Source organism: Plectropomus leopardus, chromosome 8 (genome assembly GCF_026936395.1).
Source record: "Plectropomus leopardus strain MGB_pleo_1.0 chromosome 8, ASM2693639v1, whole genome shotgun sequence".
NCBI lineage: Eukaryota > Metazoa > Chordata > Actinopteri > Perciformes > Serranidae > Plectropomus > Plectropomus leopardus.
In genome coordinates this window covers 23,440,173-23,510,324 of record NC_142183.1, presented here as the reverse complement: position 1 = coordinate 23,510,324, position 70,152 = coordinate 23,440,173, and the positions used below count along the sequence as shown (strand labels likewise).

The 70,152-nt window shown below is 39.4% G+C and overlaps 6 protein-coding genes and 1 long non-coding RNA gene across 8 annotated transcripts; 5 read left to right on the top strand and 2 right to left on the bottom strand.

Annotated features, from left to right (window-relative positions):
• Positions 1 to 31,490: 31,490 nt before the first annotated feature.
• Positions 31,491 to 38,674, top strand: LOC121948125 (uncharacterized). Of its 2 annotated transcripts, none has more exons than XM_042493401.2 (7): positions 31,491 to 31,783; positions 35,207 to 35,357; positions 35,797 to 35,940; positions 36,755 to 36,883; positions 37,003 to 37,245; positions 37,501 to 37,629; positions 38,028 to 38,674. In XM_042493401.2, exons 1-7 carry the CDS (start codon positions 31,641 to 31,643, stop codon positions 38,253 to 38,255), a joined length of 1,167 nt encoding a protein of 388 aa, XP_042349335.2. In that variant the 5' UTR covers positions 31,491 to 31,640; the 3' UTR covers positions 38,256 to 38,674. The 2 variants fall into 2 exon arrangements, with proteins under 2 accessions (XP_042349335.2, XP_042349336.2); XM_042493402.2 differs by having other exon boundaries at positions 31,499 to 31,783; positions 37,504 to 37,629.
• A 2,714-nt stretch (positions 38,675 to 41,388) lies between these two features.
• On the top strand, positions 41,389 to 43,974 carry LOC121947708 (uncharacterized). The gene is made up of 7 exons (XM_042492793.2): positions 41,389 to 41,459; positions 42,009 to 42,224; positions 42,463 to 42,697; positions 42,781 to 42,872; positions 43,218 to 43,357; positions 43,447 to 43,551; positions 43,648 to 43,974. The coding sequence occupies exons 2-7, from the start codon at positions 42,095 to 42,097 to the stop codon at positions 43,732 to 43,734; spliced, it is 789 nt and encodes a 262-aa protein (XP_042348727.1). The 5' UTR covers positions 41,389 to 41,459; positions 42,009 to 42,094; the 3' UTR covers positions 43,735 to 43,974.
• A 1,115-nt stretch (positions 43,975 to 45,089) lies between these two features.
• On the bottom strand, positions 45,090 to 46,859 carry LOC121948291 (glutamine amidotransferase-like class 1 domain-containing protein 3, mitochondrial). The gene is made up of 5 exons (XM_042493649.2): positions 46,701 to 46,859; positions 46,135 to 46,247; positions 45,820 to 45,991; positions 45,527 to 45,728; positions 45,090 to 45,444 (listed from the first exon to the last, which is right to left on the bottom strand). The coding sequence occupies exons 2-5, from the start codon at positions 46,240 to 46,242 to the stop codon at positions 45,252 to 45,254; spliced, it is 675 nt and encodes a 224-aa protein (XP_042349583.2). The 5' UTR covers positions 46,243 to 46,247; positions 46,701 to 46,859; the 3' UTR covers positions 45,090 to 45,251.
• Positions 46,860 to 47,243: 384 nt separating this feature from the next.
• Positions 47,244 to 52,252, top strand: LOC121948326 (uncharacterized). Its single transcript, XM_042493699.2, has 9 exons — positions 47,244 to 47,620; positions 48,230 to 48,343; positions 48,454 to 50,130; positions 50,528 to 50,627; positions 50,776 to 50,924; positions 51,024 to 51,136; positions 51,222 to 51,311; positions 51,419 to 51,541; positions 51,642 to 52,252. Exons 1-9 carry the CDS (start codon positions 47,566 to 47,568, stop codon positions 51,846 to 51,848), a joined length of 2,628 nt encoding a protein of 875 aa, XP_042349633.2. The 5' UTR covers positions 47,244 to 47,565; the 3' UTR covers positions 51,849 to 52,252.
• Positions 52,253 to 52,948: 696 nt separating this feature from the next.
• LOC148188942 (uncharacterized) lies at positions 52,949 to 62,175 on the top strand. The gene is made up of 7 exons (XR_015777282.1): positions 52,949 to 53,083; positions 58,330 to 58,412; positions 58,608 to 58,705; positions 58,807 to 59,052; positions 59,163 to 59,311; positions 59,427 to 59,530; positions 62,038 to 62,175. It is a non-coding gene; the product is annotated as an uncharacterized LOC148188942 (long non-coding RNA).
• On the bottom strand, positions 57,777 to 63,713 carry LOC148188941 (uncharacterized). The gene is made up of 11 exons (XM_088081210.1): positions 63,596 to 63,713; positions 62,056 to 62,241; positions 60,457 to 61,965; positions 60,279 to 60,371; positions 60,084 to 60,188; positions 59,700 to 59,809; positions 59,401 to 59,592; positions 59,125 to 59,287; positions 58,866 to 59,031; positions 58,592 to 58,686; positions 57,777 to 58,509 (listed from the first exon to the last, which is right to left on the bottom strand). Exons 2-11 carry the CDS (start codon positions 62,210 to 62,212, stop codon positions 58,424 to 58,426), a joined length of 2,676 nt encoding a protein of 891 aa, XP_087937336.1. The 5' UTR covers positions 62,213 to 62,241; positions 63,596 to 63,713; the 3' UTR covers positions 57,777 to 58,423.
• Positions 63,714 to 63,979: 266 nt separating this feature from the next.
• Positions 63,980 to 69,425, top strand: irg1l (immunoresponsive gene 1, like). Its single transcript, XM_042493899.2, has 6 exons — positions 63,980 to 64,075; positions 64,977 to 65,031; positions 65,181 to 65,368; positions 65,769 to 65,861; positions 66,321 to 66,526; positions 67,789 to 69,425. Exons 1-6 carry the CDS (start codon positions 64,058 to 64,060, stop codon positions 68,714 to 68,716), a joined length of 1,488 nt encoding a protein of 495 aa, XP_042349833.2. The 5' UTR covers positions 63,980 to 64,057; the 3' UTR covers positions 68,717 to 69,425.
• Positions 69,426 to 70,152: the final 727 nt, after the last annotated feature.

Sequence of the window (70,152 nt, the reverse complement as noted above, 5' to 3'; positions counted from 1 at the left end):
TGTGACAAGCTGTGTTGTGGACTTCAGCTGACTGTCGTATATAAACTTTCATTAGGGTGTCAGCACAGTGACACAGAGACTTAACACTTTCCCTACTTTGTTGACATCCGACCAATTCAGTGGACTAATAAAGAAATAATGTTTGTATGCTGTAATCATAAAAGGAAAGCTATTTTCATTCTTTACCTCTGTATTGCCCATTATTGTTTATTGGGAATATTTTTTAATGGAGACTTAATGGGTGCAATCAGATTTTATGACGCCATTTCTGCGACCCTGAAAGGATAAGAAGGTATAAACATGGAAGGATAGATGTTTCTGCATCTACCAGTTGTGTGAGTATACATGTGTGTGTGTGTGTGTCTGTGTGTGTGTCTTTAGTCTGTTTGTGTGTGATTGTGTGTGACAGGCTAAACAGGCTCTTGTGTCTGTAGGTTCATTGATTTTGTTTTAACTGCTTGTCATTTGGTTCTTGTCTATCTTTAATTATGATTTAATGATGTTTTGTAGGTTCTTCTAGCTCTCTCTCTTTCTGTGTGTGTGTGTGTGTGTGTGTGTGTGTGTGTGTGTGTGTGTGTGTGTGTGTGTGTGTGTGTGTGTGTGCGTGCGTGTGTGTGTAGTTATTTGGGTGTGCCAGGCTAATACTGCCATGTCCACTGTCTTTACAGTATACTGTTGTTTTAGATCATTCTGACTTTAAGGTCAATACGAATGTCTGCATTTAAGAATTTAAAAAAATATGACAATAGTTTGGTCTTTTGGATCTCTTAAAGGTCCAGTGTGTAAGATTAAGAGGGATTTAGCTGCACCTAGTGGTCAATATTACAGATTTCAATCAGCTTAAACTTGTGGTTAGAATTCCATCAGTGTTAATTGTTCAGGAGATTTTGTACCCTGAACAGATTAATCAGCGGTCTCTTTTTTCCAGACAAATTGACTCAGGGATTATAGCTTGAAAGAACAATAAACAAAGCAGTTTCACTAAAAAAAAAAAAAAAGGTTTTTCTAATGCTTTAGTGGCAGAGAGGCTTGTAACTTTGGTGGCTGATGCAAAGATGTGAATGGCCCTATCTATAGCCGGTGGAGGACCCGCTTCCTATGGACACCTCATTCTAAGGCTAAAACACAAATATTCTTATTTTCAGGTGATTATACAGCAACAAAAACATACTTATTATATTATGTTCTATTTATGCCAATATGTCCCAAATTATCCCAATATATCCCCCCGAAATTCCAAACACTGAACCTTTTAAATGATCCCTAAATTTTGTCATCAAAGAATTGTCATTAAAGATGTGTGCAGATGTGTGCATTTTACATTTAGGGTGAAAATATTCTTGCAGATGCTCTCTGGCCACTGTTTCTAAGCTACATCAAAATGGTTTTGGCTTTTCTGTATTGCAATTTCTTGTCATTATTGTTCAACGCATTTATCATAAGCAAGAATTGTCTTATTGGCTTTACTAATAATGACCCTACTTTGGCTGAAATAGCATGCAGATACTACTGTGATACAAGTATGCATTACTTTCATTACTGATCAATCAATTGTTTATTTTTTACTACTTATGCAGTTCCTCCAATGTCCACTTCAGGTATTATTTGTTTACTATAATTCACCCGTTTACATGTTTTTAAGTCAAGTCAGCTCAATTTGATTTATAAAGCCCATTATCACAAATAACAATTAGCCTGCTTTACAGCATATGACATCCCTCTGTCCTTAGACCCTCTTGCATCGAATAAGGAAAACCTCCCCCCAAAAAACCCCTATAACGGTGAAAAAAACCTAGAAGACACCTCAGAAAGAGCGACTGAGGAGGGATCCCTCTTCCAGGATGGACAGATGTGCGATAGATGTCGGAGGATTTTCAATTAAATTCTGGATTTTACAGGGAGCCAATGCAAAGAAGCTAAAACAGGAGAAATATGATCTCTTTTCTTGGTTCCCGTTAATACATGTGCCACAGCGTTCTGGACCAGTTGGAGAGTCTTTAGAGACTTGTTGGGGCAACCTGATAATAGGGAGGTACAGTAATCCAGCCTAGAATTAAGGCGAAAAGTTACTGTTATTTAAGGGCGGGGCAGCTTCAGTCAAGAATGGCTGAAATGCCAAACTCAAGGCTTCAAAACAGGAGTCCACAAACCACTGGGTCTTGTTTTGGGTGCTGTATCCATTTTTTTTATTAGTGTATGATTTAACATATACAATGTTAACATAGAACTGAAAAACACGTCATCAAAATTGCCCCGCAGCTCAATTTGATGATTTAAAATGTATTGCTTTTCACAACTAATGGTAAAAAAAAACAAAAAAAACAAAGGCTATTCAAGTACCAATACTATGAGCCAAAGATGATTAATTTCTGTTGATTAACTGACTACTTATTTAAGCACAAGTTTTGAACAGGCTCATTTTCTGCAAACCCACTCAACATATGACTTCTGATTGCACTAGTGACTGTCACAACAACATGGCATTTGATAAACTGTTGTGATAACTCACTCACAGGCCTGAGGCACAAGTACGCACTGTGATTGTCCTGATTTGTGTAATTTCATTCTCAATTTATCTGATTCAGCTGTAGCAGAATGTATGCTTAAAGCCGGCAGCATATATCATTATTCAGAACATTACTTTCTGATGGCAGCCTAAAAAGTTGCTTTTGCCTCTAACTGCTGCCATAAATCAGTGAAAAGCTTTTACGTTTCATTATGGGATGGGGGCATTATCTGTCTTTTCACAGAGTTCAGGTTTGTTGTCTGCGGTCTCTGCACACTTAAAAAATGGAAATATTTAGATGTAGAAGCCCTTTTAATAAAACTAGTACTGTTTAAAGTGCTTTCTCTCTTTGGAAGATGTTAAGTAAGGCTAATGAAAGTATTGAACTTTTAAATCATTCCTTCAGGTTTGGTCAATATTTTTTCTCCAGTTTAAACAATTATTGCATTTTTGTACTGGGTTCATTTAAGTTCATCCTGCCTACAAGCAAACAAGCAGCTACAGTCACTGAGAACAGAGGACCAATAATATTACTCTCTGTACAGTAATAGATCACTGTGCTAATGCTTCAAACCACTGTAACAGACATCCCACTGTGGTCACATCTCATCTAAATCAGGTCTTTAGGGTTTAGCTTCACTCACTAATTGCTTCCTTTCGCCCAAATACAAAATCAGGCCTGTGAAACAGCAAAAAATAAATGTTTAGTTCATTATATGAGCTTGAACTTTGCTGGAGTTTTTAATGGTACCCTCTGACTCTCTGCCAGGGTTTTCATTTTTCTTTGATTCTTATCTCCCCAGGTACAAAACAGTGCAATCCAGTTCTTCCAACAAGAGTTTGCTGTAAACGTGCCTCTTTTCTCTGATATCAAAGGCAGCAGAACACGCCATCAATCATTTGCTTAAACCCTTAATCATCCAAGCCCACGAGTCCATTAAGGCTAAAATTACTACTCAACATCCCTGATATTGTAGATCTAACAAGCCCTACAGCATGCTTTAGTTCTACTATATATTTAAGTCAAATGAAGCAAACAATCACTACAGGGCTTTAATTTCATATATAACTATCAGATTTTGGGCGGGGGAAGCTATTATAAATCTCATTAATCACTTTTGTGGCTAATGCTTTTGTTTTTCTTTTTTTTTTCCTTTTTTTTAATTAGCTCTCTGAGCACAAATTAAACTATTCTGGTGGAAAGATTCAGTCAATTAACTCCAATTGCAAGAGCGAAAACAATGACCTTTAATCATTACACAGTGTAACTATTCAAGGGTCCTGGGGTTATGTTTGTTATACTGATAGGACGTCTAGTTTAGTGAAAAAGGTTATAGCTTATGTTTGGGTGGTTTGGTAAATGTCCTGCCATTTTATCAGCTTAGGTTTGTTGAAAAAATATTGGCAGCCACATAACAGCAAATTTGAAATATTGGAGCAAGTAACAGTCAAAACATCTTCAGCAGATGCACCAGTGCAGCTTGAGCATTCTGCATAACATAAGGAATCAAAACATTAATTTTTCATGATTTTTACACATGGCTGCACTTCTCTTCGGTTTCGCTGTTGTGCTGAGATAACACACCTTCCCATAAATCAGCCAACAGCGTTTACAAAATGAGCTTTAAGAAGATAATTTAGTTTTTGAAAAAATGTCTCCCAGCCTTTCCACAATTTTTACCCCAAATTCATAAACAGGCTGGTCTTATTTTGTGCAATATTTTGAACATGCATTGACTCAAATACCACACAGAGTGGTAACTTCAAGCAACACATGCAACTATTCTCGGTCCAACTTTTATGAATTAGTAGTAGTAGTAGTAGTAAGTAGTAGTGGTGGTGGTGGTGGTGGTGGTGGTGGTGGTGGTGCTCCTTTAAAGGAAGAGTTCACTCCAAAATAAAAATAAAAATACTTCCTCTTACCTCTAGTGCTATTCAATTACAACTGTTTTGGTATGAATTGCCGATTGTTGTAGATATCGGCCATAACTTCATTCGGTGCATTTTAGGGGTGGGCAAAATATTAAATATACACAAAGTGGGGCGCTTGGTGGCTCAGTGGCTAGAGTGGCGCCCCATATACAGAGGTTGTATCCTCTCTGCAGCTGCTGTGGTTCGATTACGGCCTCAGCCCTTTGCTACGTGTCGCTCCCTCTCTCTCTCCCCCTTTCACGCTCAAACTGTCCTGTTCATTAAAGGCAATAAAAGCAAAAAAAAAAATATATATATATATATATATATATATATATATATATATATATCTACTCTATATATACTATATAAAGTATTGTGGCTTGTTCAACATGGGATTTATAAAATGACTATATTGCCAGCATCAAGTATAAATTGTCACTTTTTTTTTTTTTTAAGCCACCAGCATGAAACTCATTTTGTGACCATGGAGCACCAGTACAACCTGCAAATACTATTAATATATGAACTGAAGAGCTGTAAGTTTGTTTCCAGCTTACAATGAATAAATCTTTAAGATATTAAAGAGTTTAAGATAGAGTGGGCAGGCAAGGCTGTGTTTTTTGTGTCTGCAAAGCTCTAATCGCAACTATTTAGTCACATCTTTCAACCACCTTTTTGCCAGTGCAATTTGAAAATATTTGTAAGTTTTAAACTGGAGAGCTGTTGGTGTGTTTCCAGCCCTCAGTGTACACATTTTTACATTTAAAGGTGCGGCGTTAATAGTTTAACTGTCTGCTAACTGCTAACATCTAAACAGTTATACCGGTAGTGGTCCATTCTATTAGATATTTGTACACGACAGAATGACCTACTTCACATTTATACAGGTAGTAGTCTGTTCTGATAGATATTTTTAACTGACAGAATGACCTACTCAACATTTATAAAGTTAGTTGGCCATTCTGATATATATTTGTGCGTGACAGAAAAAGTGATCTACTCTACATTTAATGTAACATTTACAGGTAGTAGTCCACTGTGACATATATTTGTACCTGACAGAATGACAAACTCCACGTTTAAGTGTATTTATACACGTAGAAGTCAATTCTGACAGATATTTGTACCTGAATGACATACTCAACATCTATAAAGGTAGTTGTCCATTCTGGTAGATATTTGTACCTGACAGAATGATCTACACCACATTTAACAAAACATATATACATGTACTAGCCCATTCAGGTTGATATTTGTACCTGATAGAATAACCTACTCTACATTTAACCACATTTATACAGGTAGTAATCCATTCTGCTAGAAATTTTTTATCTGAGAGAATGACCTACTCTATATTTATACAGGTAGTACAGTAGCATTTGTATTTGTCAGAATGATTTACTTCATATGTATACAGATAGTAGTCCATTGTAATAGATATTTATACCTGAGAGAATGACTTACTCAACATTTGACTACATATTTATAAGAAGCAGTCCATTCTGATGGACATTTGTGCCTTACAGAATGACCTTCTCCACATCTAACTAAACATGTAAAGGTAGTGGTCCATTTCAATAAATATTTATACCTGACAGAATAACCTACTCTACATATTACTACATTTATACAGGTGGTAATCCATTCTGATAGATACTTGTACCCGACAGAATGACCTACTCCCAGTTTAATTAAACATGTAACATGTAATCTACATTTAGGAAGATATTTTAGTTTCTAAAAATATCTTCCCAACCTTGCTTTATTGACCCATATACATCATACTTATTTTAGTCTTAGTATTTTGCAGAATTTTGATCATATGCTGACTTAAAATACCACACAGAGTGGTAACTATAAGCAACATATCCTGGACTGTTCCCTGCTCAACTCTTATGAATGAGTAATAATGCTCCTTTAAATGGAGGTGAAAGAGTCAGACACTGAGCGCCATTATCAGAGACACCAGTTTCTTTCAGTGGCCAACTAAAACCAGCACAAAAGAGTGACAGGGTGCCGAGAGAAGATAAGGTGCATTCTCACCATCTCTCCAATTTACAGGCCTTGAGAATCAAGGGGAGGCTGTGGCCCTTATATTAAAGGTTTAAAAATGGAGTGGCATTTTTATTTCTTTTCCCTGGACCTCGTTTTATCTGCTCTGATCCCAACGGTGCAATTGCTGTCAAGTACAAAAGTGTCTGTGCCCTCACTCCACTGGCTTGCTTTCGTCAGGTTATGCGTGTGTGCATGCCTCTATGCATCTTTACACTCTGGTCTGTGTGTGTGTGTGTGTGTGTGTGTGTGTGTGTGTGTTGTTTTAGGCTGGAATAGCCCTTCTTCTGATTTGATAGGACAGTCATTACTGTAAGAATACAGGGTCAACTGGGAGACTCTCCTCAGCGGAGGCACTGAAGTGTTAAGAAGGACAATGAGGACATTGCTTTGAAACCACTAATACCTTAAGGGAAAAGAAAGTTAGAGATTGTGAGAGAGAGCGGGTGTGATAAATACGCCTGGTGGTTAAGCTAAAGACACGCTGTCTTCAGGGTTAATATGAGAGACCATGCCTCTGGTGATAGGTGACATTTTATTGATCTGCAGCCAAGTTGAAGCCAAGCAGGACATGAGTGAGGTAGCATTACGTGCTTGGACACTTAAATTGTGACAGTGATAGACTTTTGCCCTCTGGGTCTTCATATCCTCCTCAATGTGTCTGTCTGTCTCTATCTCCATCACTGTCTTACTCCTTTACTGTGTTTTAAACAAATGTCTCAGAATCTAAAGAAAGTTTAAGAAACGCAGGAGACAAACGTGAGCTGGGGAACCATTGTGTGCTTTAATGGGGACCTTGGATACGCTGCATTCCTCCTGCACCCAAGGGTCCGCCACGTTCAGTCAGTACAGCAGCTTTGTCTCATATGCACACACACACAGGTTCACACAAACACAAAGACAGAAATAAAAAGAAAGGTGTCCTCTTCTCCCTTAGATGCAGAGACCTTGAGACAGCTGCTCTGAATGGCAGAAAAACAATGAAGCACTTTTCATCCTCCAGTGAAGAGGCGTTGCCAGGCAGCAGGAGCATGACGTTGTTACCCGCCAGTAGTACTGTAGCTGGGAGGGGCATTATGGATGGAAAATGTGTGTGTGTGTGTGTGTGTGCGTGTGCGTGTGTGTGTGTGTGTGTGTGTGTGTGTGTGTGCGAGATATAAAATGTACAGTACTCTTTGGGTTTTTGTTCGAGGACTGCAGGAACTAATGCATGTGTGAATTTCTAATTCTAGTTTCTAATGTTGAGGCTAAGATTGAGGATCTCTCTGCAAATCTGCCCCAGAGTCTGGCATCATTGCTTTTAATGAGCACTTCAATCCCCTCTGCATTCAATTTCTAGAAATGGATATCGATTTCAGGGTGGAGACCGTAGAGGGAGAGTAGTGGAGAGACATAGCAAGTAGAATACTACTCTTATTTAAGGACATATTTAATTTTTTTGGGTTGGTATTATTCTTAAATGTAGGTCTAGGTATGGAGCAGTCATTTTTTTTGTGCTGAATGAAATACTGCATGTCCATAGCAAAAAGAGTAGCTCCTGTTGGGGACACTGAGGTAGAAATACATGCCATGGCATGAGCAGTGATTGACATGATTAACAACTGCATTAGAGACTCCTCAGCTCTGATTGGTTGTTTTCATTTGTGTGTGATAAGGGCATTAGAAGTGCAACAAGGCAATAGAGATGGCAGAAGAGTATCTTGTATTTTCACAGATTTTCTCTTTTAGTTCTGTGTGAATAAAGCAACAGTTTCACTAAAATGTTTTATATATATATATATATAAGTTTCTAACTACAGCTTTAATCAGCAAGTTCTTGATTTATCACCTGATTTCTTTTCAGTTTGATAAAAAAAAAAAGTTTTTCTCACACTGCTTATGTCCATGTGTACTTAAACAATACTAAGTCTACACCATGACAGCAGCTCTGTGAAGCCACCAGCATAACTTTGAGCACTATAATTAGTTTGTCATATTCACCACAAACTGCAGTGGTGACTGGTGGGAGTGTTGTTAGTTTTGCAGGTATTTGGTCATAAATTAAAGTACTGGACAAATTTTGAACTGATGATGGTGCTAAAGTAAAATTTAAGCGATCACCAGATTTTTTACATTCCATCCTGAGGGGGGCATGGATATTTGAAATAAATTTCATGGCAATTTATCAAATAGTTGGAAATACATTTCTCTCAAAACCACAAATGTCAACCTCACAGTGGCGCGAGGGGTCATCAGCATCAGTACGATTCATCCTTGAGAGACAATGAATGTTTATATTCAATTGAATTGAAATCCATCAGTAGTTGCAGTGATATTTCAGACAAAAGTGGTGGAGCGGTAGACTAACTATGTGTCTTAAACATCCTGAGAGCATGCCACAAACATGGTTAAAAACTATTTCTGTTGTATTGGTGTTGTGTTATCTCTAGTATTGAAAATGTTCAAGTAGTATCCAGCCCTTCTCAAATATATTGCAAGATACATATGGCCTCACAAGTTTCCCATCTCTTTATCAGTAATCCAATCTTTTTTCAGGTATTCGGTATTGATCAGTGCAGTTCATAACTATATTGGGACTGTCAATTACTCAATAAGTGCCTGTGACTCACCTCAGAGTAGAGCATCAGCCTTAGTCACTCTTCTGTAATCCTCTAACCCCTCCTTGGCTTCTTTTATCTGTTGTGTATTTCTAATATATGCAGTTTTTTAGAGTCTTAAATCACTAAATCCATATAGCTGCTATTGGCCCGTGCAGCAAAACCAATTCAGCGGATTTGGAGTTGTTGCCTTTTTAGTTCGAGTTCACTGTGGAAGCAAAGACTCACAATGACACTGCATCGGAGTAATAAGGAGATGCTAAGTGAGAAGCGAGAGAGACCCAGACAGACAGACATCATAAATAATTGAAGAAAGGAAAGGATTATGATAATATGTGCTAATTTTGTGTTAATTCTCATTCTGAAGAGTTCTCCAGTGACACAGTATCAACTCGCAGCTGATTTGTGCAGCTATATCTCCCTCGGTCATATCTCCCCACCTCTCTCCCACCTTGTCTGACTTTTTCCAAAAATCTTCTCTCTCCCCTCCTTCATCTGCGTCTATGCTCCCCTGTCTGTCACTACCTCTGGTGCTGCAGAGCCTCGTGATAAATGCAAACTCAATAAGGTAGAGGAATTGAATTATGATGCTAACACCATTGTGTTGATATAAATGTATATTAGGTTGATCGACCTCACCCCCAGAATCTATATTTTCCTTGAAATGTTGTTATGATGCAATTAAGGAAAAAAATTGAAGTCAAGCAGAGTAAACACTGCAGTCTGATGATATCAGTGTGATTATTCTCGCAATCAAAGTCTGCACAGTAGCAGTAACATCAGAGGAATACTAATTTTATTGACATTAAAGCTGCACATATTTTTATATGCCTTTTTATCCCACTTTTTTTTTTTTGGTTTCCATGCAGATCTATAGAGGAACAGCATAACCACATATCATTACATTCAGCATGATTAGTGAACAGTGTTGCTGGCCCTGCCCCTCTCACTTGACAGAAATAACCGCTACTCCGCTGGAGACAAAAGCATATCCAGTACTATGCAAATGCTGCTGATTAACATCATTTGTTTCCAGTGTGTTGTTTTATTCAGGTGCTACGTTTTAACCTCACAAAACACAGGTGTCATCTTTTCACAGTATGACTGAAAGAGTAAAGCAGTGTTTTAAAACAAATAGATTTTACATCAAAGGTGTAGTATGCAGGAATTGCCAGCTACTTTTTTTAACAGTATTGTATGCAGAAGTGAGAGCCAACCCCAGATTTGTCCATTTGCAGAGCTTTTTTGTAGCTGTGTCTAGCTTCCTCTTTGATTCATGCTGCTTACGGTTAATGTCCTGACCGCATCTGTGTACAGTGCTTATGTCCTAAACACAGCAAAACAAGAGAAACTACAGGCAGAGTACAGTCTCTGCAAATAAATACACCGTCACACACTTCTAGTGGGTCATAAGTGATAATTGAGAGAGATTACTTTTGTATGTGAGTCTGCACATAGTTTTTTAAGGTCAGTCTGCTGAACACCTTCACATTTTGAATAAATCGAATGACATTTTTGAAGATAATAATTTGAAATAGTATACAAGCACCACCACCACAAGTGGAAAATGTTCAGTATCACAAGAGGAAAAGTTTCCTGTCATCAGAGAGTATAGATGCATATATCTGAAGTAATCTGCTGTGTCATTAAGCCCCAAAACTGGCTTAATAACATTAAACCAGCCGTAAACACAGAATGTTTATGGCTGGTTTAATGTGAAGTGCAACAGTTTGTCAGGCTTTATGATCAGTGCCTTGCTGATCAATACATTTTTAAGTGCTTGTTGGGCTATTTAAGTTTCAGTGTGTAGTTTGGGGAGGGCTATTGGCAGCATATGATCGAAGTGATAGACTGATGGTTTAGGATGGAAAAAAACTTCACGTTTTAACCAGAGAAAATAATGTACATTTGTAGGTGTGTGCAGAACCTATTTTTGTGATCCCCGGCAGCTGATTAATCATTTTCCATATTAAATCCTTTATTCATATGAGTGAAGCTTTGCCTTTTACTATTGCAGCCATTGAATATGATTTTTCGCATATGATTTATTGCATCATATTTATGAAATCTGATGTGACACCGCATGTCTACTGTCATATCTGTTTTTTTGCCGGCAAATGGCAGGAAATGATATGTGCCACTGGTATCCATGTTTTGATATTTGCTGCCGAGCCTTCGTCTGGGACAACGTTATTCAGTATGTCACGTTACTGTAGCTCAAGCCAATAGCTGTGGCTTTTCATAAAGGCATGTCACAGAAATAAGTGGATGTACGCTTTAAAATAAAATAGAATAAATAGAATAATAGAATGGAATAGAATAGAATAGAATAGAATAGAATAGAGTAGAATTGAATTGAATTGAATTGAATTGAACTGAATAAAATACAATTGAACAGAATAGAAGAGAATCTTTATTCTTAATTTTGCTTCGAAAAGGCGATCTAAAAATATTTTTTATTGTAATCTATCAGGTATAAAATGTCCATTAATTGGCCTTTATGACATGTTTTTTCTTGCCTGTGGTTTTACATGTCCGTCACTGTTTTCAACTAGAATCTATAATTTGATGAGACTACTTGCGTGGAACTTAACCATACAAAATAGTGATCCATAACAATGAGCTAAAACACCCATTTCACTCGATTGAATAGGTGTTATGACTGTTGCTGAAACCCATATTTCAGCATTGTTAATATGGGGTAGAGTGGAGTGGTCCTGCTACACAGACAATGTTCTAAACAGGACTGCACAATTTGAAAAATATTTTTAATATTATCAAAACAGCAATATGGCCAAGTGCAATATGCAAGTCACAGCAGCTGCGATTTTTTCATATAGGTAGTGTGTCACAACATACCATCATAAATGAAGCATTGTGTTGCTACAGAGAGGCCCAGGCTTACACATTATATTTCAGATGTAAGGGAACATGCTTGTTTAGTTCAGACCCCTGCCATTTCATATTTTTTTCAGTGAAAATGAAATGCAAAATTACCACTCCCACGAAAATTGCGACTCATATTGCGATCACAATATCTGTGTAAATAAACACATTATGATTTGTTTACATATCAAGCAGCCTTAGCTCTGAATGAAATTATCATTGCAGAAAAAAAATCCCATAGGCATTGGTGGCAGTTTTGTTAGGTTTCACTTTTGTTAGCTTTAGGTGCAAAAACTATATGGTTAGGTTTAGAAAAATACATCATGGTTTGGCTTTAAATAAGTATATTACATGGCGTATGTCATTTGATATATGCGTCCCATGACATACTCCGTATGATATACATATCATACTTTAAAAAAAGTCAATAAATAATGTTGGTTAATATGCTGAATATACTAGTCTGTGTAGCAGGACCCTCCCATCCCATATCATCATGTGATAAAATTTGGACCAGGTGGATAAAAACAGAAGTTGTAAAGAGCTGTAGACTGGAGTGTTGATTCTCAGTGAGCTGACAATACAAATAGCCATTTCACACGTGTTTTTTAATTAATTTTTCATTGGATTCGCTGTTATCAGCAAAAACATTGATGAGTATTAATACTATATATTGTAACATAAGCACCAGGACTGGATGCTTCATATTTTATTCCCCGAATTTTTAAATGATACCTGTCAGGATATGTTAACCTCACTTATCCTGAGCCGTGTTAGAGTTCAACAGTTGTTATGTTAATGTGACATTACAAAAAGCACTAAAAGCTGCGAAACACTGAAGCTCACAAATAAACTTCAACCACCTACACTTTTATCATTAGACCCTCTTCATGAAATTCCATTGATCTTGGTTTAAGTAAAACCTTTGATATAAATTCTTCTGATATGCAAATATGGATGTGTCATACAGTGGCAAGGCAGTTCATATTTTGTGCACAATATAGATGGTGTTCATACTGTATGCTGATCTATGTATGTATATTTTTTCTTTAACTGAGACTGAGCCAAGAGTAATTTAGGGATTTATTAACATTCTTTATTAGGAAGATTAAACAAAGCTCTCTTAATTTTGGAAATGGATCATGACAATCACACAACGGAATCTTTTTTCAAAGGCAAAAAATGAATCAAAACCAAAGGCAAAATTGACTTTGAAATGAAATTGTTTTTAAAGTAGCTCTTAAGCATTTGCTCATCCCTTTGGACAACAGGAGAACAGAATTGGGAGCCAGATCTGATATCATTTTGAAAAAACATTTATTCAGGCTCATGAAAGAAATGGATCACAGCTGCACAGATGTCTTCAGGAATGTATTGCAAACCATTCACAGCTAAAGCTCAGCCATATGCAAGTAATCTTGCATAAACATTTCATTTCCATTCCAAAGTAGCAAAAAGCACATAATATCTTCTGCTAAAGTGGCATACAGCGAGGGTTCTGTTTTTGGTGAATAACATTTCTTGCTCTCATACACCTTTGGACGTTTGAAACATTTTCAGAATATGATGTGATTACAAGCAGGAGTCATCAGGGTGTGACAAACTGAGCTGTGTTTCACTGTGGGATTGCATTTTTAGAAGTATTTTAGGTTAAAGAGAAGAACACGCACGCACGCACACACACACACACACACACACACACACACACACACAAAAAATATTGCATCACTACACCTTGTCCCCAGGAATGTTCACACAGCGCAGTAATGGCAGCTCATAAAAAAGCGGAACTGGCTCGCCAGCAGTACAAGGTGTCACTCAAAGTGTGATAAGTACAGTTTGTTCACAGTGTAACTGCCAGTTTCTGTTAAAGATGGATCACAAAATACTTTTTTTTATTTGTTTAATTTCAAGGAGTTAAAGGGCTGGGCTTGTGATTGATGTGAACAAACACTGTGCTTTGCCGAACGCCATTATTAAAAGAAACTCTTCTGAAGCTTTCATAAGGGTAATTGCAAGTTTGCGGCACACTTGATAGACTGATATCTTTTGTGTGTATCCCATCTAAAAGCTTTTCCATGGTGGAAATGTAAAATAGTATGCTGGCTACAGCTACTATTTGTTTTCAGCTGAATTGATTCCAGTCAAAGTCAAAAGACATTTCAGGTTCTGCTTAACTCTTGTGGGAGAATAAGTCAGAATTCTGTGTCCCACATTAGATTTGGAAGATGACGCATTATAATACTGAGATCTGCAGGTGTTTAGGGACCAGGAGAGTCCCATTTATCAATCACCTCTTGCCAGATGAAATAAAAGCACTTTCTGAACATTATTTTCTGAGATCTTTATCCAGGTGCAGAGAGGATCATCTCATTATGTCCAGCTCTGCTGATTCTCCAACACTCTGAAAAAGTGGCACAGAAAATTGCCCTCTCACTTCTAATGTGCTGCTGACTGCCATGATGTATTAGAAGTATTAGGGGAGCTCTCCACGAGGTTGAAGGAATTTGCTCCAAAGACTTTGTATTTTTCTTTCCCTGGGTGAGATGTATCGCAATGGTGGGCTTAACTTGCGTTCATCATTAGAAGCAAATTCATCTCAGCCCTCTTGGGTAAGGCTTTAAGAAACTTAATGATTTCTTCAAGACAGATGCGCACATTTTTATCTCCACGATTCTTAATGATCACTAGGTCCTGTGAGAAAAAAAAATCAGCCGTGCAAAGTTTTTTCTTTAAAATCACCTTGCAGGGGAAGCCTCGGGTAAAGAAGAAAATTCTGGCAATGAATCCACTAAATGCCATCTAGGCAGGCTAAGTTAGTAGTGAGACCTGCAGAAAATAAATTATGGGGATGACAAGACAAAATACCTTTTTGGGACTCTGTAGGTTATAAGTCCTCTTTGGTTTCAGTGTCTTAAGGTTGAGAAACTACAGCGTATTGTGGTGGACAAACAAGATCATACATCACAGTAAGCTCGGTGTACGACTAAAAGTCGCCTTGCCCTTCTAAATCTGAAAAGCTCTGAAGCTTGGCTGAGATCAGTTTGGTTGATCTTAGACTTCAACGCCGCAGTTTTCAAAGATTTCAAAACCCAAGAGGGAACAAGCTGTTTTTTTAGAATGCTGGTGAGCCTTTTTTTTAATCTTACTGCTCCACTGATGAAAAAAAATGAAGAGAAGCAGGAAAATCTGCCACCATATATTAACAACATGAAAGAGCAACCTTCCCGTGTGCCGCATGGCAGATGGCAACAGACAGGATGGTAACATCAAATACATTAGTCCGTTTACTGCTGTAAACTTGACAACTGGTAATTAAAGAGTCTTTCCCAATCAGCCAGTATGAAAGGTAAACCATAATATAAATGTTATGTATCATTTTCTTTTTTCTAGTGACACCAGTGACACATTCCCAGCAGAATAAAAATGTATTTGCTCAAGAGGAAACAAATTTTAATGTAGAATCAGTTTCAAGTGCTTGAACATTCAGCACTGAAATGTGTGGTCGCATAGTGCGCAAAAAAAACCCAAAAAATGTCTGGGACACTTTTTGAATGAGAAAAACCTTTTATAAAGCCTGGTGTTGTGTTCCTCCCCCTGTGACTCTGAGAAACCTTGACTCAAAGCTGTTCCTCTCTGCTGCACATCACCGACTCCCTCTGGACGCTCCCACCACTGTGCTGTCACCACATGCTCTATTTCCCCTCCAAATGTGAATCCTCTCAATCCCTCTGTCTTCTGTACCGCTTAGTGACAAGTGTTTGTGTGCGTCTGTGTGTGTTTGTGTGTGTATGTGTGTACTTGTGTGTGTGTTCTGCTCCGGGCTGCATGAATGAATGGATGTGTGTGTGTGTGTGTGTGTGTGTGTGTGTGTGTAGTCAGTGTTGTCTCTATTTTCCTCAGCAATTAAATAGACTCCCACCGAATTCCACCAGTATCCATTTCAGTGGTTGGTTTTACTGTTTCTGACATCTTTCCAAATACTTGTTGGTGTGTGTGTGTGTGTGTGTGTGTGTGTGTGTGTATGTGTGTGTGTGTGTATGTGTGTGTGTGTGTGTGTGTGGGCGCGTGCGCGCATGATGAGACTAGGGCTCCGCAGAGGAAACAGTGGGACTGAATGTCGGACATTTTGGATGGCTTCCAATACGATACAGTGCAATACCTTGCTTCTTCCCCCTCAGGCTTGGTTGACATTTAATTTCTCTATCCCGGTGACCAATGCATAAAAGAAAAGGTCCTGCTGCAATTACAGCCAAGGTCAGTGCAGTGCAGTGGAGTGTAGTGTGCTGTGATGTTAAGATGTTGAATAGAAGCTTTTATGGCATTACTGTTCCGTCATGCATACACACACACTCTACGATATACGCAGAGGGGAAAGGCAATCTTCATTTTATTCAAACAAAGACATTATTTTTGTCCCACATAAATATATTGCAGGAGCCAAAAACCTTCTGTGAAATTACAAATGCAGCATTTTTTCTATGTCAGTCAGGATGTTTGCATACTTAATTTAATCCATTTATAGCTATTTCAATCAACTGGCATGGAAGCCATGCATGTCATGAATCCAGCCTCCTGCTAATGGTTTTATCATAATGGTTTGGCTATACTCCGCAACCATGACAAATATGTAGGATGCCATGTTCATTAATAACCCGTCAGTCAAGGAAAAGCAGCATTGCTGCAAACATGAGCCTGTACATTCATGCTTGAGCATGACTTAAATGCTCACATACAAAGACCTGCAATCGCCCACGCAGAGAGTCGCTGGTCGATCCATCTCTAGCATGGCCATTAGCATGTTGGCTCTCGGTGTGCTGATGTTTTTTCACTCTCTAATACCACCAGAGCTTTACATACCAGCCTAGCTCAACATCTTGCCAACTGAGGCAACAGAGCAACACCTCGTTATGACTTCAGCTTGTTTTTTTTTACCCCCACTTACTGCTGCTCTTCATCCTGCCAACTTTGTTTCTCTCTCTCCTCTCCAGCTCTTCTTATCCTCTCCCCTCTCTCATTTTGTTCCCTACTGGATGCTCATTAAGAGCTTACCCTGGACTCATGCCTGGCCAGAGACCCTGCCAGTCAAACTGGAAGTAATCACACCTTTGAAGTGTAGTGGCAGCCATCTACCACCTGGGGTCGGTAGTGTGCCACAAAGTATTTGCCTTTACAAACCTGTAAAGCATTACTGCCAAGCTGAAAATGCCTGCAAAATAACTCAAACCGTCATGTTTCAGCAGCAGATGGACTGACTGAATTAACAAGTGGGGTCCACCTTTTCTGAAAAACATATTTTCCTGTGCTTTCATGCAGATCCTGACAGTCAAACTCCTGTACCGAGCAGCCCAAACATGAGTAACGCAGTAAGTGAAGAGGCAGCGGTGAAATCAAACTGTACACAAGGCAACATGGGAGTGAGGAAGTTAGAAGGATGGAGCAGATGGCAGACAGATGGAGGTGGGAGGGCAGAGAGGAGAGATGTAGAGAGAGAGGAGAAAGGGCAGCTTCGAGGGTGAATCCATCAGCGTCTTCCTGTGAGGCGTGACAGAGCGCCGGACAGCTAGATGGATGCCTGTAGGTGTGCTCACTCAGGGGCAGAGCAGCTGGCTATTCACTCCTCCGTCTTTTGGTGGATTCACCTGGATGCCTCATTGACACATATGCTGACACAGCGCCGGCACCACACACTCACGCATCCACCCACAGCCAGTCACGCACACACAAACACGCTTAAAATTCACAGTAAGACCCGTAAATAGAAAAAAAAAAGCAAAAGCAGTGGGGCAGACAGCTGCAGCACTGTTTACAGTGGGATTAATATCAATATAATGCCAGGCAATTTCAGGACTCCACTTGATCAGCTATCTCAAATAAAAATGTACGTATTTGTGGCTTTTTTTCACAACAACAATCACTCTGGACCAAAGCCCAGTTGTGCAACTTGGGTGGACAGACAATGCTAATAATGCTGTGGTCGCTCAGCGGAGTGGATGTGAAGACAGAGGGAGATAAGTTGGTGGAGAAGTCGAATGCTGAGCAGCTCCTGCCTAAGGGCTGTGAGCCAATATCCGTCACCATGGCATTAATTATATTCTCTATTCATTAGAGCACACCCTGGGGACCGCAGTTATTAGACACAGCCCAATTAGGCCTGCAGTGAGTTAACGATGCTGGGCCGGGGCGCCGGGCAGTGGGACGAATAAGGAAACCTAGCAGGTTGCAGCAGTGCCTCCATCAGTCCCTTTAAGGGGAGTGGGAGGACTAAGAGCAGATGTGAAAAGATGATGTAAAATGGAATATAATCTTACAAGCCATATCCTCAAAGAAATCTATTTTTTGCCGTTATAGTCTTTGAGTATGTGAGAGAAAAAATTAGCAGGGTTTATCTTCTATGGAGTATTCATAAGAAAGAGGGCTCATGTCAGAGGATAAGGGGAATAAATTATAGTAAAGCCATTTCCCACACTGGCACTGAAATCTGCACCAGAAATAAACCTCTTTAGAGACAATAGCTCAGCGGCATATTGTGAAAGCATGATGCTGATATGATGGACATGTGGATGTGTGTGTGGGACAATGTCTTAGTGTGGTTAGACTGTCTCATCTTATCCCGTAAACCCTCGTGTAGCCTCATACTTCAGAGATTTCAATACTTTTATTGCTTAAAGAAAGCTGCTTGGGAAAAGTTACTGTCCCATGAAAGACAATGACATCTTCTATTGCCCATATTTAAGGTCCCATAAGGAAGCGAGACAGATTCCGAATATTGAGGAGATAATACTTCATCTTTATGATTTCGTGAACGGCTTCCAAATCTAGCTGGGCATTAGCAGATGAGAGGAGCTTTACTGTCAGCGTCGCAGCCTGGCTGTGAAACTTTTTAATGTCACATTTTGAATTAACGCGTTTTTCATGACGACTACAGGATCAGAACGAAATTGGTCTTTGAAATTAGGAGCCAAGAAGTCCAGATCAATTCTATGCAGTTTTGATTTTGGAACACGGCAAAGCTTGAACACCTTATTGATCTTCTAGCAGCACACATCCTCCGTTTCCTATCTTCTCTTCTTATGATGACTGAACAGTACTTGTGTTTGCGTCTTCCCTGGATCAGCCAACACAGTTAGGCTGTTATGGCTAGAGGTGAGGGGGAATCAATGTATCAGCACTTCTTTGATGCAGGGCCCGTTTCCCTATAGCGTGTCTGTGGTTGATTAAACACATCGACTGGCCTGTCAGCGGGCTGGAGGGATGACCCGTTGCAGCACTCTGTGGCACCGCTTCTCCCCCATCTCTGAGCTTTAGCTGGAGGCTAAAAGGTAAAGCCAACAACGGATGTAAAGTAACGTCAGCACCAGCTCGATAAATTTGACAACACAAGAAAGCGCATCTTCATCTCCTTCTGTTTTCCCTCTCCTTGCCTCTGTACAGTTCTACTGACAGGAAACTTTTATCCTTCTCCAAGTGCCGAGACTAAACATCCTCACTATCCATGGCGATAGCAGTCCCATTTGAATGCTAAATAGACGGTCATATTCTATAATTGCTTCGGCCTGCTCGCTGTCCATTACTGAATTAATCATTTCTCTCTTTCTACCGCTGTTTCTAACACTCTCTCTCTCTCTCTCTCTTTCTAACTATCTTTCTCTGAGGTTCAGCTGATGCAATGATATCGATGGCTCCCTCACTACAGTGCATCCATGGGCTGATTATGCATTTTTCCCTCCAATCTAATCCAGCTAATGATCCAGGGATTTCATATTTATTAGGCAGCACACCATCATTTATCATTTCCCAGCGCCCCACATAAATAGTCATATTGGCTCTGAGTAAGTGAGAAGCAGGCCAAGGCAGAAACTTAGTGTCTGGAAAATGTCTGGATAATGCTCTCATATACCATAACAGGCCCAAAGCAAGTATCTGTCTCTCACAATCATTATTTGATTCTCCCCAAAACTGTTGATACACTAAGCCCTATACTGAATATAAACATGACTGGCCGGAAGGTGTTGCATCAATACATCTGCTCCCTTTGGAGAGGTTAAATGCTGGCAGACCTTATGGTTTCATTTAAAGGGGCACTCCAGAGGGCCACTTTACAAAGACACCGTCAGTTTAATCGTCACAGGAAGCACAGCTCAGCCTGTGGAAACAGTTGTATTATGTCTCCTGGAGGAACTTTGTCATGTCTGAGAAAATAACCCCAAGTGATTTCACTGAGGTTGTGGCAGAGTGATTTGGGGGAGTATAGTTTTATAATGAAAGGTTAAAAACTTTGAAGGTGAGGCCATTTACTAGACAGGGAGCTCCTGAAAACATGCCATATTGTTGCCTTATTGTTGAGTTGCATCAAAGCAAAATTTTGTCGATTTTTCTGTATCATCGTTGGATAGGTGGGGAGCTCCAGGCACTCATGGCATGAGGGGAAGCTTTTCATCTGCACACACTGCAAACACTGTGATGACACAGCTGGTTGAAAATCTGCAAAGTTTCCCTTTTAAGGAAGTGTAGGACACAGGGTTTTTTGAGCTTAAGAATACTTCATCCACACAATTAGTCATGCCATGTTACTTTGAATTCATATAGAAACTTTTTTAAAATTCTATTCTTATTGGAAAATGATGAACATACAACAAACGGCATTGTGACCGCGGTAAACAGCAGTAAAATTTCTCAAAACATCCATTTACAAACTCAAGCAAACCTTGTGCAGTATATAGGCTCAGTCTTATTTATTTATACAGTCATATCTCAATTTTTCCCAAACACATGAATTTCTGCTACAACCTTATTGTTCAAAACTAAAGTGAAAATGAAACTTATCTTAAACACAGACAATACTAGGGTTTTAAGCAACGATGTATGTATTAGGGAAGTACTGAGCATGCAGCTGGATAAATGAGACTTTGGTTACACTGCATGAGTTGTGTAAAAGTCTAAAGGTGGTTCCAACTCAATCACTAAATTAATATGTTCACCATTTTCCGTGGAGGCACAAATTTAAGGTAAAATGGTATGTCTAATTCATGTAGAAATATTAATTTTTTGGGTGAAGTATTCCTTAAACACAGTGTTCTTTAATATTTCTCAGACCAAGGACCCCTATTGCGCATGAGCTAATTCAGTGCATATTTCTGAGTCTTCTCTTGTTTGTGCCTGTATTTATGAAGTCAACGTCAGTTGTAGCATGGCTTGGTATGTTAGCCTCATTCTCTGGACTTTTGCCAGAAATCTCTTGCTTGAAAGGTTACAAAACGATCCAGTGTGGCTCACAATAATGTCTGTACGCTTTGAAAAATGATACAGTTGATTGGCCAGTATAAGGAAAAAAATAGGTGCTGTATAGGGATTCAGCATGAGCTAGTTGTGTACTGTAAACTCAATGTTTTTTACGAATATGCCAATTTATCTGCACTAACAGATTGGATTGATGTTGATGTGTATTTTCAGACACACTAATTAAAAAACTAAAAAAAAAATACAATTATCAATCAGTAATTTAGAGGGTCCCCTGCAGTAACTCTGAGGACCCCAAAGGGATCCCAGGCCCCCTGTTGAACACCCAAGCTTTAACCCACACTCTCTACTAAAGGGGGATTTATACTTGCACATTAAGGGGTCATGGTTCAGGAGCCTACACACGTAGCCGTCGTAGTTATGCCATAGCTAACATGCACCTCCTGAAAAATGTACGGGGCCACAGCGGTTAGATGGACGCTTTAAATCTATGATGGCTTAGCTCTGGTTGCTCATATTATTTAAGTTTCAGAAGATATATGACAACGTAGACAACATTAATTAAGTTGAGAAAAAGCTCAGTAGCTGTCTCCCTTTCTGTGACACATTTTCTTGCATATACAGTATATATGATCACTGCCCTCTATAACCTTAAATGAAATTTAATATCCTATTTAGTAACCAGACGAAGTGACCTTTGCAATTGTCGCTCTACATTACAGAGTAAATGAAAAGATGTTAACACAGATACTGTGGGGAATATAGTGATCATGGACAATCCATATGTATGGTGTCACCCTGGCATTATCACTGGGTGATAGCCAATACTGACCTGTAAATCAAAACTGGCAAGACTGCCAATAACCTCCGGTGTGTAATATAAATCCATATTTCATTCTTTAAGAATCTGTCAATCATAAGCCCCAAGCAAATATAATATAAGTGGGTTCAGTACACTTTTAAAACCAACCCAGAGAAAACAATGGATTCCTTCTTTGCTCTCTGGATCATTCATCATGTGTTTCTTACAGGAAGTGTGATTGTTCTAAAGATATCAAATCAATTTGCTTTGGTTTCAAGGGTTAAATAGCTTGTGAAAGGCATCTCCACACAGCATAAGAAAGCTGATACTGATCCAGGTTTGATTTGAGGTTTGATTGGAGACAACTCTTTGATAGTTTAATTCAATAATGTTAAATCTTTCTTTCTTTCTTTCTTTCTTTCTTTCTTTCTGTTTCACATTTCATCAGCTCACACTGGTCTGCTGCCAGTGAGGAAGAATTACCATCTTATTTCACTTTCTAGCTCACTGCATATCGTATGCTGATCTTGAAAGTACAAACACACAAATGCTGAAGAAACACATAGTGGATTACAGATGGATTTGATATAGTGTTTGCTTTCACTTGGGCCCTATGTTAATTGATCCCATTGATTCTGTCAGGCTGATCCAGAGCCTGCCGGCTCAGAGCCGCCTCACCCCTCCTCAGCTCACGTCCCCACAGACCTCAGTTCATATTCTTTTAGCAAACACACACACACAAAGCATTTCCCCAGTGCAATGTGCAGCAAACAAATACATATTTCACAGGCCATGGAATTCCTATTTACTTTACTCCTGCTGCATAATGGCCACACACTGTTCTGAAATGATTGTAATGGGAATTTCTGTTGTCTCAGCAAGTGTGTGCTGCTCCATGCATTCATTCATATGGTTGAGCAATTGTAATGCAATGAGACGGCTGGCCAGGAAATATGACATGTCACACATAGTAGTCTCATACCAGCTGCCAGACATATTAGCCCTGTAGAAGCAGCAGAATAGAGTTATGAGAGTGCTTAAAGTCAGGGTCAGTGTGAAGTCTGCAGGTGAGGATCAATACTTGGCTCTTCTCTTCATAAGGTCACATTGCGGTCCAGTGATCAGCACAGGAGAGACACTGATTGACAGTCTCATGGCTGCCATTGTCACCTGGTGTTAGCTGCTCTGTGCCCAGGATGAACTTCACAGACTCAGTATTAAGGCCTGCTACCAGGTCCCTTCTTTAAGCCTCCTTTGCAGAACCAAATGACAGTGGTATCACTCTGCTTCCATGTGTAATTATCCATTGCATTGCAACTTTGTGGAATCAAAAGAGGAAGGATGGGCGTCAGGTGAAACACAACAGCGTCAGCCTCATGACAAAAATAAGCAACAGCAGCGCTCTCTTAACAACAACAATGGCGTTAATCTCTCAATAACAATTATTCACTGGTCCTCGCGGCTGATCCCGTCCACTGAACCCATCCACTGCTTAGAGGGTAAGAAGCTCTTAAATCTCATTATTTTTTCCAATTTGTTGACTTAAAGAGGACTAATGGCCATTGTTCTTCTTGTTTAAATTAGCCACTGATTGCTAACAGCTACTTTATAAATCTCTGGCTGTGAGTCACATACACAACACATCAAAACATCACGCTCGTCCTACCCGTGATTGTGTCTTTCCACCTTTATGTTTTACACAGACCTTTAGCGCTGTTACTGCCTCTATTCCTGACTCAGGGGAGACACAACTCTGTCCGCCCTTTCACATGTTATATACAGAATGGCAAGACTGCATAACAGCGCAATCTCCGCACGTTGAACAGGCAGGGTAATGCTGCTACATAGTGGTGTGCCTGTGCATAGAATTGCGCAGTGGGTATCAGATTTTGCAAATATGCATCAAATATTGTAAATGATCCATTTTTGCAGCCATTGCAGTAAAATGTGCTAGTAAGTGTTGAGTGAAAAGGGTAAAATGTACCCCACGGTGCTGAAATTCTACGTTGCCAAGAGTCTATTTTTTGTTTGATTCTTTGCTCTGACATCTTTCCAAGTACTCTGATGCTTTGCATGTTTCATACAACCCTTCCCTCTCTCCCTCAATTTGACTCTCCAGCTCTAAGCTGGCACACAGATTAGGGTGTAGGGAGATGTTGAAAATGAAATCTTTCGGATGCAGCCTGCTGTTATATCGCAAGCTCCCGCTGCCCTCACACCTACACACACCCTTACCTGTGCAATATTTATTCTTCACACACATACACACACTTGACAAATTTGTGTGTTGATGGACGTTTCTCTGACTGCCCCCCCCCCTCCTCTCTCCCTCTGCAAGTCACTGTGATAGGCAGAGCAAGTTTAGCTCAGCTCCATTTCCAATTAAATGAAAAAGGTGCAGGCAGCATTTCACTCTAGTTCTCTCATTGCAATGCAATTGTGATTCACAGTGTAAGTAGCAGAAGAAAACAGTGCTGCTCCATCTTTTTGTCACCTGTTATAATTTCTGCAGCTGATAAATAGGGGTCATAACCATCCAACAGAGCCAGATATGCAAAGTGTTTGGCTCTCGTCCCTTTGTCTCGCAGAAGAACTAGAGGTGAAAACAAAGACGGAAGGACGAAAGGGGCCAAGAAGAGAAAGAGGGAAAGCAAGAGCAAGGAAATGAAATGAAGGGTATCAAGATTACAGAGGGAGATGATGATGAACCTGGTTGAGCTACATGTATAAATGGACCACATTAGATTTATCCCCCAACAAGATAATCCAGACAGTGAAGCAGGACTTTGATGTATTGTGTCAAGGCCGGGCAGAGAAGAGCCATGTTCAGAGGGTTTCTCTAATGAGCTCACCCATGTTGAAGTGCAAAGTAGGGTGACATTAATTCTTAATGGGAGCATTAAAAGCTTAGTTAATGGAGAATAGTGAGCATTTGTGATTAACTGGCCAAATTAATAGCAAGTGTCACATTAGAACTTTGCTGAACTCAGCCGGCCTGTCTTCCTGCATTACAGGGCTTTCCAGAGACAATCAGACTTTCAATGTAGAGTTAGGAATTCCTCCAACAGACAAAAGACAAAAATACAACTCCAAGGTAAAAAAAAAAACAACAAAAAAAGGCTGACATTAGTCAATTTTTATGTAATAGCCAACAAATCACATGAAAAGACCAGGCGCAACAATTAACTCATCTAGTTCTCAGTACTTTCGGACCTCCCATCCTGCGTTGACTCTCTGCCCCAAGCTCACTGGGCCGTATCTGAAGATTGTCACATATATAAGGAAAAATTTAAAAAAGGAAGTCATTTTCTGAAACATCTGGGGCACTGTTTGCTTTAGCAAACATTACTAAAAGTAGAGTATATAGTGCATTTGTCTGGGACCATAGGTAAAAATAATGCAGAGCAGTATGTCAACCAAACTGGCAAAAAAAAAAAGTTATGTTTCTGCAGATTTGTTGAAACTTTGTATTTCTCAGCAATGCTGTAAAGAAGATGCGGTTATGTTTAGGCACAAAAAACACTTGGATATGGTTATGAAAAGATCATGTTTTGGCTGAAGCACCCACTTTTGATGGCACAAAAGCTGCCCAAAATGCAGGGACTTGTCAATGACAAACCTAGGTTCAGTGCCATAAAATGCTGCTGGGAAATGCCGCAATGTGACTGTGAAGACCGTCCAGTTTCAGTGTCTCAAATGCGGCTGGAGAACAAAGTGATGTGTCAGTGAAACACAGCCTGGTTCCATGGCTCAATTGCCCCTGGGAAACATTTTGATGTGTTGGTAGAAAACACCCTGGTTTGGTGCCACAAACCCCCATGGAAAAGCTGCAAACAGTTGCCAAAAAACAACCAGTGTTGTTGTTTGTTTGTCTCAAACAGCTAGGCAGCTGTCACACCCAGGTGTCACCCCATCTACCATCCTCTCCACCTCTTGATGACAAACTTAGCTCATGTTTTTTGTCACTTTAGAACCACTGATGTATGATGCATATGAAATGTGCAGTTTGCAGAAACACATAATGCCAACATTTTCTTCTGGTGACTGGGTGGTGTGTGTGGAAATAACTCAAATTAAGCCTCAGAGTTAACGGTGTGGAAGGAACACATCAGCCAGTGCAACAATGTGGCTCATTAATGTGTTTTTAACAATGCAGACAACAATAGAGCTCTGTGGCACAGATTAATAAGATATATCATTTTGGTCTATGCGATTCGTTGACCATGAGAAAATATATATATAGAATATCGCCATTATCCTCCACTAATTTAGCATCATTGTACATTACACATTACCAAAAGGATCAATGCAGCAGAACCAGAGGTATTTTCTTTTTATGCCTCCATGATGGCAATAGCTGAGGCCAGAGGCATGATGTTTTCAGGTTGTCTGTCCGTCCGTACGTACGTATGTATGTATGTCCGTCTGTTCCACTTTTGTGAATGCGATATCTTAAGAACACCACAAGGGAATTTGGCATAAACATCCCCTCAGACTCAACCATAAACTGATAAAATTCCAGGTGGTCAAAGGTCATAGTCATTGTGACCTTGCATCTCTACTTAAGTGCATGTCAGGATGGGAGCTAAATATCGCTCAAAATTTCGGCAGGGGAACAGCTGGCATTGCCATTTTCAAAAGGCTCCCTTGAACTCCTCAAGATATCTGAACGAAAATAGGTTTCATGGGTACTGACGAGCCTCCCCTAAACTTTAGAAGGCTTTTTTCCAGTAAATGTTTTGTTTCTTACATTCAGTGTACTTCTTGTAGCAAGATTTAACGACAACTTTTAATTTGACTAATAAATCTACCTTGCACCTTGTCTTCAAACTAAAGCTGTATTTGCCTTTTCAAAGAAAAGGACAACCAGCCTATTTGGAGAACAATTACTCACGTTTGAAGAACGATGAATTGCCTACACATGTATATACAGATACATAACACAATTGAACGGGATTGTTGAGGGACTCGCAGTGTTTTGGTGTGTTTTCTAGTGGTCTCATCTGGCCAGCCATATGAAAACATTTCCAGGGGCACTACTGTTGTCAAAACCTAGCATTAAGATTACCCACAATGCAACTGCCAAAAATTCAGCCAGAGATTCAGGTGTATTATGTTAGTAGTAGCTAATATAGCCTCTAGCCGCTAGCCTCAAGCAAAGATAAGGAGCAGGCTGCAGAGGTCTGATAAGACACCAACAGATTTATTTCATTTTAAAGCTTGTAGTTTTCTTCAACTGACACTGACTCAAGTGACATCACCTAAGGCAATCTATTTATAATCTATTCTCCCCCTCAAGCCTAAAAAGGCTTTCTACGACTTTTTTTTCTCGAGTTTCTCATGCTCTGAACGTCTCTGTTCTTTGCTGTGATTAAACTGCAGGTGCTTGATCAGTCATAGAGCTCTTAAGTTATCAGATTTATTTGATTTTAGTAGTTTCAACACAATCGCTTATCCTTCTTTGTCAGCCCTTGTACCTGCCTGTCAACACTTCAAGCTTTGTCTCTCTAACAACAACATGTTTTAGTGTCTTTTGTCTCTGACTTAGCAGCAGTCTTCTTCATTTCTGTGATTCCACAGAGTTGTGTCTATGTTGTTGTTGTGGGATAATACCTTTGGATGTGTTACACAGTGCACCATTACATGTGATGAAATTTAATTAAGAAGAGCTGTTTTCTTCATCTATTTTCCAATGACACTGCCCGATTAATAGATTCAATGTTTGTTTTCATACTTTTGATACCATGCACAAAACATATCTCGGAAAACACTGCAAGCAGATGAGGTACCCTGACCTTCCTCAAGCTGCAAACAGTACAAGAATGCTTTGTGCTTTTAAACACAAGCTTCTTTTACATTCCTAAGCTTTTCTTTTCATGCTATTATTACCAGCAGGGGAAGGCCAAGTGTTCCATCAGACGCTTAATTAAAGAGCCTTTTATTTTATTGACAGCTTCTGCATTTAAAGTGGCCTTCAGTTGCTGCGGTCTGCATGCTAGCACATTTATCCTCTGTTGAGGACAGACGTTCTGTGCCTCATCTCATGCTCCTTCTCCCTCTTACTGCTTCTTGCATTCTTATGTGATGCATGCAAATCATTATATATGTTCAAAACAAAATTAATGTGACAGTTGGCCATGCATAGGAAATAACGTGGTATATAGAACTGCTTTTTGTGGATCTCCAAGGTATTCACTTCTTTTCTTGACTTGCTAAACACAGCAGTTCAATAAGCAATTCTGCCATAGTGGTCCCAAGAGTTGCAATGCACTGATTCAGCACTTGAAGTGTGTTAATATGTATTCATTTGGGTGTGAGAGAATGCGAGCTTGGATGTATGCTGCCCTGTGAGTCATGTCTCTTTGTGGTAAACCACAAGAGGACAGCTTAATGCATTGTAAAGTTTTGACAGAAATTCTCCAAAGCCTCAACTTCCACTCTCACAATCAACCACAGTCATGCAACTCACACACACCAGCGCTCATCTATTTTGATAGATCTTAGTTGAGACATAGAGATGCACGTAGTCACTGAACCTGGAGGAATTGGTCAAATTCAACCACTGACCCAAGTTGAGTCGGTCAAACTACTGCAGCTGGAGGCAAAACAGGTGCAGCAACTGTTACAGTTAGAGTGGCTCCTCAGAGGCCGAGTGCTAAAGAGTCCAATTTGGTCCAACAGTTCAAAAACTCAGACTTCCTCCCTTTAGCTGCTGATGAGGAATTCAGCTCAGGCAGGAGCGGCGGTAACCCAGAGAACTATCCACCTCTCAGTCGTCCTCACTCCATGGGACACTCTTTTCCTCTCCACGATCTCCTGTTAGACTAAAAATCAATCCCCCAGTGGAGCATCAGCCCATTTGTCCTTGGCTTTGACAGAGGCTTGGGTCAATAAAGGCACTGCATCGCTACTCCCTCATTGGGCCTCCCAGCAAAGCCTCTGCTTGGCACAGCAATACTCTGACTGCTATCCATGATAGATGGCACAGGCATGTGAAGGGAATCACCGGAGCAAGCCAGAGCTTCTGGGCAGCGCCGACACATTTTGTTGCCTCTCCTGCTTTTATCTCATGGTGGTGCATCAGATGGGAAAATGACAGCAACTTTGGCTCTGCCCTCCGGATAGCACAGTACATAACAGCACTCTAAATCTTGGTTTATTTTTACTTTGTCCAACAGTGGAAAGGCAGTTTGCAATAATCTACTGTTGTTGTCTGAGGGTCAGTAATTTAATAGAAACTACTTCTTTATGACTATACTGTCCTTTTCATTGTGGATCAATTAATGCATAGTACTGCAGAGTTAGTTTATTTAGGTAATGAAATGGCTTTAGAGATGGTAATGTTGATCTGTCGATCCTTTTAAGCAGGCAAGACATTGAGAACAAATTCTCATAAACTGGCAGCCTGGCATAAGGCTCTTGGGGGAAGGAAGTGGGGGCTTAAAAGAGCAATGTCCAAAGTTTAAAAACGACAGCAGCACACATCCAAACATCCACATCTAGCACACCCACTATTTACAATCTCAATAAGCATTACATAAATGACATGCAGACTAGCCCACAAGCATCGGGCAGGTAGCGAGCAGAAAGTTATTGGATGAATTGACATGAAATTTGGTACACACATTCATGTTGCACACAGGATGAAAACTAATGATCCCCACTTGTGCCACTAAGATGTTCACATTTGTTGTTTTAAAGTGAAATGTTTCAACAATTATAAGATGGATTGACTTGAAATTTGGGACACACATTTTGTCCCCCTCAAGGTATATGTCAATCACTTAAAACCCTGACTGTTCATCATGTGGCACTGTCAGATCGGCATTTGATTTTGTCTAATACTTTGGTTAAAGAACAAAATATGATGATGACCTTCCCATTAGCCTCAGCTGCACTTTGTGATTAAGGTCCAGTTTGTAGGATTTAGGGGCATCTATAATGTCAGAAATGGTATATAATATTCACAACTATGTTTTTATTAGTTTATAATCACCTGAAAATAGAAACAGTTGTGTTTTTTTGGTTTTTTTGTTTGCTTTTTCCTTTGAATGAGCTGCTTATATCTACATACAGAGCAGGTCCTCCTCCATGGAGTCCACCATGTTGTTCTACAGTAGCCTGGAGTGGTCAAACCAAATACTGTGGCACTGGCCACAGTAGTTTTCCTACATGCTTGGCATGAGGGTCAAGTTTCGGGTGTGCAAACTTACCGCTAGAAGCCAGTAGACGCTACCAACCTGATCTTTAAATGCTATTTAGCAGATGTTAGCATGTGAATACAAAGATATTAATATTTGCCAAACATTAGGATGTAGCATTTTAGCATGCTGATGTTAGCATTTAACTCAAAGCACCATGTGTATTTGTCATGCTATAAACCCATCCCACACCATCCCACATGGGACTCCAAGATATATCAAACATTAAAAGTATAGTCAGACTATATGAAAAAATAAAAACTATAACATTATATATACTACTTTCGAGTAACATATGATTTTTCACAAAATAAAAAAATGCATCAGATAAATACAAAAATTCAAGTCTTAACCTTTCCATAGATCCTTGACTTCCTCCAAGTAACCTGATGCTTTAAAAAAAACTCTTCCCATGTTTGTTTTTTTCCTAAACAGAATATTAACTGGTTTCCATTAAAAAGGATAAACTGCAGTGATGCTGACAAGTGTCACTGATGAAATTGGAGGGGATTTGTTTCACTTAAGCTTTGAACTCTCAACATTAACTATGAGAGATCTTCATTAGCTGCAGAGCAGGATATTTACATCTGAGCCACTAAACTGTGTCTCTTCTTCCTTGTGCTATCTATTTCTCAGTCCTTTTTTACCAAAAGCAGCCATGAATCTCTTGGACTCAGTTGTTGGAGGAGAACATGTAGCACACAAGGTTGGCAAATTAATTTCCTTAGTGTTAATAAAAGACCGCTTAGCTTGACTAAGAGGAACATAATTACAAAAATCCTTTAATTTACTTGATTGTCCCTTGGATGAACATGTGATTTCCCAATTAACCTGCTGCAGCCCACTTCCCTCAATCCCAGTAATGAGCAGACTGGTGAATGCAATCAGCCTGACCCTATCATTATTTGTCATGAATAAATGTATGTGTTACCATTATTATCAATTACATGTTCTGCAATTATGCATATCTATTCAGCTCCCCCGCTATTAGCTCTTTCCTGAATTGCTCATTTAAAAACATAAGACAACAGCTCAGATAATCGGCAACACGTACAGGAACAAGCATAAACACACAACACAAAGACGCACACTTCCTACACGGTGTGGAGTTTCCCAGACTCTCCAAATGATGAAAAAAAATAAGTGTTCTGTGCAAGCATTTTGAATAATGTACAACTACACTTTGTAAAGTACAAAACATTTCTACATTTCACCACAGAGGGACAGGCCCCTCTTATACATAAAGCTGAAATGGTGCAGTGCTACTTCCTATTCTCATTCTTTGTATCATGTGCCTCGGTGTCTCGCCTACTTCCTCTTTTGCTACGTATCAATACTGACAACGCTATTTGCTTTCCACATCCTCAGCAGACAAACTTCGCCGCGTGTGCTTTTCAGCATTTTGAATTTCCTTTCATGAAGATCTGAAGACTTGATCAGCCATGGATGGAGACGTGCTGTCTTTGTTGTCCTCCTCATCATTATCATCCTCAGCAGCCACAGGAACAGAGAAAGATACTTCAGCAAAGAGTGACAGCAGCCTCCCTCAGAGCCAACAGGATCACAAATCAACTGAGGAATTATGGTATGTATGTTTCTGCATTCATACAAGGGTGGACACAAAAAACAGGAACAATTTCATATTACAGCTCCACCAGCTCCAGCCTTAGATAAAAGCTTAAACTTAAATCAACACCTCTCTGACTGTCAACTAATGTTAAACATTATACATTTTTATTGTGGGGATATTTCTTTATGTTTTACAAGGATTCCTGTGTTTGTGTCCGACCCATGCTCTTACCAAGCTTCCTGAAATATAAGACCAATGGAGCCAGTGATAGATTGTAAGGTTTCATTTTTATTATTGTCGTATTAAACTGTATCAAATTCTTTTTTGAAACCCACATTATGGATAAATTATATTTCTTATCACGTTTTCAGAGATGCTAAGAGAGTTAATTAAAGTTCAGTGAGAGGAGGAATAAAGAGTGACTGCGGAGTTTCCCATGAGGTCATAAAGATGAGCTTTAGTTCATTATTTCACAACACTGATACTTCATCATTTTGGGAAAAAAGCTATTAAAATGGCATTAACTATATAATGTCAAGCCATCAACCTGGAAAAGTTTTTTTCTTCTATTATGGTAACTTCTTTTATCTAGGTGATTAATGACGTGGTTTTTATTGTGGGCGAACTTTTCAAATGCCGTGACCATGCTATCTATACAAATGATTACTCTGCCTTAAAATAACCATGTTGAAATAGTGAAACTCCACACTTCTCTCCCCTGTAAAAGGATCCAATTGTGGCCATAGACGGGTTACGCACACAGACATTTCTAGAGCGATATTTGTCAGGGTTGCTACCAGCAAGAAGGAAAGATATTATCTTTCTCTTTATCATATGCCTTGACAGTGAATTACCATATTGCTGCTGGAAGCAGTGGCATTTTGGTGTCCTTCCAAGACGGCATACGATTGAAAAGTTTGTGAAACTGGGTCAGACAGAGTGTATCTGCTGTCAGAGAAGTCGAAAGAGAAAAGGCTGTGTATCAGAGAGACATGGAGCATGGTGTGGTCCCAATAGGATGGCTGACTACACAGTGCTGACTTGCCAAGACAGGGTATTGGGCATGGGTGTGTTAGTATTTTGTGCTCATACTGGCCACTAAATTTAGGCTCCATTTCATTTGTTTCATTTCAGCTTCTGACTTCATCTTACACTTCCAAAACTGCAGAACTGTCAGTTCTGTGTGGGTAATTCACTCATTAGTGGCCGCAAAAAGCCTTCACTGAAGCTCTTTCCTGCCTTGTTGAACTTGATGACAGATGGTACAGAGTGGAGTTTTGGAAAAATATTTTGACTCTGGGTAAAGTTCCCTTTTATGTAATAACTCTTTTTGATTATCTGTTGAGACTATTTCACACAAACTCTGGTGTATCTTTTGAAAATAGCAGTATATTCTGTGGAGAACACAACCTTGCTCTACAACAAAATATTTTCTGAAAATGTCATCTTTTTGGGATATAATAAAAATCCCCTAGATCTAAGCTTGACAACAACACATTATCCTGTGGCTTATAGAAGTTTCCTTAAAGAAAATTTAGAGAAACATACTTGTTCCCTTTCTTGCCAACTGTAAGACAGGAAGAGTGATACCACTCAAATGCCTGTACATGAAATAGTCAAAAGCTACAACCAGCAGCCAGTTAGCTTAACTTAGCATAAAGACTGGGTTCTGAGGGAAAAAGATAGCCTGACTGTTCAGAGGTTAAAAAAAAAAAATACACCTAAATCTCATCGCAGCACCTCTAAAGTTTTCTCATACTGGTTATACTTTTCAAACTTGTACAAAAAGTGTAAAAATGTGTTGCAATTATATAGCTGCCTGATAGCAGACAGAATTATCAAATAGTTACACTCCATTTCCACCCTCAGTCTGACATTGCATCCAATCTAACCCATTTCCGGGGGGGTGATTTTCCCTTACTAATCACTACAACATTTCTGCCTAAATCCATCATCATATTAAGTCCAAACTGCATACCTGTTTTGCCAGGCTTTTAATAGTGGAGAGGCACAAAGTAAAACAAACTAGGATTTGGGGTAATATTGAAAAGACATGTCAATGTAGAACAGCCCCAATAGTAGCTTCTATCTTGTCTGTGGCACTTGCCATTGTTGTTGTTACTCCTCATTGGTTCCAGCTAATCGAGTCCTCCCGCAGCTCTCATTGGTCGTGTTTTATTTAAACAGAGACACAGCTGTTTTATGTCAGGAAGCAAAACGAGTCAGTCAAGTCGAACTTGATGGAGTGTGTGTGTGTGTGTGTGGGGGGGGGGTGTCAAAGGTTTGGACCTGGGCAAATTTTATAAGTCACCACTGCCCCCACAACCCCCTGTAAAACTACAGGGTTTTTTAAAATTTGTTTGTTTGTTCTTTACTTATCTTTAGAGCCAAAATGCTGTTTCTGTTTACTGCCTTTATGCTAAGCTGGTATCTGTCTTCTCATTTAACTCTCAGCAAAACAAAAATATAGAGAAAGTGCTAACATTTCCCAAAATGCTGAACTGTTCCATTTAGCTTGAGAGAGCAAAGAATTTCTGTCATCACACAGGGGCCTGTGTGCATTGAAAACGGTTCAAATTTCATATAACATCAGTATCTTGTCAGGATGACTTGCAAAAAATGAACTTTGTTAATTTGGCATTAAATAGATAAGCATCTTCTGATTTTTACTGCCTTGAATACAAACAAAAAATTATGTAACACTGGTTTTCACATAGCAGGACACTGTAACGTAAGTGGATGAAAGCGTGTGTTTGCGAGGGAGTTTAGCCTTAAGGGGGATGAGAGGTGATCACACATTGTGCTCCTTGTAGTACTTAGCTTTCTGAGGTTACAGCAGTCATACAGTATGTTTGTGTGAAGAAGCCCTGGGGGCTTCATGCAGAGTTGTGTGTTCTTCCATGAGCAGATTCCCCCTTGGCTCTACATCTCCGCTGCATCCCTTTCAGCTATTCCTTTTAGACAAGACCTCACAACAGGGCTGGTAGAATGGAAACTAGTTTGACTAATTAATCTCTGCACACATTTTCCTATTTTCTACAAGTGGTTCAATAAAAATCAACATTTTCCTGGGATCATCACCCAAATTGTTTCCAGAGGCTATTGATATGCAAATGCGTCTAATAGTAAACAGAGATTCTGATTGGCTCGGACTCTACCTGCAGAGAAATGCACCACCAACACTGTGTGTGTCTGAGTGTCTTGAGTGCATAATGTGGCTGTGCATGCATGTGTATGCGTGGGCGTGCATAATAGCTCCGACTCGATTCTCTGTAAGTGCACTCTATGCGAGTGGGTGTTCAAAAGTACCCTGACGTTCTTTTGTGCGCATATGTGTTTGCTTATTAATGGAAATCCTCTGTTAATGTTCTTCATTATGACTTTATTTATGGCACTTCTTCTCTGTAACTGTATCTGTGTGTTGGTGTGTGTGTGCAGGACAGAGGATGTGAGTCCCGTGGGTGGCAGGCTGCTGTCCACAGAGGAGCAGGTCACTCTGATCACTGAGAGTATGACTGTCACCTCCACCGACCAGGAGAAACTGCTGCTGCTCAACAAGAACACTGAGCTTCGCAGAGTCAACAAAGAGGTACAACATCACCTTAAACAAGTGCAGATTCAATACAGGTCCACATTTGTATGGCTGATGTTGGCAATTACATTTAGTGCTTTCTGAAAGCCAGAGGAGGACTGTGGGCGTTGTGTGAAAACTGCTGCTAAGCTGTGAAGAATCATCATTGAAGTTATACAACCATAGCTTCTTAATTCTAATTAGATGCTGCTTGATAAAAACATAGAGAGATGGGGGAAAATTATTACCTCAACTGATGTAAACTGCAATTTATTTAGAGAGTGTGAAGAGTATAGTGGCTCACCTCACTGACCTAAATTCACTTCCTGATGCCCACGTTGTTGCAAGGACACACTGAGAATGACGACAGTAATGATGGAATGAATGATGCTGTCGATGGCTGCAGTGGAGGCCATGGCATTGATGATGATGATGATTTGACGATGATGTGTTCCAGCTGATGAAGCTGAATGAGGACTGGGACCAGGTGTATCGCACAGCTACGCTGGGTTTACAGCACAGACTGGAGGCGCTGGAGCTCGAGAACACTGCCATCAAACAGCTCAACAGCAGATTGCTGCTCAAAGTCGATCACCAGCAGGTAAACAAACAACTAGTAGGCTATGTAGGCTACAACATATTGAAGGACTCCTGAACAGTGGGTTATTGTGGACAGTAGGCGGCAGAGATAGGACCAAATCAGCGTTTTGCAAGTCACAAGCTTTTCACTGAAGTCCCAAATCAAGAAAAGCAACTCCCAAACTTTGCGTTTTGAGCGCGTTGTTGAGCAAGTCACAATGCGCCTCTGCAAATGTAATTCCATTTTGATAACAGAGTAATATAAGTTAAACTTTAAAAATTGCAAATGCTTTTTTAAAATTTGTATTTATTTGTTAAAGTAAGTTTGTTAAAAAGTTACTAAACTGGGGCACCTGGTGGCTCAGTGGATGGAGCAGGCAGTCCATGTACAGAGGCTGTGTCCTCACTGCAGTTTAGCATTAGCTTGCTATAGCCCTTTTTACAAAGAGATCACGCTATAGGGCTGCTACAAAGTCCTGAAAGCGTTGGCCTCAAGTGTGACATACAATGTACATCTTGGCAGTGCTTAATAAACAAAACTACTGGCATAACGTTGTAATAACAGTTGTCTGTTACATGGCCGTTGATATATCCTCTGCTCAGAGGGTAAGGAGCTCTGGAATCTTGTTGTCCTCATTTGTGGATATATTTACGGCCATTGTTTTTTTGTTTTTTTTAGCTGCTGACTTGTCAAGTCTGGGGCATCAAATCTGTGGCTTGAGTCTGACTCGAATCCATGTCATGCTTCCTTGTGTCCACACCTCTGGTCGCAGTCATAGATGCTGGAAAATAATCAATGGGCTTTGTGAGGTTTACCACTGTGTTTGGAATTACAGTGTGCAAAGGAGTACTATGAGCAGGCGTTGATGCAGGAGCTGAAGAAGAACCAGGAGCTGCAGGAATACATCAGACTGGTGGAAAGCAGGATGCACCACCCAGATAGAGACTGTACACCTGCCAAACAGGTATTAAACCCATCAGCGGGTCTGCACACCTGATCAGTTTTTACATTTTTATATCTGTCAGTATTCTCTTATTCATGATATGAGTATAGTTCATTACTGTGTCTCGTGTCTTATTAAAGGGCAGCGTCAGTGCTGTGATGTGTAGTCCTGTGTCCAGCCCCAGCACTAATCCTCCCAGAGGTCCAGACCTGTCTTCTAGTCACAATTCTGGATATAGCTCCTCATCCTCCTTTTTCCCAGCTTCTTCCAGCCCAGAGGCAAGGCAGCAGGGAAAAAGCCAGTGTACCTCACTGGGAGCATTGGGAGTCTCACAGCAAGAAGTGAAGGATCTAAAAGAGCAGCTGGGGGCTCTGCAATGCCAGGTAGGACGATCTCTTCAGCACAGCATCAACAAAAATCTTCCCTTTTCTGATGAGATGAGAGCAGAATTGATGTCAACTCACTGTTGCCAGGGAAAGATTTGCTTAATGCTTTAACTTGAATCAGATGGTGAACTGCACCACCAAGTGGTGGCTCTGAGCTGCTCTGAAATGTGCTCACAGGCAAATAAGAAAGTTGGTAGATCACAAGATATGGCTTGGATATTGGCTCAGTGCCATATTGATGTCTTGTGCCAGCAGACCCAGATTTATGAAGCAGAATATCAGACAGAGCACAGTGATCACAAGCACACGCTGCAGGAGAACCGCAGGCTGAGGAAGAAGCGCGAGGAGATGCGCCAACAGGTGGCACTACTACAAGAGCAGGTAGTGTTTTCATTGTCTGTACACTAATGCACGGAAATGCAAAAATCTGCCAAAAGCACACACTGTCACAGACATGTGCTTTCACTTTCACAGAAATGATGAAATGCATCTGTGGCATCTTGACCCAAAAGCAACAAAACAATAGTGTGATAATATATTCAGTACTGCAATTATTTTGATAATCAAAATGTTGGAGAGCATAATTTAGACGTGGTTAAATACAGAGTGTCTGGGTAGTTTTGTGACAATCCAAACATACTACAATAACTAAATATGGTGATGAATCCACTTTGAGCTGATCCCTGAATTTCTGAAAGATTTTTGTCACTGAAATCTCATGTTTTCTGTTTGTGTGTTTTGTTTTCATTTTACTGTCTGTGGTTGTGACATAACAACAGCTCAAGGTTTACGAGGATGACTTCAGACGGGAGCGGTCTGACAAACAGATGCTGCAGCGGCTGTTGCTGAAGAAAACGCCTCCAAACAAGGACCCTGTGCTCATCCACCGCTGCAATAATGAGCAGCAGCCATCAGGGGGAGACAAGAGGACACAAAGTGGAGAGAAAAGAAAACAGCACCACCCACTCTGCCCCAAGCATGCAAACAGGGACAAAGAGTTAAACTGAGGGTCAGAGAACAAAAAAGCAAACATCATTCACAGCCAAATAAGTTTCAAATAGTTTGTTTTAAATATATGAATTTAAACATTTTTGCAGTTTTTATTGTCCCTCAAACTCACTGACAGCACTTTTATCAGATTAATGTAGACAAAGGAATGATGCTATTAATGAAAACAGACCGACGCATGCAAATCTGAGGTCAATCTGAGGCACATAACTTGCTCTTTCAGGGTTCTGCCTAGTACCGTGTATAAAAAAGAAAGGTTACAATTTAGTTGTGGATTATAGTCACAGTTTTTTCTGTATATTACTTTCCATAATAGAAGCAGCTACCAAGTGTGGTACTTATATATAATATATTTTACCTATATATATATATTTAATATATCTCACATTTCTTCCTCTAATAAATTGCTTTCTCTAAAGTTGATGTTTGTTTATTCAGATTTTAGTTATTATCAAAGCCATTAAAAATAACATAAACAGACAAAATAGTTTAATAAACATAATTACTGATTTAAGCAAGCTGGCAGTTTGTTACCTGCTTCAACGTCTCTATGTCAGAAGAGGCCACCTCGCTTATTTCTAATAATTGTTATTATTATTTCTTCTTTATATTGCATTTCTTCTTTTATTTCTCATATGGTGCATTACTTTGAGGTCTGTAAAATTATTTCCTCTCAAATGTCTTGGCTCATTAAAAAACAGACACCACACGATAAAAGTCAATGACATCAGAATGTCAGACAAGGAAGCTGCGTTTGGGTGGGTATCCCCCAGAACAGCTGTCAAGGAGCAGACGGTCGCCTCAGGAGTGTGCTGCTGAGTTAATATTTGCTCTGACACTGAAGGAAGCGGTTTACTGCTACTGTTTTTCTGGTCATTGGCCCACCTCTGAATTGAAACTATGACTCATATTAACACAGTGATATTTCCTGTGTTTCTTATTTTCTCAGCATTCTCGGAAAGTTCGCCCTAAGAATTTTTAAAATATTCCGTAACCTTTTTTTAACACATAAGGACAGCAGGAGGCAGCATCACATACTAAAATGTGGAAGTTATAATGTGGATGCTGCTGTTTCTCAACCACACACAGACAAGCATCTATGTGGTCAAACAGGGTTCACGCACAGTTTTCACAGACCTTTGTGTATCTTGCCAATTTTCTTCCTCGTTCCCTGTTAATTGTGTGTGTGTGTGTCTGTGTGTGTGTGTGTGTGTGTCTGTGTCTGTGTGTCTGTGTCTGTATCTGTGTCTCACTCTACTCTGCACTAGCACGGATGTCTGAGCCTGGCTCACTCATTTGGCAGCAGTTACAGGCCTATAACTGTTAAACAACTCTTCAGAACTAGAGAATGGCTGTATTTTCAGTGTCACCTCAAAAAAAAATTTCATTGGCCAGATGGAGCCACTGAAAATTTTGGGATGGTACACCAAAACCAAAAGCCATACCTGAATTTCAGGAATTCAGTTATACTGCTGAAGTATACAGGCAAGTTAAAAACTATGTCAATATGAGAGTTAAGGTCTCTTATACTGATAAAATTTAGTTTTTAATTTTATATGGGTGCAGTTAACATTCTGAGTTCCACAACAATCCTGTTTTAATGTGTTATGTTTCTGAAGCTATATACATGCAAGTCATTGTTCTTCCGATAGGCTGGTTATATTTTTCCTTGAAAGGAAAACATACAGCTTTATTTTGAAGGAGTACAATGATTGTAAAAACATCACTGAGAAGCCTTCCATTTTGTGCATTATGCATCTTGCAGGGGTGGCCAGTGAGGAGCCACTGTGTATTTTCCATAGTTTGTTATGCTTGCCATACATAGAGTGACAAGAACATGCTTTATTACTATATACTAAATACTACAAATTTTCACTACATAAAATGTAAGATTCAGCTTAGTTTTCCACTCTATTTTCTCTGACCAACTTTTAATCAGCATTTTACTACAAATGATAAAATTTAATATGTCTACTGATATTCTTATACATGTATAAAAATATAAAGGGTGGCTGTGACCCAGGAGGCAGAGCAGGTCATTTTTTTACTCACAAGGTTGGTGGTTTGATCCCGGCTTTTTCTGTCCGCAGGTCGAATTGTGTCTTTCAGCAAGATACGGAACCTCAGGATTTTATATTTTTATTTTTGTTATTTAACCTTTATTTAAACAGAGAAGGACATTGAGAGCAAGCTCTCTTTTACAAGGAAACCCTGGTTAAATTACTGATACAAACAACAAAAGCACACTACAGTATACATTGACAAAACATGAGAAATGTTGCTGATATTAAAGTGCAGATTAAACAATACTCAAAGAAAACATAACGTTGCTTCCAATGGACAAACAGCATCTTCCATACCAGCTCTGCCACCGTTAGTATATAAAAGTGTGAGTGAATGGGAGGCAAATTGTAAAGGGCTTTGTCCTGCAAAGTAGAAAGGCAAATTGAAACTGTAGTAGCAATGATTTCCAGAACAATGATTATAATAACAATTGAACAAAAAGGAAGCTGGCAAACATTTGAGCCAATACTGTGGAAGGAGACAGTTAGGATTTCACGCTCTGTTATTCATTATTTTCACAGTGTCGTCCACACGCTCATACATTAGCACACCCATTGCACGCAATATGAAACATATCTTTGTACTGTGTGGTCAGTCATTGTTTCTCTGAATTCCAGAGAAGGAAGAGAAAAGTTTAATATAAGATGGTGATGATTGGAAACAATAGTCAAATAGAGTACTGAAAACATCATATCAGTTTGGACCAGTTTCAAAGTGAAGGGCAGCTTCCAATGTAGCCTTGATGCAAATCACTGTAGGACTGATTTTATGATGTAAAATACAATGTCAATGGCCCTGTAAATGGAGAGTACACAAGTATGCTTCTCCAGAAAAGAAAAGGTTTCATATTACTTTAGTTAGTAAACCCCTTTGAATGGCCCACCACACCTGGACTGCACGTCAGTGCAGAGGCAGGGTGCATCACAGTCATGGGTTTCCCCCTTTAAATTAGTTTTCTTCAGGATGTAATATTCCCACATGTGATGTCATTCGAGGATATGGATTAAATGTGAAATACTAACAAAGGAAGAGGTGTTCCCAGAAGGTGCTCTGTGCAGTATATATAATGGTTTTCACAGTGAAGCTTGGCAGCATCCAGAGCTCAGACTCACAGAGAGAGAAGACTCAACAGCAGACAAGTATGGAGACAATTTAATACTTACTGCAAAAGATAGAGTCATGGATAAAACTGCTAAATACTGTGTGTGCATGTGTTTATACAGTAGTTTTTAATCATTCAAAACTCTGATTTTCTACACATGTATTTGTGTTCTATCTATTTCTTTAAGTTTAGCACATTATAAATGCAGTAATTTGACTGTTCTTGTGTTGATATTCAGGATCATGGAGGCTAAAGGACAGTTTTCAGTCTTTACCTTTTCCACTTTGTTGAATGTCATCCTCTTTTCCTGACCTGTTTTAGTCAACAGATTATGCATCTTAAAAAAGAGTCTCATAACACAGGCACTGAGGTGTAGTTGCCAGGGTTATATTGGTCTTATGGGGCAGGAAAAACAAGGTGGTGTTCAGTGCGATCCAAATAAATGTCGTCAGATGTCTTTTTTCTGTGCTTATATCTGCATGAATCAAAATTCGACTTGTCTCAAATCTAGATTGAAAACACAATGTTAGACAGAATACTGACTATAAATAAATGTAACTTTCTCCTCTGTGTTCGTCCCCCTTAGCTCCACCTCCTCCACGAACAGTCTCTACCTTATACATTTTGGAAGCAGAGGGCCCGAGGCATCAGCAGTGAAACTATCCAGCAGAGATGACAACATCCACAGCTAAACTGCAGGAGCTCTACAATCAGCAGGGTTTCCTCTCTGCACTGTCTGTGTTGAATGAGACAGAGCTGAGGGAGGCCAGGTGTGCCTTTTCTGAGCTGGAGAAAGAATTTGGTAAGCAGACCTTTCACATGATGATGAAGGAGAATGAGGCGGAAAGGGATGAAAGGAATAAGAGAAAGAATGTCTAAGTGAAAACAATAACTACTATAAAATTTTATCAGCAAGGTGGTTTTGTGTAAAATGTGGACTCAAATTTGATGTCTGCATGCCATTTTTTGTTTGATTTTTTTTTTCCATCTTGTTTAATGAATGTTAGTTAATGGGTAAATTATGTATTTGTCTGTTCTAGGTGAGGAGTACACCCAGTACAGCCTCCACAATGTTCACCGTCAATACCCATGGGTGAGTGGCCTGACCAAACACCCTAAAATCATACAAGTGATGGAAGCCATCCTGGGCCCTGACGTCATCCTGCTGGACTCACGCTTCATCTGTAAATACCCAACACTCAAACCTGACATCCTGGAGAAAGAAGGAGAAAACAAACCTGGACTTCCGTATGTGGCCTGGCATCAGGACATGAGGTAGATTCACATACTGAAAAAACACTAAGAGGTTTTGTTTTGCTTTGTCTTGTTTCCTCTAACTATACTGGTTTTGTTCGCAGATACTGGGGTATTGCTGGTGGCCCTGTTCTGTCCGTGTGGCTCGCTTTAGATGACTCCCTGCAGGAGAATGGCGCCCTTCAGGTCATCCCAGGTACATCCAGCTGCTCATTCGTGTTTCTTGTGCAAGTTTATACTTTCTTAATCTTTTTTGTTTTCTAATTTTGTAAATTAGTTTTTAATGTGGGTCATTGCAACACTTCTCAATCAAAAGTGTTTTGTATGCCTCACAGCTGCATTTGAGTCCCAGATTTGTAATTTTCTTACTTGAACACCTGTCCCTAAAAATGTCTCTGTCTTTAGCCACTGTCCTGGTTGGACCTTAGCTAAACAAAAGCAGCATACAAACTTTTCTTGGTTCCCATCAAAGACTATTTAAGTGTTCAACAGTCAACTGGCTGCTTCACTGACTGGAACATGTTGTCTTTGTGCCCTGCAGGTAGCCACTGCGCTGGCATGTTGCCCCATCGTCAGGCCAGCCGCCCTGGAAACATGCTGTCGGTCAATCAGGAGATCCCAGAGGAGCTGGTGCATGCTGATGAAGCTGTCTTGTGTCCTCTGTTAGCTGGGCAGATGTCTGTGAGTTTCATTTTTTCATTGGAGATGACCAGATTATGAATATGTTTAAGTACAACACAAGGTGAATTAATAATCATTTATTTGTATAGATTCATGATGGACTGCTCGTCCATGCAAGTGACGCCAACACATCCCAGAAGAGGCGCTGTGGGTTTGTGATCCGTTATGTTCCCACCTGTGCATATCCCATACAGGTGAGATGAACATGAGTACAGATTTATTGATATATTATGTGCAGGTTTTAGTTTTATAGACTGTGTATTGATCCTGATTCTTTTTGCTGGTGTTAGGATGCTGATCGTCCCAGGAAATTTGCTGCAACAGAGTTGGTCTGTGGAACAGATCACTTCAAAAATTTCTCCAACAAAACCACATGAATACTTCCTGGATGTGTCCTACTTTCAAGAGCAGTTACTTGTACGCTTTACTGGGATATTTAAGCCTTCTTAAAATCAGATGTATTTTCTATATTCGTGAAAAACATTCTTCAAAAGATTGTTAGACTGTTATGGTAGTTTGTACTTAATAATAATGTACTTTGTGGTGTTGTATGTTTGTTGTTTATTATTGTCTCAACTATATCAAGAGATGATCAATTAATAAAATATAATTTTAATGTACAAGATGCCTGGACATTTATGTTTCCATAAATGCAATTAATTTGAATGTTTTAAACTGCTGGAAAAAACAAACAAACTAAAAACATCAAAATACCCTAACACTGGTCATTCAGTGAATCTCAGTTTGATCAGTTAGATCAATGAGGTATTGACGTATGATCCAAAAGTGAAGGTTTATCCGTTATTATTAGGATTTGGTAATACAATTTTTTTTTAAATTCTTAAAATCCAACACTTGAGTGATTCTGTCACTGCTTGTTTTAGTGTGAAATTTGCGAAATATCTTCCAATAAAATCAATGTTAATTAAATTATTTCAGTATTACATTTTAGTGAGGTGTTAGAAAATTGTTAGAACTATGACGTATTCTCGGAATTTCCCCTGAAAGTGGAAACTAGGTCCAGGTAGAGAAAAGTTATTGAAGAGAGATCCCAAGGTGAAAACTGACTTTAAAGCTGCTTTAGAGTTTCTGAAGCAGAGGAGAAAATCAAAGAAAGAAAAACTGGTGGGAGAAATATTCTCCAAACGCTGGATGACAGTGAGATAATGAAATGCTACACATTAGATTGTGCTGGGATAATTTTTGTGGTTGATCTCATTAGAGATACACACACATCTCCCACTCGATAAAGTGAGATGCATCATTGATTTAGACTCGACTCCACAAATTAGTTATTTCTTACCCAAAATAAAATTGTCTTCAAGATTGTCTTTGTTTTGCATATCTGATGCACATGTTACATTCATATGTTCTTTTTAGGACAGAAAAGACTATTTTTTCCTGCTCTTGGTAACAGATATTGATTGTTTCTTGGGAGGAAATCTTAGTTCATCCAAGAGAAATTCAGAAATAAGGAGAAAAGATTAAACAACATTTAGAATCAGTATGTATCAACATATCTATTTTTGACAAGACTGCCACAGACACATTGCAATGGGCTTTAAAACAATCTGTGCACTTAGTGTGCACACAGTCTCCTCAATGATAGGCACAAACACAATATGCAGTATAAATATGGGTGTCTGAGAATATTATCCCACAAATATTATGTTGCAGATTATTATTATTTTTATAATTTCATTGTTATATGTAATTGGAAATAAATGCAATATTGTAATTTGAGTATTTTTATTGAACATCTCAAAACAACATATTGACAATATACCAGACAAATGTCTAAAAACAAGAGTACTGACTTAAATGCAACAATATGCTTCTATATGCTTTTTCAAGTCAATAAAAACAAAACATGCAGTATGTAGTAAGAGACTTCTTAAGCCAGTTTCAGTGTCTCATTAACCATGACTCCTATTCCATCAAAAACATGATGAATGGGAGCATTGCACATGAATGCAGAGGTGGTGACCAGCTTGTTTTTGACATCAACGTGTGCTTTGTTCACATCTGTGTTGACGTGTTTGCAGCCCATCTCCTTCATGACGCCTGCTGTCTGAGCATACGGCCACCTAAATACAAGAAGAAAGGGAAAGTTAGATTGATTTTTTTTATATCCATAGACATCAGATGAGGACAAACTATGCCACGCACTTTTCACACTCTTTGTCTTGTCCCACTGTGAGCTCACAGCCAGGCAGGATTTTGGCAGCGAGGATGGGGGAGATGCAGCACATGCCCAACGGCTTTCCAGCTTTGTGGAAAGCCTTGATGAGCTTCTCCAGATGCGGCTGTATGGTGCAATCCTTGTTCTTCACTGCCCAGTCACTTAAGTTCTTAGCCACACCAAAGCCCCCTGAAAGAGAACACACAGGATTCATTTAGGATTTCACAAAACTGGTGGTGGAAAATATTTGACTCTATGGTATTTATTCATGACTTGGTACCTGGGATGATGGCGGCATCAAATGCTGAAACATCTAACTCTGCCAAATCAGTGATGTCACCCCTGGCAATGCGAGCACTTTCCTGCAGGATGTTTCTCTTCTCCTCCGTTGGTTTCCCCTCACAGTGGTTTACAACATGCATCTGATCTGCATTTGGAGCAAACATCTGTACCTGAAATGAAGAATGTCAAACTTAGCCTTTATAGCTTATAGCTAAATAAATGTTTTAATGCCCTTGCATTCAGAATCCAAACGTTTTCTGTCAAATAACAGATGAATACACTGTGATAAGTTTGCTTCTTTTCTTTCCCTTACTTTAGCTCCAGCCCGACTCAGATGGACAAGGACCGCTGAGGCCTCGTGGATCTCTGTGCCGTCATAGACTCCACAGCCTGAGAGAATAACTGCAATGCGCTTCACCATGGTTTCTGCAAAACACAAACATTTGGTATGTCTATAGATATACAGATAAAAAATAACTTCTTGAATTTGATATTATAAAGTGTGTATCCACTCTCTTTCTGCCTGTCAGACATGATGCTGCTCCTGAGACACCTGTTGCTGTTCACATAAAAAATGCATAGAGCCCGGTGACAGAGGAGTCACAGGAGTGCTGCTGCTGCTAGGTAACACTGTTGACACAGAGCAGTTACAGGAAGAGGTTTGACTCTGCTGCCCTGAATAAATACGCATTATACTGCAAAAGGAATATGTGAAACTTTTTAGGCATTTCATCAGTTCCCTCATTCACTTCGCAGTGCTACTTTATAGTTAATCATTACTTTATTGTCTTAAATGGACAAGTTTGTTCCTAAAATAGTAGGAGAAAGCACTGGCTTAATTTAAATGACAGAAGTGAAGACAGTGTAGCTATATCTCACCTTGTCTACGTAGAGTGGGTGTCCTGCTGGTGTGTGAGCGAGCAGTTCAGCAGAGGTGAGCTGCCTGAACTCTGAAGCACTCTTTATAGTCCTGCCTGCCTCTCTGTCTGTGTCTCCTCCCATTATTTGCTGTCCTAAAAGGGTGACATCATGCACCTGAAAGATACCCAGTAACCGTGTGTGATATTTACGGTCAGCTTTGGAGATTAAATGCTGAATCATTCCTCTCAGTTCCTCTTTCCTCTTTCAGTGAATAAGATGAATGTAATGGGGGAACATGATAAGTTTATATCACTGGGTTATATTCAATCCTCTGTGTTTGAGAAGTATATGAAAAAACTGGTTAATGTTACATCAAACACATATGCATGCTCCAACTTTTAAATAAGGTTGTTAGATACATAAAGATACACAATTTGATATATGACTAGACTAAATAAAAAACAAAATAATAACTGGTGCTTTATGTATAATAAGAATATGAGTTTTGTCGTTTTTTGCATTTAATGGAGCAGTTTGAGAAAAAAAAAACCAATAAGACATCAATTACACAAATTAGTTATTTTAGTTGATAAAATTTTAATAGTTAATAGTGATAGCCAACGTGAAATTATGATCGTGTTTTATACAAGAACAAGTACTGTTGGATGGTTTATATATCCTAATGCATCATAATATCGAGGTTACCTATCAACTTACTTTTGAATATATAACTTTCGGGATCATGTCTTGTTTCTTTTTCTTCTACTGTGACGCACCTGTCGGAGTTTTTTCCCGGTGAGGCGCCGCTCAGGTTTCTCCTGCGTGCTGACGTCACGCAGCTCTATAAAAAGCAGCCGCACGGATTCAGAAATCAACTCCTGCGATGGCTCAACTCACCTCTCTGCATGTGTCCGTTGGCATACTGGGCATCTCTGGCGGTAAGGTTTTATTTATATACGCCAGTTATGATACATATTTGTTTGCATTTCTGACAGTTGTACTAAGCAGTAATAAACATAAACTTTCTGCTGTTGTTTTATCATCACAAATTTCATTTAAATGCATGCTGTGTACCTAGGTTTTTAAACTTAAAACCTAAATAACTAAAACGAGGAGCCAGGAACTGATATCATATCATATCATATCATATCAGATAGATAGATAGATAGATCTAATAAATCCTTGTACATGCACACATTCTTAGCCAATTAAGCTGATTCTGGCATTTATTATCACATGCTTTTTGAAAAAGCATGTTGTAGCACGTTGAAGACGTAAAAACTCAGAATTAAAACCTAAAAAATACAAAACAAGTATGTTCCTAAAAGCAGTCACTGCCAAATCTATTTTTACTGAATTATTTGGACATAATCATGTGAGGAAATAGAAACAGGGGAACTTTTCAGGTAGTCACAGACACCTGCTCATGCCATTGAAGGAGACAAAAATCACATCTTTTTCATTAAAGTGTAAAAACAAAGTTTTTTTGTTTGTTTGTCTGTTTTTGTCAGTAAAAGATAGATAATTGGTTATGTTTGGACGTACAGGTTCTCTTCTACTTTTGGTGAACAACTATGCCAGCTCACCTGAAAAAGACTTCTTCCCTTACACTGCACTGGGGATTCTGCTGCTCATCATTGCAGCCCTCTTAGCTTATGCAGGTTGGTACCGATGAATGCTTAATACATTTTGTTCAGTTCATTCACTTGGAATTTTGGGTGATGTACTTGTGTGTATAACTCCTCTGCTCTGTTTACTTTTTCTCTCTCAGGTGTCCGTCGCAGTCTGTCCCACGCCCAGCTGTTTTCCTCTCTGTGTCTGACTGTCTCTGCTCTGTGGTGTGGTTCAGGTCTGGTGTACATCCTGGCAGGACAGGGGGTGCTGCAGCCCACACAACTCAGATCCTCTCTTGTCCCAGGCCTGGCAGCATTTACCTTAGCCCTGCTCATCATAGGCAGTATAGCACTTGTTGTAAAGAAAGCAGTTTTGTTTCTCATTGCTGTTGGTATTAGTTTAGCATGTGCCCATCAAATTGCCGGTTTGTCAGCTACAGATTTTGGTCAGTCTGCCACAGCTGCTAACTACCTTATTGTCTGTCTGGTGGGTGTTTACTTTGGTTTTGGACGTCTGCTGACCACCATTACTCATGGGAAAGTGGAGCCTCCAGGAACAGGCATAAAGAGGAAAGCTGAGCTTAAAACAGAGCAGAACCAGGGATGCAGTGATGCAGTGTCTGTAGGTTTGGTGATGAACTTGCTGTCCGCCTCTGTGCTAGCCTGTCCTCTGTTAGGCGTGGTCCCTCAGCTCTCTGTCGGTCACGTCCCCTGGCTGTGGACAGCTGGAGTCTTCCAGCTTGGCATGTGTGTCCTCCTGTACCGAGCCATGGACACAGTAGCTGCCACTTTTTATGGCTTCACTGCTCTGCTAAAATTTGCAGAGGGCTACAGCGCACTGCTATCATTCTATGCAATTCAGCCTTTCTCCCCTGTTCCCTTCCCTGTCGTCTTCTCTGTGCTGTTCTGCATCCTGGCTCTCTTCAGCTGTCAGAAGAGCTTGCTGGAGGGGCTCTACCACTTATTCTTTGCAGTGTATTGTATTGCAATTGCAGCCCAGCCGCAAGGCTTCTTCCAAGGAGGCACACAGGGTGTACAAGGAGCTATATTTATATTCACTGCTGGCGTGCTTTTAATTACCACATTCAATATGGTCTCCAGGACAAAGATTCCCACAGGGCAGGGCTACTTCAAGGCTTTAGTAAGCAGGATGCAAGGTCTTACTCTCAGAGCTCATGATAAAGAGTTGCATGCACCTCACCTCGGTTACTCTAAGTATGCAGATGCAGAGGTGTTAGGCCACGCCTGCAGTGTGCTGGCTGCATTTGCCATCACAGCCACAGTTGGTGACAGGGATCCTCTGTCTGTGCTGGTTCTTCCCTGGGTTGTGGTGGCTGGAGGTGCACTCCAGCTGCTCTGCGGCTCAGTAGCTTTTGCTCGAGGTAAAACCTTTGAGAGCACAGTTTTTATTCTGTATGGAATGATGTGGGCGGTGTGGGGGTTGACACGATTTGGCGGCCTGTACGGGGAAACCAGAAGCTTTAACGTGGCTGTCGGGATGATCAGCTTCATGCTGTTTAACTGTTTAGTGACAGCTGCAGCACTGTTTCTAAATGTGGCCTGGTTTGCTTACGCCCTCACCTTCCAGCTCATCCTGATAAGCTTCCTGCTGGATGCAGTAGGTGCACTGCCGTATGGTTATGACATAGGAGTCACTATCATCTTTGGTCTCGTCAGTTTTTATTGTTTCCTTGCACACATTTTCAACAGCACATTCCAGTCCCCCCAGATCCCTTTAGGAAAACCTTTAGTCAAGCTGAGTGGGGTTGGAGGCGGCGCAGATGTCTGTCCCCATTTACCAGCCCGCAAGGCCACGTCCGTCCAGCAGATTGCAGGTGAGAACCTGTTAAAAGAAATCCCTGTTATAGCATTTCACTCATGCAGCCAGTACTAGTACTTTAGTACTTTATGTACTTTATGGCTTGAGTTGTGATAACAAATCAATGGTCCTTTGCTTTCATTAACTTTATTATTTACTTATTTAGTTAATAATTACATATATATATATATATAACCACTATTGTTAGCATTATTAGATATTTTTGTATTGTCATTCTTTTAATTAATTAATTATTTTGTTTATTGTATTTTATTTTTTAAACCTGTTTATTTATTTATTTGTTTCCCAATTTATTTACTTTTTATTTATTCTTTAAAAACAATCAATTATGGTTTTTAACAAAAATACACGGTTGTTTACATAATGCATTTTTATACCTCTTCCATCTGCAGACATCATGAAAAATGGTGGCATATGTGGAATGCCTACTGACACTGTCTACGTGCTGGTGGCAGCTTGCAACAGGCCTGACGCAGTTGTCAAAGCTTACAAGTGAGTATCTGTTTTCGTGAGTGGGCCTTGGTCTGTATTCATTTATTGATTCACTCTCATTACGTCAAGTACATGTGAAGAAATTGACAAATAAATCTGACTTTGACTTTGACTTTGATTACTCTCTAATTGCTGTGTTTGACTTCAGGGTGAAGAAGCAGGCGCAGGACCGACCCATGTCCCTCTGGATCTCCTCTATCAAGCAGCTGGAGCCGGTGCGACACCTGCTGAGCCCTCTGCTCCTGGACTTCATGGAGGCTGCGTGGCCCTCCTCCATTAGCATGGTTATACCCAGAGGTAGGTGTGTGTTTCTGGATGCATATTTGTACATCTAAGATTGTGTGTGTGCCCGTGTGCATGATGAGGGTTTCATGATCATCATATTGGCTTATGTAGGCCCATGGATGGACACCTTTGGTTTAGGAGATGCTGCCAAACATATTGGGACTCCACAAAGCATTGCAATCAGAAACCCAGACTGCTCTGTGGCCACACACCTCATTAATCAGGTAGGGCTTGTGGTAATTAATCACAACAAAGTCTTAAAGTGAGTGAAATTAAACTTAAACTAAATATATAACCATTTGTCTGCAGGTGGGTCCCATCGCTGTAACCTCGGCCAACCCTACAGGAGAGGCAGACACAACTCACCACAACCAAGTTTATGCCAAACTGGGCAAAAAGGTAAGGGCAATATTTCGGTGTTATTACATCCAAGAGGCACTGGAGTTTTTTTTTTGTTGTTGTTTTTTTTTTTTTTTGCTGTAAACTACATTTTTTTACCTTGTTAGGTAAATGGAGTGTTATGTGACGGACCCTCTCCAGAAAACATTGCATCTACTGTGGTTGACTGCACCAAGATTGAAACAGGGCATATTGGTTTTTTCAGAGTGGGTCTAATTCCTAAATCTAAGGTAATATTAAAAATTCACTCTTGTTCTATACATTCTAAACAGTTTAAGTTCAATGTATGCTTACACTTACAACTGCTGCTTTTGTTTATGTGCTGCAAAGGTTCTTCAAATCTTCGAGGAAGTCCAAAAGCGGCACAAACATGGGCAGACAAATCCTGCTTTTGAATATGACTTGCACCTACCAGATGCACAAAGGGACAAAACTTCAAGAGAGGATGACACAGCAGAGTCAAGAAGAGGAAGTCAAAACTCAACACCATCCACAGTTTCACCTGAACAAAGTCCAGTCCTCAGAAATGGTTCATAGAATCAATGCACTGTTTACTGATGCTGCCATATGTAACTTAAATTAAGATGTACACACTGTTGTTAAATGACAAATCCATGCACAGCTGTAAATGTAATAACTGGAATATTGTTATTTTTGGAGGCCTCATATACCATCACATTTTTGCATCTGCAAACTTTAAATTGGTGTGAAATTTCTGCATATTTATATACATACAATATACCTATATACATTTATATTCACACAGACTCAGTGCGCTGTCACTTGTCATATGACTAAATATAATGTATTTACTTTTTGTTTTTGCAATATGTAATATATTTTAATTTGTATTTGTGTGCTCTTTTTTAAAAATACATGAATATATTGTGTATACTTTTCTATAATAAAATATGAATTTAATTTAAAATTATTAAAATTAAATAAAACGTTGTTTGTTTGTTTTTTTCCTATTCTATGAAACACATTTAGAATGAAATTTACAGATCATTGAAAGTTACCTGATTGCATTGTACTTGCCCATAACGGGCAATGTCATTAAAAATTCATTTGAAAGGAGTTGATGCATGAGGAAACATAGCCACAGTAAGTGTTTATCACACAATTCAAATTTAATTACAAAATGAGATAACGCCCATTAAAAGAAACGTTACAAGGGAGATGAAAAGGGACTGGAACACAGTGAATATTTTACAGCCTGTAATTTTGCAAAACAGACTGACATTTCATCACCACCGTGTCTTTATCAGAGTCAAAGGCGACAGAGCACGAGCACTATCACTTTTACTATGATACATCCATGCGACAGAGACTTCATAGGCGGACTTTACCATTAGGCGAAACAGGCATTCGCCTGGAACCACGGGCCTCATAAAATTCCGTCTAGGGCCCCATAAAATGCCCTCCATTTATGCCCTCTTTTTTGCACATTTATTATGTTTCTTAAAAATTCACTTTGCAAAAATTGCATCGGAATGCCTAATTCATCAATAACTCATGTCTCATGTCAAATCTGTCTGCCCCCCTCACCCCCCTTCAGTCTGCGCTACATGGACTATTCCATAATGCGCATCACCTTACTGCGCAGCGCGTGTGCGGAAATGATTCCAGCGCGCCAAGAATCAATTCATGTAAACACAACACGGACAGAGAGACAAGTCGAGATAAACCAAGAAGCGAAGCTACGAGAGCGGTTCACGGAAATAGAAGAAGAGGGAGAAAAAAGCAGGAGTTTTTAACAAAACCAGCTAAAGGTATCTACCTTTTTCACAGCAGTGCCGGCGGGAGCGTCTGTCTACAGACACCGACCGCACCGCCTCCTCACAGTGACGTTAGAAAAATGAGAGATGTGATAGCAAGATGAGCTCTCGTCTTGTCTTGTGTGGTATCCTCACTTTGTAGTTGTACAAGATACAGTAAAGCGACGATCAGCCTCCCACCTAAATGATGATTTTAAACAGAATATAAGAACCATCCAAATAGCTAATTTCGACACTGAACATAGTCAGTTTATATCAGGTGAGCAGCTCACATTGGATAACTGGTAGGCCAAGATTTCAAAAGAATAATACCGTGGAAAGTCTCTCTCTTTGAGGTAAAAAAAAGTACCTGATTTGGCCGCTTGCTGCTGGATGATGTGCAAGGAACCCTATTTAAAAAACAAACTCTTTTTCATACTGGTGGCTTCAGATTTAAGCTCATAACGTGTTAGCATGGTGGGGTCTTCATATGATATACGCAAGAGACATCCAAAGAAAAAATAGATAAAATTGATAATACATATGAAAGTTCAGCTGGATAAAAGAATCATATATAAATCATGTCTAATGATGACTGATTCAAGTGGACATTGAAACAATATGGAAAAGCAATTTGGAACAATACCAACCATAAAATACAAGATTTTAAGTGAGCAGCCATTTCAATTAAATTAATTAAATTCAGTTAAAATGTTTTTGTTTTTTTTTATTATTTTATTTGTTAAATTGGCTTCATCTCATTTTGGAATAAAGCTCTTTAAGCACATTGAAACTGAGGGTTTAGTAATTTAATACATACTGTATGTGGCCATGTTTCCACATGCATTTACGCCTTTCTCAAAAAAAAAGCTTTGTTGAATGTTTCGGGGCAGGACGATTAGATTGTTATTATTGCCATTACTTCATAGAGTCTGGTCAGTATCACTTCACCCAGTTTCAACCCCACAGTTTTTATTAGTAATAAAAACGTCTGTGAGGGTGTGCATGGCTTTAATCTAGAAACCATGAAATCACATCCAACATGTTTATTCATGAAACCACAAAGGATATAAACCAGTTTTTCCACCAAATTAAGCTAGTTACAAATATGATATATAAATATATGTATTCATTAAAAATGGGATAATTGTAAAGGTAACATGTCAGTTGATGTAGCATTTGTTGTCTAAAACAACTTCAGTGAAATTCAACTGTGTAACTATTACGATTCAGGATCAGGATTCAGGATGAGGGTTACATGATCTGCAGATGTGTGAAAAACATGGGTTTTTGTCACGTGATAATTGATATTAATCTGACTAAGAAAGTTTTACCAGAATGAACACCTACAATAATGCAAAGTGAAAGTTTCTCTTATCTCTCACTTAGACTGAAATCTTAAGCAAACATGGCTGTTTCCTGATATGTTGTCAGTAAACACTCTTATTTGTTTTTCTGTCATTCAGATGGCCTTATTTAATAGCAATGGTCGCTTATCCTGGAAACGGGTGGAGCACTTCAGCAAAATAATTTACTTGACTGATTATTTCAACACACACTGCCCACTCAATAACAAGGATTGTCATCTGTAGATATTATGAGTTTATTATGGATTTGAATAGAGTTTAGCGATTGGTCAAGACAACACCCTGTTTCATAATGGCTACAAAACAGGCTTTGTTACAGCTGTGGAGAGTCCCCAAATTTAAAGAATAGATTCACAATTTTTAGTCAGCTAAAGTCTGTCTTTAAATAATAGTCAGGTACCAATATGAGAAAGGAGACATGTTTTACTTTCTGAAATCAAATGATTTTCAAGTTGAAATGTAGTGGAGGGGTAGCTGCACAAAGAGGGAATTTGTACATAAAAGGGTGTAACTTTGGGAGATAAGCACTGTATTTGTCTAATCTGGATACATGAAGCACTATGTGTGTTTCAGATAAACTTCTGAAAACATTTTCTCTCAAAACATGGACTTTGGATTTTGTCCCTCATCACTTAAAATGCACAAGGAAGGGATTTCATTGCTTTTGTTTCAAAGCTTATATGCTGACTCAGCTCGACCAAACTGATGCTCCTCGTACCCCTCCAGAGATGTTAAACCAAGGTTCAGATAATGACTTTAAGGTTATTGGGAAAGGTTAGTGGAGATTTGAGTGAAAATTTAATCATGCAAGTTTTACGATTAAAAATGGAGTCAGGATAATGGTGGACAGCAGACATGTAAAAAACGTGGCTTTTGTTAGGTGTTAGTTGATAATCAACATCAGTCATATAAAATTGTGCCATAGCAAACACTTGCAGATATTGAACCTAAAACTTTTTATGTCCCTCTGCAGAAATCTTCTGAAAATACTGTTGTTTCCCGATTCTGCTGTAGCCTATACCAGTAAAAGCTGTTTATTAATAGAATACTGTCATCTGATAAATAAACTATTGCCAGAAACCAGAATACGGAACAAAGAACCATACAAGTGGAGGGTTTGTCTTCCAGAAACGTCTTGTTTCCTCTGTTTGGGACTAACTGAGTAAACAGTGTGTCTTGTGCACTCTGTTAACCGCAGTGACTAACGGCACGTGAAATAGAGACGACCTCCACACCCAGGGCCTCACACATTAGCCTTTCACAACAGTGACTCTGTCAAGAGTGTGTGCTTATGTGGACACGCTCTACAATCTAAACATTACACTTGTGTCTGTACTTTCCTTCCTTCACAAAGTGCATGAAAAAATAACTCACGCAAGATGATAAATGTTTATAGTGTTGAACTTTCAAAGTAATTTATCCATCAATTAAAATTAATGACCCTGGAGAAGGGGTCGATAAGTCACTGTATTAAAATGTGCACAACTGTTTTTAAATAGTGTTTCCTGGTAATAAGTGACTAAGAAAGAGGAGTAGTTTCTGTGTTTTATCGCAACTATGTGTTTGTTCTTTAAAGAGGGAAAATCCCATGGATGTGTTTTTCAGTGCAGATTTGAGATACAGTTGTGGTAACATAAAACATAAGGAAAAATCAAACTGTATTTCCTTACTGTTACACATATCTTTAAGGGGCTTTTTAAGATGATGTGTCTTGAAAATAATTAACTTCAATGAAAACAAGGGTTTTGATTAGAATTTATAAGTTTTAGAATTAGATTAGAATTTATGAGATATTTATAAGTGATAAGCACATAACATTTTTTTCTATGAATTAGATTTAAGTTTATTTTAGAAATGATATGACTGAATCAGGTTTTCTATACACTTTGTGACAGCTTGTGACTGTTGATGTATCTTTAGTAAAACAGTATGTTCCAGTGGGTAAAGTAGCCGAGCTTTGTTTGCAGCCCACCGACCATGGAAATGTAACCAATCGCACAATGAGGAAAAGCAATGTATCAAATTTAACCTTAAATACATGAATCCTCCGGGAAATGCCTGAAATTTGAGCTTCTTGTACAAAATAACTACAATAATGGATTCCTGTACAATAACGCCACTTACAACAATGCTTTGAAAATACCTTGAAAAATGAGACATACTGTCAACCTTGTCAACCCTGACCTACAATATAAGAAATAAAGCTGCACAATAGCATAACAACTTAATAAGTATGACATTACACATGAGTGAAAATTGATTCATATCAGTTCTGACTAAAAATTCGTGACACAGCACAACTAAACTAATGCTTTTTTTCTTAGTTTTTGTCATTTGAGAAGAGACAGTGCTCATGGTTACTTCGCTCGGGGAGATTGTCTTGTAAAAAAGTGTGTGCCTTGTGACAACAGTTTTGTTGGTGAGACAATTTGGTGATGCAGTGTTTAAATACTGCGCTCAGTAACTGTGGACATGGGTGCAAGAAAAATGTATAACCTTGCTCTACGTTTTCCTTTTGGGCCTGATGTTAGCAGCCTGTAAGAGCCATTTGTCATGACCCAGGAGTGGAGTTGTTGGGATGGCAATGTGTGCCATCTCTCAGTCCACCAGTGTTTTGCCAAATAACCATTACTTCTTAAATGTTAGCATGCCAAAGTGCAAAACTAAGATGGTGCACGTGGTAAATATTATACCAACTGAAGATCAGCATGTTGGGATTGTCATTGTCAGCATATTAGATTACTGATGTTAGCATTTAGCTCAAAGTAACACTCATTTTCACACTGCAGTGCAGCCAGACACAATGTCTTTTTTCATCAAAATGACAATATTGTTGGCACTTGGTACCATGTCTAACTTGGCAACCTTTCTGTCCTCTGTAAGCTTGCCATTTCGGTGTGTGTTTGCTATGCAGTGTGTGCACCAAATCATGAGGTATCTTGTCTAATATGTGATTATTAGCACAGATTTTATTAGTGAGACTCATAAATTACTGCCCTTAGTGGAAAAATGCAACTAGGTGTGTGAATTAAACCAGCAATAGTGGACTGTATAGCACATTTTTTTCAGGTTTGTTTAAAAATATGTTCATACATTTTGAACTTGGTTTCCATAGTTTCCATCAGTTATAGAGCAACAAGCTCTTTATCGGCAATTAAAGATGCATACTGATCAATACGTCCTCAATTGGTTCAGCTCCTGCTGGGAGCCTTTGTTGCATGTAATTTTACTGCTTTCTACCTCCCTATTGTTTTATGTCACCTCTGAATTAAATACAGGCAGAAATCCAATAGAAATATGTTTTTCTTTAAAATAAATCGAGTGAAAATTATAAGTGACATTATTATTTTTATTATTTTCTGGGGACACAAACATCACACATCAGTAAAATTCATTTTTTGCACAGTGACAATAAATACACACAGTAACAGCAGATTTTACTATTTCACCTTTAACAGTTCAGCATGGCGTATTTGCTTAAACATACATATAATAAAGACGTGCACACACACACTTATAGAGATATCTCCCCCTATTAAATATCAATACTCATTCTTTAAGATAAAAACAAAGATCAGGTTCAAACAATTCAGGTTTATGTCTACAAGTTGAGATGCATCACAATGAAATCCATGAAGTGTTACAAATCTTCTCTAATTAGTCATATTCAGATGTTTTTTTAATAAAATATTTTTAAAATTAATATTAAGATAAATGTAACATCCATGTACATACAGTGTAAATTAAATATAGATACACATTTGCATATTCTTTGCTGAGAGTGTTCATCAAGGGCATTGTGAGCTACAAAGGTGTATTTTATTGCAGTTTTGCCAAGACACGCAGCCAGCGCTACATATGCTTTCACTCAGTCTTTCACATATTTTTCAACAGGCGTCCCTGAGAATAGTGAATGGAAGTAGGGGAGCTGAAGAAGCCGATTATCCCGGGAACCACTTATGAAGATGCTCTCTGAGGTACGAGACAATCAAACCATAGAGCTTTTCACTCTGTCAAAAATCTTTTGGACTTTTACTGCAGGGACACAACCTTCCCTCACAATGGTGATGGTCCCTGTGCAATGAGTGAAACAGGCTTGAGTTAAAAAAACACACAGACAGGAGAGAAAATAGCGGTAATATATTTGCGTCTTTACCTTCATCAATCCTCAGGCAGTTGACAATGGTGGAAGCAACAACTTCATTTGAGTCCCCATCGCACAGTACCCCTTGGATCTTGTGTCCCAGTCGACTTTGGGGAAAAAAAGATGGTAAAAGAGTGTGTGTGTGAGTGTATGATGTGTATGTAGTTTCCATACATTAGCAATATACTGTGATAAGTAAATGACTCAATTGTCTCTTTGCTTCACAGGACACACCAAGATTAATCTGCTGTAAGAGGACATTCATGTTCTGTGAGGAGACACTTACTTTATGACCATGGTGTGGTGGGTGCTGTCTGGCTCTCCGCTGGGATTGGCTGACGTAATAGCGAGGGGTCCGGTGATGTCACAGAGGTGGCCGGTCACTGTGTGGTCAGGGACACGGATCATGATGCTGTTCTTTGTTCCAACACGGTCGTAAGCTGGTCCCACTCCTACACAAGATAAATTAAAAGGTGAAGTGAAAATGAATCGTTGATAGTAACAGGCTTAAACAGTTTTTCGAAACATTTAAACTGCCTGTTTACCTAGTTTAAACAGCCAGTCTCCTTTGCTGACGATGCAGCTGATGCCTCCTGGATACACATTCCTCATGAACTCCCAGAGCAGAGGGCTGAAGGGCGGCTTGGCTGCCACCAGCTGCTCCACATTGGAGATGCAAATGCAGATGGGCTTTTCTGCTGGTCTGTCCTGGTTGAGGTCACAGATAACAGGGTAATGAGTTTCACATCAAAGACAAAACTGGATTTAATGATCTGTCTCATATAACACTTCACAATGATACCAATTGCCATCGTTCTTACTTTAATATTGTATATTTTCTCTATAGCTTGAGGATTCTTGCAGGAAGCAGCCAGCGCATACACTGTGTCTGTGGGAATACCACACACTCCTCCTTCCTCCAGAAGGCCAGCGATCTTCAGGAGACCACTGGTGAGTCGTGATTCAGCAACAGGGCAAGGAAGCTCTGGAGCAGACTTCTGTTTTACTTCCTCCTGAGACAGGCAACAGTGGGAGGGACATTTTCATAAAATGGACTGGTTCAATTATGACAGACCATTGTAGATTTAGCAGAGGAGTGCCAATTGTCTTAATTGGTTACCTTTATTAAGGGAGGGCCCAGAGGCAGCAATCTTTGTGAGAAGATGCAATTCACCAGTGACGCCAGGGCACCATATAAACAAGTTGTTGAAAATAGTGCAAGCATGGCAACTGTAAGGATACAGATATTAGGGGTAGGAATCACCACAGGCCCCGCCATAGGATATAATCATAATACTTATGTCACAACACACTATTTAAATGTTTTACGATATGCTGAGTATTGCCATAACAAATATTAAAATATCTAAATACTATGCTGCATTGACCCCCCCCTCCATTAGATGACTAACAGATATGATATTAAGTTCAGTCTTTTTCTACATTTGAAAACCTAAAAAAAAACCCAAAACAATGTTCAGAATGAGGCTTTGTCTGTACTTACTCTCTAGTCCATATGGCAGTCGCTGCAGAGTGGAGAGCAGGAAACAGACCAGAACAACCTCCATGACTGCTGTTAGAAACAGCAAAACCAGGTTCCTGTAGGCAGCTGACATAAACATACAAGAATGGACACTGGGTCAAAAACAAACTACTTACTTTATACCTCTATGAAAAACAATAATCTTTTTGATCTTACCAATCAGCATAAGGAAAGCATTAATGACCAGGAGAGCAATGGCTCCTGCTGTAAAACCGTAGGCTGCTTCTCTGGAAAGCTGAAGCAAATTGCCTAGAAAAGAAAAAAGAACATGTGATCAGAATTTTGTCTAATTCAGTCAGAACATCACAATTTAAACACAGTTGTATTAACGTACCTGCAAACCTAAACCAGGTCCAGGTTGCCCATACTGCTACATAGATAGATGGGATGACTGAACCAAAACGGCCACCTCCTGTGACTTGTAGCCGGCTGACATATGCCTGGATGATGGCTCCAGAGATGAGGATCCAAGGGACAGTCAGATGAAGAAAGGCAGGATTTGCACTGGATGAACGTGCATGAAGAGCTGACAGAGCTGCCACCCCATTTAAAAGGTAGAACAAGCTGTCTGAAGCCTGGTCCGTTGGGGACAGCGCCTCCTGGTCTCCCTGTTCGGCCCTGCAGCACTTCAAAGCCTTCTTCAACTGTTCAGAGGAGATGGGCTGGGGTCCCACAGGGATTAGAGACTTCTCTGCTATGGTGTTGATCAGACGTGAGAAAGTACCATACAGGGAGGTTGTGGTGAACAGAGAGCAAGCTACACCAAAAAAGATGTAGTATCCCTGGAGAGGAATCTGGGGGATTGTTGAAAGTGTGAGCAGGACAAACAGCATGTTGTGGATCAGCTCCAGGACATCTGTGTTCAGACTTCCCAAGCAGAGCACCACACCTGCCATTACAAAGAACCAGTTCCCCACCATTGCTTCCCTCCCTGGGACCACTCTACTGTCCGCAACAACCATAGCAGATATCACAAACTCATCCCAAGCCTTGATCAGCCAATATGTGGCATGAAGACCGAACTTAGTAGTGTGGTAGCAGTCTTGGCGCAGATGGGCGTAGTAGCTGGAGAACAGCTGGGCAAATGTAATGATTGAGACCCATGCAGCCCCTACGCCAAAGGACTTCATGTACCCAAAGCTATAGAAAGCAAAGATGAAGGGGGCGACAGTGTCACAGAAGAAGCCCAGCGCCATGGGCTCTGCGTATTTTGTGTTTTTCTTCTTCTCTTGGCCAATGCTTTGAGCACTTGCTGAGTTGGCGGTCCCTAGCAGGAGAACATTAAAGAGGGGAGTACCGAAACCTTTGAGGACTAAACGTTGAGTCAGACCTTTGACAAGCAGTGCAGATGAACCATAGATGGCAAAAATCAAAATGAGCAATTCCAAAACCCCAGAGACAACAAGAGCCCAAGAGCTCGCTACCAGACCCACTGCTTCAAAAATTAAGGTGGCTGTGATGGCCCCAAACACAAAAGGCATGATGTAGTTGACCGTGGCAGAGCAGAATGCGAGGAGAAAGGACAGAAGGATGTATGGGACCAGACCAGCAATCGCTGACTCTTTAATGGGCAGGCATAGATGGCAAACTGGGATCTCTGTGGTGGCATTCAGAGACATGTTGCTCGTCGTATTAATGGACAAGTTATTTGTCATCTCATGTGGCATAGGTGCTGTTGTTGGAGTTTCAGTTGAGGTGCCAAAGTAGATTCTGGTGGCACCATAACTGCCCCAAAGTGCTGCATAGCCAATGAAAGCAGTGCCACTGAGATGATCATATTTTCTAAAAGAAAGCAGTCCAGCCACCAGTTGGCAAATACCACCAATCAGGATAAGATGAACTCCTATAAAAAAAAAAACATTGAATTAAAATTAATAGGACAACTTTACATCACTTTTTTAATCATGTTTTGCAGATTTTCCTGAGATTTTACCTGCAAGTATGTTCTCCAGCCCGACTGGTGCATTGCCAGTGTGTGCAGTGTTGAAGTTCTGCAGAAGTACGAGGAATGCACTGATCCCATTGGATAACATGCCTAACACTCCTGGTTCACCATAGAAACTGGCTGGAAATCCATCTAATGTTGCCATTCTTACTTTGTTGTCAGGCTACAATTTCACTGAAACAAATGACACAGAAATCATATCTATGAATGTATGTACATTTTTCATTGAGTAAGTATAATGTGCCATACCAAAGGGAGAAATCTCCAAAATGACAAATAGAGAATACTGTCTTAATTCTGGCAGGTTTACTGTCAAAAATGATTTGCTGAAGTGGGATGATATCATAAATATCACTGTTTTGGTAAGAGTTGTATGCCGTATATCATACATATATACATATATGCACAGACTGTGAGATATCATTGTTGTTTGTGGTTGGAAAGGACAACTTGACCCTTAAAAAAGTTGGTCACACAGAGTTAAATGGCCTTTAAGCTGAACTACACCCATTTTCCAAAATTCATAATTGTTATTCTTAATGGTCTAAGACAGTCCAAAAGTGTTAGTTAACATGGAGAACTCTTGCCCAAATCGGAAAAATAGAGTGCTAAGACTCAAATTTTTAAAATCGTGGTATAAAGTCTGGAGCTGCTTCAGAGGCAGTGAATGGTGAAAGATGTTATAGACAACACTGAGAGTATATGGGGACATTTTTGTTTCACGACAGAAAACACTACAATAGAATAAAGCTCATTTGGGTTGAAAATAAGCAAACTAAACTAAAATAAAATAACATTCTGTGGGTCAAAAAAAAATCAGCTTCTCATTCATTTTTTTATGTAGCATTTTCAGACTTTGTACCAAATGACATCACAAGTCTGAAATGCATTCTGGTTTTTGGCTTTAAGAAAAAGTAGTTTAGTAGTAGTGGTAGTTTTTTTTTTTTTTTTTTTCAATTTATGTGGTGTTCCCCTTTAATGTCTCCTATTGTAGAGCAGAGTACAACAGAACACTTGAAGTAAAGTACAATACCTTTACGGCACAAAAATTATAGTAGTATAAAGCACAGGTGAGAAATTGGGCTTTAACACTAATTGGAAAGTCATAATCTTTCTATTCTGTCTTACCTCCAATACTCACAGAAACCTGACAGTCTTTGGCCGTGCCCTGTCATAAATGTGCATACCTAAGAGTAGCTGCATCAACTTTCCTGCTCGAATGACTTTAAAGCAGAGGGTGCCAGCATAAGTCAGCATTTTATCCATTACTAACAGACTGATATCTACTTATATTTATCCAAAACACTGCTACTGGTTTCATTGTGTCAATTATATATTTACATACTTGTAACTTTGGTATTAAGCTCATAAATAACTTCATGATTTTTTTTCAATCTGCCATACAGCATCCTCAAACCAACAGTGAAAAGCATGTTATCAACATCTTTTTATTATGCAGCAGTTTAAAAGGTTTCATATAACAAAGTCTGTGTGCAAAACAGAATTAGAGCATATGAAAAAGTCTTACCTGAAAGACACTCAGACAGATGAAGTGTTGAATTGTTCTAAAGCAGGGATGCAGGTTTGTCATAAATAAAGCCTCCCTGCGTGTAGGAGGAGTTCATGAAAATTTCCCCACGCAACCCTATGCTCTGCTACCTGAGAAATGACATCACTGCTACTGACCAGCAGTAATGTACCATTTCTTCCTCCTCCTCCTCTTCTGTGTAAGAGGATGCTGGTTACAATGATTGTGATGATGACGATAACCACTACTGTGGAAAGCCCCTCAAATCTGATAAGTTTGATTATGGATATACCTGCCCTTCCCTGTTCTTTCCAAGTTAGTACTATTACCTATTGTGAGTCCTGGACTATATAAGGCAGGTACCCTCTCAATCTGAAAAGCATCAACATCCTCCCAACAGCCTTTTGACTGCAAACTTACTGCATCAAGAGAAAGAAAGAAGCGAAACAACTGACTGAAGCCATGATCTCTACATTAAAGGTAAATATTTTAAGATATTTCACAGACCTTTTTTTGTTAAATTATTGGGAATCTATATAATCATGAATCTTGTTCATTCTTAAGTGAGTATGGTTAAAACTGTTTAATTTCATCTAGTGGTAAAATGTGACTTATGCTGTACTACAAATGTGAGATGCTTGTTCTTTTCTTGAATATTTTCTCTTTGTCATAGTTTTACACCATTACATTTTCAATGGGAAATGTTTTAATTCTTTCTAACTTTTGTCTGATTGTTTTAGTAACTTTACAAATTATTTTGCATAAACAATTATTATAAATAAATCAAACAACTGACGAAGAAGATTAATTACCTTTATATATATATATATATAATTTTGAGTGTTGGAATGTTTTTTTTCTGCATTGAAAACTTTTATTTCTTAATACTTTAAGTATATGTTCTTGATAATATGTACTTTTACTGAAGTAACACTCTCAGTTTAGGACTTGGAGTGCTTCCACAGTGTTGTATTAGGAAGTTTATTTAATTAAAGTAACTGCATACTTCCTCCATCACTGTCTAGTATTTAATACAAAATTCTCAAGTCATTATAGCTTGCACTGTGTAGGTGTTTTCTGTGAGTACATGGAAAATGTAACCAAACTCTTCTTAAGTGTTGTGCAGATTACACATACAGTACTGTACCACACCTGTTACACAGCACAATAGCTCTTTGAAAAGAGGCATGCAGAGTGAGGAATATTCATTATAGTGATGTCCACAAAGAGGCTGATATAATAAGATCTGAGTCAGACAAAGAAAAGGCAGAAAATCACTGATGTTAAGAAAACAAAAACATTTTTTACAGTACTCCAGTAAATGTCACACTTAGACATTTACAGGTGCCTGTAAAGATATCCTACACTTTTTGTCCTGCAGAAAACCATGAGACCAGTGTGGGCTGTCAGAGGACTGCATAAGTCTGCAATGGAAGGTAAACCTCTAGTCCAAACATAAGAGGACCTTTGTTTCTGGTTCCCCTGTTCTTACTTTTTGACAAAAAAACCCCTAAATATTCCACCTTAACTTATCTCTTCTCTCCTTGTTTCAACTCACATTGTCCCTTCTTCTATCCACCTGCAGTCTTAAAGCACCCGGCGCCTGAGGACACAGTCACAGCCAGCTTTGGAAGGTTCATTAGTGAAGTAAAGCCCCAGCACTTGTCCTCCGTGGTGCTCCACCGCAGCAAAAGAATGGTGCTGGACAGCATTGGAGTTGGTCTGATAGGCAGCACAACAGATGTGTTTGAGCTGGCCTTGCAGCACTGCCAGGTGAGGCAGAGGGGCTAAAAATAACTTTAAGGTCTAATCTTATATGAGGCAATAAGACAGATGAAAGCTACTGCTTGACCTTTTACAAACAGTAATTGTAAGTCAGTGCAAAGGCTGTGTGTGGAAAGATGAGATGAGTTTAAAAAAATCCCAGGTTATTATTATTCCAAATTTCATCATATGACTCAGGAACAGACAGGGTTTTTTTTGCCTGGTGACCTTTTTCTCCAGATTTCTGTGTTTATTGACATATGACTTACAAAGAAACTTGTTCAGCTCTGTGATATTCCATAGCTTTTTAAAGTTCACTTTATATGTGATGAGACAATCTGTAAACTTTTGTATTAAAATATCCTTGTGAAAACTCCCTCTGTTTACCTGTCTGTCTCTTTCCCTTCAGCACATGTATGCTCCTGATGACATCAGCTCTGTGTACGGACGCAGGGGCACCAGGCTATCCCCAACACTGGCAGCTTTTGTCAATGGAGTGGCTGTGAGTATAAATAGTTGGAACAGATGGGTCACTAGTGTCCCTGTGCACCTCAGATGCACTAAACCCATTACCGCAACCAAAGTAGAGCTATTTTATACTCAACTATGGCACTTTCTGTGCCGCCAACCATGGGACGGCTTGATGAAAATTACTGAATTGACCCCACATTACCCTTGTGCAGAATTTTCCAATATTATGTCTGCAAACATTGCTTGGCCTCCATTCAAAAAGGAGTAATCCGGATGTCATTTCTGCAATAATTTACCTGCCTGTTATGGCTGGTTAAGTTAAAGGAATTTTCCAATTAAAATACATTTGCTGCAGTGAGAAACTGGAACAAGAATAATTGCATCATTTAAACACAATGTTTACTGCTTGTTACTGTATTATTTCACAAAGCACAGTAATATTATCCATAATCATTTGGTTATTTCATTTTTACGTTTTTTTTTACTGCAGACTCACTCCATGGATTTTGATGATACATGGCACCCTGCCACTCATCCCTCAGGAGCAGTCCTTCCCGCTGTGTTAGCACTCAGTGACATGATGCCTGCTAACAGCAAACCTAGTGGCCTGGACTTCCTGCTGGCCTTTAATGTTGGCATTGAGATCCAGGGCAGATTGATGAGGTTCTCTAATGAGGCCCACAACATCCCCAAAAGGTGAGCAACTCAGGATCAAATTGGACATAAAGACTGTAATGTATAGTTCACTAGCAACATTACAGCAGGTTTTGTACTTTACTTTGATATAACACTGATGATTGAATAGATATAAAGTCCGCGTGTTAAGGAATTTTTGTTTGTATCCACATGAGGCTAAAGAGATCTATGTTTGACTCTGCTAATCATTGCGGTGGGGTTTATACAGCGGCTGGTGCAGTGTAATGTGCAGCCTCTTAGTGGTGTCATTGAGCTGTGAAAGGCATGTTATGTTCATCTCAAGGACAGCAGAGCCTCTGTGGGTAATGATAGTACAATTAGCCATGTGGAGGAAAATATCACATGGGACTCTGTTTGGCACGTGTTTACACCAAGTCCAATGACCCACCACATGATTTGCTAGTTCATCAAACACTGAAATGACTAAAAACCTATTTCCTTTTAACGCCCCTGAATTTAGCGGCATGTGGGGCATCTTGTGAAATAGTAGCTGTTTGTACAAAGAGGGACCATTATATACTGGAGCTCTAACCACATTGATGGACAATACTCCTTTAGTCACAAGAGTAAATGGTCCAAACTCCATCTGGCCAAAATGCAGGACTAGAACTAATTTGTTCCTGCCGTCATTGTTTTTTTAAATGATTCAGTGTCATGTATTGTTTTTATTTCATATACTGTATGCACTAATGCACTTCTACTGGCTGCACAAGAATTTGCCCCTTGAAGGAGATTTCTTGGACTTCAACTTGAACCTCACCAAACTCTTAGTTTTAATTCAGTTTAATAGGCTTTGTTGGCAGGGCATTTGACATGCATTGCCAAAGCACAATTACAATCAAAATACAGTGAATGAAATTAACAACAGATTAAAATAGGTAATGAAACCAGTAGTGTAATATACACACACACACATATATATATATATATGTATGTATGTGTAACAACTTTTGCATGTATGTGTCTGTACTAGCGTATTGCTGTGTCTGTTTGTGAGAGATTGTTCTATAACTGAAAATTGGCCAGGCCAATCTAATTTGTGTGTGTGTATGTTTTTTTTTTTTATTGCACCTGTGAGAGAAGGGCCCTGCAGTCTGTGTGGGCGCGCTGTGCATTTGTGCATGTGTTTGTGTGTGTGCAAGTAATTAATGTTTGTTTGAGGTCCTTAAAGAAACAATTAACAACAATATATTCATACAAATTTATAGAATCAAGTGTAAAAAAAACAAACAAACTCTTTTTTCTGTATTTCTCACTACCAGATTTCACCCTCCCAGTGTGGTGGGGACCATGGGAAGCGCAGCTGCTTGCTCTCGCCTCTTGTCTTTGGATCACGTCCAGTGTAGTCATGCCTTGGCTATAGCTGCTTCTCTATCTGGAGCCCCAATGGCTAATGCTGCCACTCAGTCGAAACCCCTCCACATCGGTAACGCCTCTCGTTTGGGGTTAGAAGCTGCTCTGCTGGCCTCCAGAGGCCTCGAGGCAAGCCCTTTAGTCCTGGATGCTGTCGCTGGTGTGGCTGGCTTCAGTGCTTTTTATGAAGACTACGTGCCACAGCCTTTAGAATCACCCAATGATAACGGCCATATGTTCCTGCTAGAGGAGCAGGACATGGGCTTCAAACGCTTCCCTGCCCATCTGGGGATGCACTGGGTGGCAGATGCTGCAGCCTCGGTCCATAAGCTTCTTGTAGGGTTTGGCCCTGGCACCGTCTCCCCAGCTCAAGTCCAAGACATCCTGCTCAGAGTCCCTAAATCAAAGTACATCAACAGGCCTTTCCCTGATTCTGAGCACGAGGCACGCCACTCCTTCCAGTTCAATGCTTGCAGCGCTCTCCTGGATGGTGAGTTGACTGTGCAGTCCTTCACTCCCGCTGCTCTGAGGCGCCCTGACCTGCTCGCTCTGCTAAACTGTGTTCGTGTAGAGCATCCCCAAGACAATCCAGCTAATTTTAACCGCATGTATGGGGAAGTCCAGGTGACACTCATTGGAGGAGACATCCTGAAGGGACGCTGTGACACCTTCTATGGTCACTGGCGTAACCCACTGACCAATGAGAGCCTGAGGAAGAAGTTCAGAAACAACGCAGGAGTGGTGCTTCCCTCAGAGAATGTTGAGAGGTTGATTGATGTAGTAGAGGAGCTGGACAGACTTGGAGACTGCAGGGCCCTTCTCTCACAGGTGCAATAAACACACACACACACACGCAAACAGGACAACAGAAATTACTGTACATAAATACATTCAAAGACATTTTAAAATATTTACTGTAACATGTATTTAAAATAACAGGTTTGTCCAAATCAATGCTAGAGAACATAATTTGCAAAAAGCTCCTGTAGGCCATTTTAGCCTACACTATGAATATGTTTTCAACACTGACAATACTGATTTATCTGTTGATCTATGTCAGAACACATTTATATAAAGTACCTTGTGCTAATATGTTATCTTGTTATTTCATCTTTTGTTTCAATAATGGTAATTAATGTTAAAAAATGTGACCTACTTAACATATGACCAACATATTATGTTTCTTGTACATTTATACTTTATCGAGATTATGCATATATTAGGTGTTATATATTAATACAATATTATTAATTTAAAAAAGACATACCTAATGCTGAAACCTGTAAATACTACAATATTTCCTCTTTGACATTCCAACTTTTAATACAGAAATGTAGGGTTTCAATATGTTAACTAAGTTTTAATAAAAATGATTTTAGTATGACATTCTTAATAACATCTAAATAACATACTACATTTAAAAAACATTTTCATGGCATACTATGCTGTCATAGTAACATTTAAAATGTTTAAAATGAATTTTTTTTAAATGTTTGAAATTTGAAAGTGTTTATACTTACAATGTTTTTAAATAAATCAGAAGCTGATGGCACAGCTGTGTGTTGTACGTTTTTCTTGTTTTTGTCTACCAAAAATATTTTGCACTGGTTAGGGGGTACTTGGCTGAAAAGAATATTTCAAAGTGGGTGCATTTCAGAAAAAACTTTGAGAACCAATGCTATCATATAGCGAAAAATATCCAATAATGACATGTCCAAAAAACAGCTGAAAACCACATGAAATGGCATGTTGAGACACCATAGTATAATATGTTGAAAAAGCGGCCAAAAACATCACAATATAACATGTCAGAAAAACGCCATACTATTGTATGGCAAAAAATGTAAACATTCTTTACTATGATGTGTCTCGGCATGCTATTTTATGTAGTTTTCGTCTGTTTTTTGGACATGTCAAATTTTGACATTTTTCGCTAAACTATAGTATGTTACTTTCTGTACTTTTTTTTTACATGCTTTATTAGGGTGTTTTTCACTGTTTTTGCAACATTCTAAGCTAAAACGTAATTCAGCATGGTATTTCATGGTTTTCAGCTGTTTTTTGGACATGTCATTATTGGATATTTTTCGCTATATGATAGCATTGGTTCTCAAAGTTTTTTCTGAAATGCACCCACTTTGAAATTTCCTTCATATTTTAGTATGGCATTTTCTGTCGCTATTTTTTTTCGAGGTTATGGTGTTTAAGCAGTTTAAGCAACATTAATTGCTATGATGGGTCTCTGCATGCTATTTTATATGGTTTTCAGATGT

Excerpts from the sequence above, each read along its gene's own strand:
- LOC121948326 (XM_042493699.2), top strand. The coding sequence starts at position 47,566 with ATGGCTCAACTCACCTCTCTGCATGTGTCCGTTGGCATACTGGGCATC. Across the intron at positions 50,131-50,527 it reads GTCCGTCCAGCAGATTGCAG|ACATCATGAAAAATGGTGGC; the intron begins GTGAGAACCTGT and ends TTCCATCTGCAG. Across the intron at positions 51,542-51,641 it reads GTCTAATTCCTAAATCTAAG|GTTCTTCAAATCTTCGAGGA; the intron begins GTAATATTAAAA and ends TGTGCTGCAAAG.
- LOC148188941 (XM_088081210.1), bottom strand. The coding sequence starts at position 62,212 with ATGGCAACATTAGATGGATTTCCAGCCAGTTTCTATGGTGAACCAGGA. Across the intron at positions 59,810-60,083 it reads ACTGCCATATGGACTAGAGA|TTGCCATGCTTGCACTATTT; the intron begins GTAAGTACAGAC and ends GTATCCTTACAG. Across the intron at positions 59,593-59,699 it reads TGGGCCCTCCCTTAATAAAG|GAGGAAGTAAAACAGAAGTC; the intron begins GTAACCAATTAA and ends TGCCTGTCTCAG.
- irg1l (XM_042493899.2), top strand. Across the intron at positions 65,032-65,180 it reads GCATAAGTCTGCAATGGAAG|TCTTAAAGCACCCGGCGCCT; the intron begins GTAAACCTCTAG and ends ATCCACCTGCAG. Across the intron at positions 65,862-66,320 it reads CTTTTGTCAATGGAGTGGCT|ACTCACTCCATGGATTTTGA; the intron begins GTGAGTATAAAT and ends TTTTTACTGCAG.
- LOC121947708 (XM_042492793.2), top strand. The coding sequence starts at position 42,095 with ATGACAACATCCACAGCTAAACTGCAGGAGCTCTACAATCAGCAGGGT. Across the intron at positions 42,225-42,462 it reads TGAGCTGGAGAAAGAATTTG|GTGAGGAGTACACCCAGTAC; the intron begins GTAAGCAGACCT and ends TGTCTGTTCTAG. Across the intron at positions 43,552-43,647 it reads CCTGTGCATATCCCATACAG|GATGCTGATCGTCCCAGGAA; the intron begins GTGAGATGAACA and ends TGCTGGTGTTAG.
- LOC121948291 (XM_042493649.2), bottom strand. The coding sequence starts at position 46,242 with ATGGTGAAGCGCATTGCAGTTATTCTCTCAGGCTGTGGAGTCTATGAC. Across the intron at positions 45,992-46,134 it reads TGAGTCGGGCTGGAGCTAAA|GTACAGATGTTTGCTCCAAA; the intron begins GTAAGGGAAAGA and ends TCTTCATTTCAG. Across the intron at positions 45,729-45,819 it reads TGATGCCGCCATCATCCCAG|GGGGCTTTGGTGTGGCTAAG; the intron begins GTACCAAGTCAT and ends GTTCTCTTTCAG.
- LOC121948125 (XM_042493401.2), top strand. The coding sequence starts at position 31,641 with ATGGATGGAGACGTGCTGTCTTTGTTGTCCTCCTCATCATTATCATCC. Across the intron at positions 35,358-35,796 it reads TTCGCAGAGTCAACAAAGAG|CTGATGAAGCTGAATGAGGA; the intron begins GTACAACATCAC and ends GATGTGTTCCAG. Across the intron at positions 37,246-37,500 it reads TGGGGGCTCTGCAATGCCAG|CAGACCCAGATTTATGAAGC; the intron begins GTAGGACGATCT and ends GTCTTGTGCCAG.